General features: G+C 41.4%; 1 long non-coding RNA gene across 1 annotated transcript; it reads right to left on the bottom strand.

Annotated features, from left to right (window-relative positions):
• Nucleotides 1-42,110: 42,110 nt before the first annotated feature.
• LOC142741297 (uncharacterized) lies at nt 42,111-43,159 on the bottom strand. The gene is made up of 3 exons (XR_012881070.1): nt 43,042-43,159; nt 42,645-42,764; nt 42,111-42,200 (listed from the first exon to the last, which is right to left on the bottom strand). It is a non-coding gene; the product is annotated as an uncharacterized LOC142741297 (long non-coding RNA).
• Nucleotides 43,160-72,089: the final 28,930 nt, after the last annotated feature.

Raw genomic sequence — 72,089 nt, 5'->3', positions numbered from 1 at the left:
GCGTATGATTCTTGAGTTATATCGAGCTGCAGTCAGTATGGCGGCTTGCCGCTTTGTTTTGAGCGCCAAAACAAAGCAGCAAGCCGCCATACTGACTGCAGCGCGATATAACTCAAGAATCATACGCCAAGTGGGATCTAGTGCCTGACGAAGGTCGTTGAACCGAAACGTTGCACGCACATTGCCCATGGCATCAACTTTAATAAAATCGGAAAATTGAACCACATTTGTTTGTGTGCCGGATATTTCTACATATACAGTTGGGTTGGGACCCTATCCGTGCACCTCCTTCTATCTTGTGCGCTCTGAACCAATACAGACTAAAAATTCTAGACTGTTCATGTCTTTGACAGTGGGCAAACTTACAAAATCAGCAAGGGATCAAATACTTATTTCCTTCACTGTATATACCTGCAAATATACATACAAACATGCACATATATACATACATGCCAACATACATGCAAACATACATGCACATATATACATACATGCATACAAGCGCCTCATGACTTACACACTATCCCTCCATGTTTCACACACTTGCATCCCATTATTCATTTATTTTTTAGGCACTTTACTCATTACTGCCCCCTATATTTCACTTACATTATTACACTTGCACATACACTATTCATTTATTATTTCTTACTACACATCCCATGCACCACATACCACTCCCCTCAAGACTAGTGGGAGTGGCTATTATTATTTAAAGCACCTGCTCACTCGCCTTCATCAGCGATTCTGACCTGGCTGTGTCCATTTGTAAGTATGGCCTTTTTCTGTGTTTTTGCATAAATGTCCTTGTTTTTATCTGTTTTGTCTGTACATCAGGAGCTTTTCGCTCCAGTTAGGGACTCGCAAGTCTGGGGATCCTTGTCGTGGATTGCGAGCTTGCGTCCTTTTGGCCAAAATGATCACTAATACCCCAGGTATTTTTCATTATTACTTATATTCGCTTCTTTTGGACACAGCCAGGTCTTTGATGCTGGGAGAGCATGGTGTGTTGTTGTTTGGCCTAGCAAGCAGGGTAGCCCGCTCTATGAATTATCAAGGTGTCACAAATAGGCTTCTACCTGGCTAGACACGTTGCGCCTCATGACTTACACACTATCCCTCCATGTTTCACACACTTGCATCCCATTATTCATTTATTTTTTAGGCACTTTACTCATTACTGCCCCCTATATTTCACTTACATTATTACACTTGCACATACACTATTCATTTATTATTTCTTACTACACATCCCATGCACCACATACCACTCCCCTCAAGACTAGTGGGAGTGGCTATTATTATTTAAAGCACCTGCTCACTCGCCTTCATCAGCGTTTCTGACCTGGCTGTGTCCATTTGTAAGTATGGCCTTTTTCGGTGTTTTTGCATAAATGTCCTTGTTTTTATCTGTTTTGTCTGTACATCAGGAGCTTTTCGCTCCAGTTAGGGACTCGCAAGTCTGGGGATCCTTGTCGTGGATTGCGAGCTTGCGTCCTTTTGGCCAAAATGATCACTAATACCCCAGGTATTTTTCATTATTACTTATATTCGCTTCTTTTGGACACAGCCAGGTCTTTGATGCTGGGAGAGCATGGTGTGTTGTTGTTTGGCCTAGCAAGCAGGGTAGCCCGCTCTATGAATTATCAAGGCGTCACAAATAGGCTTCTACCTGGCTAGACACGTTGCGCCTCATGACTTACACACTATCCCTCCATGTTTCACACACTTGCATCCCATTATTCATTTATTTTTTAGGCACTTTACTCATTACTGCCCCCTATATTTCACTTACATTATTACACTTGCACATACACTATTCATTTATTATTTCTTACTACACATCCCATGCACCACATACCACTCCCCTCAAGACTAGTGGGAGTGGCTATTATTATTTAAAGCACCTGCTCACTCGCCTTCATCAGCGTTTCTGACCTGGCTGTGTCCATTTGTAAGTATGGCCTTTTTCGGTGTTTTTGCATAAATGTCCTTGTTTTTATCTGTTTTGTCTGTACATCAGGAGCTTTTCGCTCCAGTTAGGGACTCGCAAGTCTGGGGATCCTTGTCGTGGATTGCGAGCTTGCGTCCTTTTGGCCAAAATGATCACTAATACCCCAGGTATTTTTCATTATTACTTATATTCGCTTCTTTTGGAAACAGCCAGGTCTTTGATGCTGGGAGAGCATGGTGTGTTGTTGTTTGGCCTAGCAAGCAGGGTAGCCCGCTCTATGAATTATCAAGGCGTCACAAATAGGCTTCTACCTGGCTAGACACGTTGCGCCTCATGACTTACACACTATCCCTCCATGTTTCACACACTTGCATCCCATTATTCATTTATTTTTTAGGCACTTTACTCATTACTGCCCCCTATATTTCACTTACATTATTACACTTGCACATACACTATTCATTTATTATTTCTTACTACACATCCCATGCACCACATACCACTCCTCTCAAGACTAGTGGGAGTGGCTATTATTATTTAAAGCACCTGCTCACTCGCCTTCATCAGTGTTTCTGACCTGGCTGTGTCCATTTGTAAGTATGGCCTTTTTCGGTGTTTATACATGCATACATGACAACATACATACATACATACTGCATACATACATACATGACAACATACATACATGCCAACATACATACATACATGCCAAAAAAAAAAAAATACGTTCATACTTACTTTCCTCCTGTCCGGCCTCCAGCGATGATGTTTCATCCATGTCGCCGCTGCAGCCTGTGATTGGCTGCAGAGGCGGTCACGTGGGATGAAGCATCATCCTGACGTGCGTGACCGCCACTACAGCCTGTGCAGCGGCGAAAGGGATAAAACGTCATCGCTGGAGTCCGGACAGGAGGAAAGTAAGTACGAACGTATTATTTTTATTTTTTTATTACATTAAAATTGTATTTTCCGCGCGCCGAGCATGTACTGTCAAGGTTGCTGAAAGAGTTAGTGCAGCCCATTAACTCTATCAGCACCCTGGACAGTAGCATGCTCGGCGCACGGAAGTGACAGGTTTGGTCCGAACTAGTTCGGTCCGAATCGAACTTTTTAGTGAAATTCGGCGAACTAGCCGAACCGAACTTTTGATAAGTTCGCTCATCTCTAATTTTGACCCCACAGATTTTATTAGAATTTGTATGTCAAAATAAAAAATGCATATTATTTTCCAATAAGATGTTATTTAGCTAAAAAGAAAATCAATTTCCACAAGGAATAAAGAAGAAAAAGCCACCAACATTTGTAAAGCAACTTCTCCAGTATGGAAATACCCCATATGTCGTCATAAACTGCAGTTTGGGCACATAGCAGGGCTCAGAAGGGAAGAAGCGCCATTTGGGTTTTGGAGTGCAGATTTTGCTGGATTGGTTTCTTGGTGCCATGTCGCATTTGCAAAGCCCCTTAAGGTAACAGTACAATGGAAACTTCCCAAAAGTGACTTCATTTGGGAAACTACACGCCTTGAGAAATTCATCTAGCATTTTTACCCCAAAGGTGCTTCATAGATTTTGTTAGAATTTGGACGTGAAAATAAAAAACTAATTTTTTTCCAATAAGATGTCATTTTCGCTGAAAAAAAAACGAGGAAGGAATAAAGAAGAAAAAGCCCCCAAGATTTGTAAAACAACTTCTCCAGAGTATGGAAATACCCCATATGTGGTAATAAACTGCTTTTTGGGCAGATAATATGCATTTTTATTTTTCCAAAGCCCCTGTGGGACCAAAACTTTGGAAACTTCCCAAAAGTGACTCCATTTTGGAAGCTATACCCCTTGACGAATTTATCTAGGGGTGTAGTGAGCATTTTGACCCCAGAGGACTTTTATAGATTTTATTAGAATTGGACAGTGAAAATAAAAATTTAATTTTTTTCCAATAAGACTTAGATTTAGCGCAACATTTTTATTTTCTTAACGAAAAATGGAGAAAAAACACCTCAACATTTGTAAAGCAAGTTCTCCCGAATATGGCAATACCTAATATGTGGTAATAAACTACTGTTTGGGTACATGGTAGAGGTCAGAAGTGAAGGAGCACCATTTGGCTTTTGGAGTGCAGATTTTGCTAGATTGGTTTCGGGACGCAATGTCGCATTTGCAAAGCCTCTATGGTACCAAAACAGTGGAAACCCACCAGAAGTGACCTCATTTTGGAAATTACACCCCTCAAGTTATTCACCTAGTGATGTAGTCAGCATGTTAGCCCTGCAGGTGTTTTCCAGAAATTAGTGTACACTCAATGTTGCAGAGTGAAAATGGCAATTTTTCCATAGCTATGCCAATATGTGGTACCCAGCTTGTGCCACCATGAAAAGACAGCTCTCTAACTATTATGCTGTGATTCCCAGATTTAGAAATATCCTACATCTGGCCCTAATCTTTTGCTTGGACATTCGACAGAGCTCAGGACGGAAAATGTACAATGCAAAATTGAGGCCTAATTTGTCGACAAAGTAGTGAGCATTTTTACCCACAGGTCTTTTCTATAAATTAATGCGCTACAAATGGTGCAAAGTAAAATTGCAATTTTTCCCTAGATATGCCATTTCAGTGGCAAATATGTTGTGCCCAGCTTGTGCCACTGGAGACACACAACCCAAAAATTGTTAAAAGGGTTCTCTCGGGTATATTTGTGTAAGTAAACTGCTTTTTGGGCACACTGTAGGGCTCAGAAGGGAGGGAGCGCCCATTTGGAGTTTTCTTGGTAGTAGTTTTGTTTGGAGTATTACTCGTGTTTCAGTTTATAACGTGGGGGTACATGAAAGCTGTGCGGAGTACATCAGGGCATAATAATTGGGTAAAAAAGAAAAAAACAATAATCCATAGATGTGTGTTACGCTGTCAAGTAATCTTTTATGCACAGGCCAGTGTCGCACTGATAAATGGTGTCATTTCTTATCCCCATTTTGGTACACACTCTGCACCTCTGCAGTTTGGGGAATTTTGCTGGGAAGTGTTCTGGTATAATGCAGGTGTCCTCGCTTCCAGAAGATATGTTTGGGCCCTCCCATTCCTGGTTCCCTAATTTTATTTTACTTTTATTAGAGACGTAGTGGATGAGGGCTGTTTTGTTGCGGGACCAGCTGTCATTTTTACTGCTACCATTTTGAGGTACATGAGACTTTTTGATCACTTTTTATCCTATTTTTGGGAGGCAAGGTGACCAAAAAACAGCAATTCTGGCAGAGTTTTCTAATTTTTTTTATGCAGCGTTCGCCATGAATTATAAATTACATGTTACGTTTATTGTGCGGGTCAGTACGATTCCGGCGATACCAAATTTATAGCACTTTTTTTCTGTTTAGTAAAAATATTTTTTCTGTCACCATGTTCTGAGAGCCATAACGTTTTCATTTTTTCGTTGATGGAGCTATATGAGGGCTTGTTTTTTGCAAGCTGAGCTATAGTTTTTATAGTTTTCATATCATTTTTGCATAAATGCGGCTTTTTAAGCACTTTTTATTCCAATTTTTGGTAGGCAAAGTGACCAAAAAAAAGCAATTCTGGCATTGATCTTTATGTTAATTTTTTACGGCATTCACCACATAGAATAGATAGAAACAAATCAGCAGCACAGGACAATAATTTCTCTCTTAGGTCACAGTCCAAGAGTGACCCCTCAGTCAGGATAGGAAGAAATTGAGACAGCACTCCAAAATATTCAAAAAATAAAGATCCTTTTATTCCACGTGTGTGCAACGTTTCAGCTCAGTACGAGCCTTTCTCATGCTTGAGAAAGGCTCGTACTGAGCTGAAATGTTGCACACACGTGGAATAAAAGGATCTTTATTTTTTGAATATTTTGGAGTGCTGTCTCAATTTCTTCCTATCACCACATAGAATAAATAACATAATATTTTTACAGTTCAGGCCGTTACGGACGCGGCGATACAAAATATGTATGGTTTATATATTTTTTCAATAATAAAGGACTTAATAAGGGAAAATAGGCTATTGTGTTTTATTTTATTACTTGAAACTTTTATTTTATTTTTTACAACTTTTTTTTAACTTTTTTTACATTTATTTTTAGACCCACTATGGGACTTGAAGGTCTAATTTCTGATTTATCTTCTAACACATAGCACTACCTATGTAGCGCAATGTATTAAAACAGTCAGTCGTTCATTGACAGCAAGCCGATTAGGCTAACACCCACGACTGATGACGCAGGCTCAGCTTCTGAGCCAGCTCTTTCTTCCCATCAGTACCGGAAGCCATTTAGGACCCGCCTCCAGGTGGGGCCTAGGAGTCTTCCGTACTAGGCAGATCGGGAGGCCAGTGTTAGGCCTCCGGTTGGCATTGCAGCCATCTGCCCCCTGGCAATTTCGCCACCTGGGGAGGCAATTGGCTACAAACACCTTAAATGCAGCGGTCACTTTTGACTGCTGCATTTAAGGGGTTAACGGCGGACATCAGAGCTAATTTTGGTCCCCACCATTATATCAGGGTGTCAGCTGTAACATACAGCTGACGATAGCACTGACTCAGCTTCTAAATCCGTGCCATCCATTTGTCATATGGATATGGCAATTTGCGGGAAGCACTGGCTTTCCATAACGTATCCATACGACAAATGTCGGGAAGGGGTTAAAGCTGTGATGATTTGGCAATATGGTAGGTATGTGAGAGATGTTGGTAGACTCTTGTCTTGATGTGGACACCTGAGATAATGCTGCACAGACTTTGTAAGTAGGCAGAGCTAATTCTATAAAAGGAGGTGATTTAGTGTGTGCCATGCTTCATTGTTGTTGTTGGCTGCAGAGAGCACGTCAGTGGAGAGTGATGGTCCTTGATTGAGAGAGTACAGTGGAGCATTCTGTCAACTGTGAGGATGAAATACTGCATGGGACTGGCGGCGGAACCGAAACAGCAGAAAGGATTTTGGAAGGAGTTAGTTGTGCAAGCTTTTATTGCTGTTAAGATCCTGCTGGGCGGTATGCACCAGTAACCTTGACCAAAACCGGCTGATCCGAGTGACTTTTGATTGGGAGATCTTGTGTCTGCTGCATGTGGTTACGGACCTCCTCCTAAGGGAAAGAGCTCCTGAACTAAGGCAGGTGGAGGCTGTGGATACTTGTCGAATAGAGAGTGGCCAGAAGCTCAGTCAAGGAGAATGTCTCACGTGTCGTGAGTCTGTGTAACGAAAATGAAATGAGTTGCGCCGTGCGCATTTACAGTTCAAAAACCTCCTGTACCACTTTGAAACTGTAACCGCCAAGGTCCGTTCCAGCTAAAAGACTGCAACCGATAAACCTGGTCCCATTTGTGTATTTAACTATAGTAACCCCATTTGGGAAACTACACCCACAAGAAATCTATCCAGGGATATAGTGAGCACCCCACATGTCTTTTGCAGAATTTATTGGAATTAGGTCGTGAAAATGTAACTCTACACTTTTTCCACTAAATTGTAGAATTTCTTCATTTTTACAATCCATAAAGGAGAAAAACCTCCCACACATTTGTAAAGCAATCTCTCCCTAGTACGGAAATACCCCATATGTGGTTTTAAACTGCTGTTTGGACACACGGTAGGGTACAGAAGGGCAGGAGCACTATTTTTCCTGCAGATTTTGCAGGATTGTTTTTTAGGCGACATGTCATATTTGCAGAACCATTGAGGTACAAGTACAGTAGAAAACACCGAGAAGTCACTCAATTTTTGAAACTACACTCCTCAGGGCATTCATCTAGGGGTGTAGTTAGCATTTTGACCCCACAGGTGTTTCCTAGGTTGATTAGAATTAGGCAGTGAAAATTTAAATTTTTATTTTTTCCAAAAATATCTAGATTTAGCTCCTAATTTTTCCTTTTCACAAGGGGTAATAGGAGAAAAACACCCCAAGATATGTTACGCAATATCTCCCGAGTATGGCAGTAGGGCACATGGCAGGGCTCAGAAAGGAAGGAGTGCTATTTGGCATTTGGAGCTCACATTTTACTGGATAGCTTTCGAGCGCCATACAATATTTTCAAAGCCCCTGAGGTACCAGAGTACAGTGATAAAAGCCCCGAGAAGTGAGCCAATTTTGGAAACCACACCGCTGAAGGCCTAGAAGTATGACAGGGCTCAGAATTGAAAGAACACCATGCACATTGGAGTTCTTTATTGGTTATTTTCACAGCAATGTTCCACAATTTCAGGGATCCGAGGTCAAATAGTAAAACAAACCCCCAAGAAGTGACCCAGTTTCGGAAACTACTCCCCTCTTGGCATTTATCAAGTAGGCATTAATGCGTAGCAGATAGTGCAAAGTGAAAATGGCCACTGATTCCATTTAAGTGCACAATATGTTGTGCCCAGTTTGTGCCACTGAAGTCAAATACTTCATAAACTATTAATCGGGTTCTCCCGGGTATGGCGATTTAATATATGTGGACGTAAACTGATGTTTGGGCACACTGTAGGGTTCAGAAGGGAGGGTGCACCATTTGGCATTTGGAGTGCAGATTTTGCTTGGTAGTTGTTCTGTTTGGAGTTTTTCTTTTTTGAAAAATCTCTTTTTATTAAACAGTAAATAATACATAACAAACAGTTATTATTGTGCATGACCAGAAGCAGATAAACAAAGATTGCAAACTTTACATTGTTTAGCATGTGGGTAAAGACAAAAGAATAATAAATCACCAGTCGGTGACGCGAAGGCAATAGAATCCTGACAAACAAGACTACCCTCATGAAATTTACTAAATCTTGCACTTTACGAATATTAATAATCTAATAACTGTGAGTGACAGCACATACAATTCATTAAACAATGAATAACAAATGAATAACAATTAAATAACAATTCCAGTACTACAGCACCTTTAATCAATTCTGTATAAAGGAAAACTCACTTCATGCTTCATGCTACCCCAAGATTCAGCATATCGGCCCGGCAAATGACTTACGGAAGGGATGGACATTAGATGTAAAGAAATGTGGAGAGTTGTCTAAACATTACGTAGAACCCGTCTTGCCTATGCACTGGGACAGCCATGGGCTCCACACTTTTAGAAAACGGTCCCTGGTTTGAGTTACCCAAGCTGCCAACTCCTCCATGCGGCAAATATGTTGCATTTTATCCGACCATAGTTCTTCTGTAGGTGGGTTAGTCTGTCTCCAAAATGTGGGAATGAGCAATTTAGCTGCCGAGATCATCTGTGTCGGCAAGTTGTATATGGAGGGTGTAAAGCCAGGCTGAGGCAGCCATAAGAACACTAACTCTGCCGTTAACTTAATCTGCGTAGAGCAGATAGTGTTGATAGCACTCTCAATCCCCTTCCAGAAACTAATTATTCTAGGACAGCTCCACCATATATGTGGGTAAGAACCTGGCCCCTCATGACATCTCCAACAGGTATTGACATTCACTAGACCTATAGAGGCAAGGGATTCAGGCGTCCGATACCATCTCATGACAAGTTTGTAAGAATTCTCCTGTATACGCACACATCTGGAGAAACCGTGAGCATGTTTCAATACATATTCCAATTCAAGTTTGGAAAAGAATTTCCCCAATTCCCTCTCCCAAGCCCCCAAATAATGGGGTTTCTGTTCAGACTTACCCATTAGAAGACCTCTATATAATTTGGACAGAATCTTTGCAGGGGTAGTTGGTAATAGGATGTAATTTTCTAACCATGTCGGATCAGCCTGAGGCGTCCTGGAGACAGCCTTGAACATATCTGTTGTTGCTACATAATCCGCAACTTGTAATGCATTCGGACGCCTCAACCCCTGTTCCTCAAATAGCTGTGCAAGGCTTGGAGGACCCAATGGGTCCAAGAGAACCGATATCTTGACGTTGTTCAGCCTCCTCCAAAAGTCTGCCGTTCTATCAGACTTTCTACCCAGGAAGGACGGTAGAACACTCAGTGGCGCCAGTGGGGAGAGGAGTTTCCCCGTCATGTTCAGAGCTCCTGCAGTATGACATACACGAACCATCCCCTTAGTGATAGGACTCAAATCCCCCCTTTTAGATAACTGCGTCCATCGTGAGAGATGATTAGCATAGAAATACAGTTCCAAGTCAGGAAGCGAAATACCTCCCTGTTCTCTTTTCTGTGAGAGAAGGCTATAGGCTAGTCTGGGGCGTTTAGGATGCCATAAGAAGGATGTAAACAAGGATTTAAAGTTCCGAAAGTAGCTTCTCGGGACCCCAATGGGCAAGGAAGTCAGCAGGTACATGATCTGTGGAAGTATATACGTAGTCAATAAGTTTTTCCTACCAAACCACGAGAGGAATGGCAACTTAAGGGACCCTATTTGTGAACGAATTTTGATAAAGAGGGGTTTGTAATTAATGGAGAACAATTCCCCAAGGTCAGCTGGGATCATAATCCCCAAAAATTTTATGGCTTTGGGAGGCCACTTGAATGGAGTGCAACTTTGCAGTTGTGAGATAGTCTGCGACGAGACGTTAATGTTAAGTGCTTCTGATTTACTAAGGTTAATTTTAAAATTTGATATAAAACCAAATTTGTCAAATAGAGCAACTATATGGGGTATTGCTGATAGTGGGTTAGAAATTAACAAAAGGAGGTCATCAGCAAAAGCCACAATTTTATGTTCTACATCTCCTACTTTTAATCCTCTGACTTCATCAATTTGTCTCATAGTCAACAATAGAGGTTCCATCGTCAGTATGAAAAGAGCTGGGGAGAGCGGGCAGCCCTGACGAGTGCTGTTTTTTATAGAGAAGGGGTCAGACAACAGTCGAAATCAGTCGAAATCAGAATCTAACACTAAGTTCAGATCCCCTCAAACCACCTTCTCCAAACCTCTTAAATAAACGTAGAACCTTTAGCAGCCAGGCTATTTGTTTGTCGTTAGGAGCATACAAACTGGCAATGGTCATTTTTGTATTGCATAGGGACCCTTTCAGGAAGACATATCTGCCCTGTTGATCAATTTTCGAGGACTCTACCTGAAAAGGTAGGTCTTTTTGAATACCTATGGAGACCCCCCTCGAGGCAGATGTGTGAGTGCTGTGGAACCATTGACTGTATGTGGACCTAGGCAAAGTGGGTACAAGGTTGTGTCTAAAGTGTGTCTCCTGAAGCATTAATACCCCTTGCGTATCCTGTCTCAGCATAGAGAAGACCTGGGACCTTTTTTGGGGTGTGCTAAACCCATTTACATTAAGCGTCAAGTAAGTAAGTGGTGACATATTACCCGTCTGACCTTGTCAGCTACTGATCGTGGTGAAGAGAGTAGTACCGGACACAAATAAAACATACAATCAACTATATACATAGAGAACTTGAGAGAAGAAAGTGAGGCTGCACCATATCCTGTGAAATGTGGTATAAATAATGCGCCTCTTATCCCATAGAGGCCGCTGTTCAAGCCATTACATGACAGCCCACGAGTGACATAGTGGGGGGGGGGGAGTAGGTACCCAGCCTTTTGAGATAGGTATGGAGAACACTGACTTCTATGTATAAGTGAATATAGAAATTAAATGAAAACATAACAATATAGCAATATAGCGGTAAAGCAATATATGGAGGGATGAGAGCAGAGAAAAGTGACCCAGAAGGGACCCACACAATACTAAATTGCAACAGATAACGTCCCCGGTGATGAGCACATAACAACAAACCCGTCCGAGTCTTGAAGCTTCTCCCATTACCATGTGGGAGGAATCCCACCACAGGAATTTAAACTGCATTTTCAGTGCATCAATCGTACATCACCAACGCTGAAAATAATATCAATGAGGTAGTCCCATTTCAAGGAGCTCCGGGTATGCAATTCAATCCCCAGACTGAGGTACCGTTCTCTTCCTGCTGCGCGGGGCTTTGAATTTCTGGGGTTTTTGCCACCCATGTGGGTCGGGTACCTTTAGCGAGAGAGTGTCCCTTTGTATCGGCATCCAATCTGGTACAACAATTTTCTCCATGTCCAATTTGGACCAGGCCTTATCAAGATCCTCCGGAGTGCGGATAGTAATTTGCCTTCCCTCTTTTAAAATTGCCAATCCAAATGGGAACAGCCAACGAATGGGAATCTTCTGCAATCTCAGGGCTTCGGTCAGGGGTTTCAACATTCGTCGCTTGGCCAAGGTACTAGCCGCCAAATCCTGAAAGACCATGATCTTGTGGTCCGGAAATTTCAGGTCCGAAGACCCTCTCGCAGCCGTCAAAATGGCCGCCGTATCCAGAAAATTAAGCAGCCCACATATAACATCTCTAGGCGGTTCTTCCTTTGCCGGTTTAGGTCTCAGTGCTCTGTGAGCACGCTCAATTATAACTTGCGCTGCCTTGTCTTGTCCCAATAACAACGTAAATATGTTTCTCACTGTGGGTAAAATATCCTCTGCAGTGATAGACTCCGGAATGCCGCGCAGCCTGATATTCTTCCGCCTGCTGCGGTTTTCCTGATCCTCTAACTGCAAGTATGCCTGGTTCATGTGGGTGAACTGCGAGGCCACTACGGTCTGTAAGGCATCTGCCTGCTGTATAATGGCCGACTGAGTGTCCTCCAATATCGCTACCCTCTGCCCCACGTGTTGAATGTCCATCTTAATAGAGAATAATTATTTCAGGATCGGAGACATTGCACTGGCCAGGGCTTTTTTGAAAAAGGTTCTAGTGATAGGGAGAGGGTCTACCCTGCCTGTGGCATCAGATTGCGTACCTGAGCTGTCTTCATCAGAGTCCTCTCCCCTGATCTCTTCTGACGGGTTCAGCGGTGCCGGCACCATCTTGCTTTTACCCGCCGGGGAAGCATGTTTCTTTTGGAGAAATCTCTCCATCTCCGCTTGAGATTTTCCGACTTTCGGTATCCCCCGGGGTTCACACGACTTTTCTCTATTCGTACGGACCATTTTGTGCAGTTTAATCGCCCTCCAGCTGTAGAAGTCAGTGTCTCTGTGAGGAGCTCCGGGATCAAGCGACCATCACAAAGCACAGCTAGCTCCGCCCCCCTGTTTGGGGTTTTTCTGACATTTCATTTTATAATGTGGGGGCATATGTGAGCTGTGCGGAGTACATCAGTATATAATAAGAGGGTATAATAATGCAGTAAATAAATAATTCATAGATGTTTGGCCAGTGTCGCACTGATAAATGGTGCCCGATCTTATCCGCTTTTGGAATATACTTTGCACTTTTTGTGTCTTCATATTCTGGGAGCCAGAACTTGTTTATTTTTTCTCCACCGGGCTGTGTGAGGGCTAATTTATTGTGGGTCAATTTGTGGATTTCACTTGTACCATTTTGGGGTACATGCGATTTTTTTGATCAGTTTTTATTTAATTTTTTGCGAGCAAGGTAACCAAAAAATGGCAATTCTGGCAATGTTTTTTATTTGTTTTTATGGCGTTCACCATGCGCTATAAATGACATATTAACTTTATTCTGCGGGTTGATAGGATTACGGCAATACCATGTATATCGGTTTTAATGTTTTACAGCGTTACCACATAAATCGTATCTTTTTTAGGCTGCCATATTCTAAGAGCCATAACTTTTTTATTTTTTCATCGACAAAGCTGTGCAAGGGCTTGTTACTTGCGGGATAATCTGTAGTTTTTATTGGGCTACATGTAACTTTTTGATCACTTTTTATAAAAAAAATTTGGGTTGCGACGTGAGGCTTTAACTGCGTTAGAGAAGAAGCAAAATATAATTTTAAAAGCATCCGATAAGGGTGGGAATATCGTGATTATGATTAGGGAGGATTACAAAAAAGATGTGTGAGGACATACTACTCAACTCAAAAAGTAATGCACTGATAAATCCCAGTGAACTTAGTTTTCTCCTTCCACAATTTCCAACTATGGCATGTTTCTATAGTCTATCAAAAATCCACAAGGGTTATCCCCCGTTACGTGGTAGGCCTATTGTGTTAGGCATTAATAATCTAACCCAGGATGTCAGCACATATATTGATGTAGTCCTGCGTCCTTTTGTTCTTAGTCTGACATCTTATGTACGTGATATGATGGACGTACTTAAACAAATTGATGGTATTACTTTGGAAAGAGGAACTATGCTGGCAAGCTTGGATGTAGAGGCATTATATTCCTCGATACCACATGGGCTGGGCTGCCAAGCAGTGGGCTATTTTCTTATGTAAAGAGGCACTCAATATGTGGCTCAAAATGACTTTGTCCTTCAACTACTGCACTTGGTGTTGGAAAGGAACATGTTTGTCTTCGAAGATCGAATTTTCCATCAGCAGCGGGGTACGGCGATGGGGAGTCCAGCAGCACCTACTTATGCTAATCTGTACCTCGGCTGGTGGGAGGACACTCTGGTCATGGAACATGGTTGGACCGGAAGGTTCTGGGCACATATAGATGTGGGGGTTGCACAGCCTGTAACTTTATTCAGACTTGTAAGAAATTCCAAAGTGTCGCCACCTTAACCGGTTAAGGACTAGGCTGTTTTACAGCTAAATGACCAGAGCAAATTTCACAATTTTGCTATGCGCTTCTTTAGATGACTATAACTCTGCAGGTGAATAAAGTTCATCTTTGAATTTTACACTCTTTTTAAAGGACAGATAGGGCTTTGTTTTAGTGGCATTTGTCAGTATATATCATTTTTATTTTTTTCTCTAAAGTGGGCAAAATTGGAAAAAAATGCAAGAATTTAGCAATTGCGCCAGTTTATGCTTGCATTTTTCACACACGGTATGGACCACGGCCAAAATTCATCTCCTTTCACGTTCTTCCACTTCTCCCGTGCATGGGGATACCAAATATGTGTGCCTTATTCGCTGTGCGGGCATGTACCAGGGCTTGGCATAAAAGGAGGCTTTTTGGCCTTTTCGGTCCAGGAATTTTGCATTTGATTTTATAGCCGTATACTGTTTTCTGGGGGGCGTAATGCTGCTGAAACATTAGAAACACCCCATAAATGACTTCATTCACACAAGTAGACCCCACAAGTTTTCCTTCAAGGGGTTTATCATATTTTTAGCAAGTCCAGTTTTCTTCTGAAAGTTTCTTGAATAAGATGGAACAAAATAAAATCAGGACTTTTTTAGCAAATGCGTCAGTTTAGGCTAGTATTTTTCACACACGGTATAGACCACGGCCAAAATTCATCTCCTTTCACGTTCTTCCACTTCTCCCGTGCATGGGGATACCAAATATGTGTGCCTTATTCACTGTGCGGGCATGTGCCAGGGCTTGGCATAAAAGGAGGCTTTTTGGCCTTTTCGGTCCAGGAATTCTGCATTTGATTTTATAGCCGCATACTGTTTTCTGGGGGGCGTAATGCTGCTGAAACATTAGAAACACCCCATAAATGACTTCATTCACACAAGTAGACCCCACAAGTTTTCCTTCAAGGGGTTTATCATATTTTTAGCAAGTCCAGTTTTCTTCTGAAAGTTTCTTGAATAAGATGGAACAAAATAAAATCAGGACTTTTTTAGCAAATGCGTCAGTTTAGGCTAGTATTTTTCACACACGGTATAGACCACGGCCAAAATTCATCTCCTTTCACGTTCTTTCACTTCTCCCGTGCATGGGGATACCAAATATGTGTGCCTTATTCACTGTGCGGGCATGTGCCAGGGCTTGGCATAAAAGGAGGCTTTTTGGCCTTTTCGGTCCAGGAATTTTGCATTTGATTTTATAGCCGCATACTGTTTTCTGGGGGGCCTAATGCTGCTGAAACATTAGAAACACCCCATAAATGACTTCATTCACACAAGTAGACCCCACAAGGTTTCCTTCAAGGGGTTTATCATATTTTTAGCAAGTCCAGTTTTCTTCTGAAAGTTTCTTGAATAAGATGGAACAAAATAAAATCAGCACTTTTTTAGCAAATGCGTCAGTTTAGGCTAGTATTTTTCACACACGGTATAGACCACGGCCAAAATTCATCTCCTTTCACGTTCTTCCACTTCTCCCGTGCATGGGGATACCAAATATGTGTGCCTTATTCACTGTGCGGGCATGTGCCAGGGCTTGGCATAAAAGGAGGCTTTTTGGTCCAGGAATTCTGCACTTGATTTTATAGCAGCATACTGTTTTCTGGTGGGCGTAATGCTGCTGAAAGATTAGAAACACCCCATAAATGACTTCATTCACACAAGTAGACCCCACAAGGTTTTCTTCAAGGGGTTTATCATATTTTTAGCCAGTCCAGTTTTCTTCTGAAAGTTTCTTGAATAAGATGGATCAAAATAAAATTAGCTTTTTTTTTTAGCAAATGCGTCAGTTTATGCTAGCATTTTTCACACACAGCATAGACCACGGACAAAATTCATCGCATTTCACATTCTTCCTCTTCTCCCGTGCATGGGGATACCAAATATGTGGCCTTATTTATCACATAGAGATGTAGGAGGGCGGAGGATAGAAGAAGATTATTTCACATATCGCTTTTTTTCAAAGCTGGTTTTACAAAACTCAACAGAGTTTCTATAACACTTCCAAAATATCTGCTCTTGAAGCAGAAATCCCAAAATATTCATCTAGGGGTATAATGGGAATTTATTTTTTGGGGTTTTCTAAAATAAGAAATTTCAGGTTAATGCAAATGGAGCTCTCTAGCAGATGAACTTTAGAGAATATGCAAACATGACATCCACCCCCCACCCACCCATTCCCTCCCTCACCCTTGGAGTAAAATCATGGGAAAAATAAAAACGTAATGTAGGGCAAATATATTTTCAACAAATTAACTAAAATCTAATAATTCAGAACAGTGTGGTATTTTTTAAAACATGGCTCAATGCACAGGCCTGGTTGCGAGGGACATGAGGGACAGAAATATCGGGAATCTTTGCGGTGCCCGTCTTTTCTGCAGACGCGGCACTTTTTCTGGGGGTTGCTTCTGGTTGCTGTTGGGGGAATGCGACTGATGAAGTGTCTTTCAGTCAGTCGCGTGACATCCTCAGACTGGGGGCATTCTCGGGTGTCCTGAACATCAAAAATGAGGCCTTCAATAATTTTTTCCTGGAAATCCAGGTATGTGTCTCTGCCTCTGTTTTTTTTATACAGCACAAATGAATTGTGGATGGCCACCTGTAACAAATAAATGGCCACCTTTTTGTACCAGGTTTTAGTTTTGCGTTTTACTAAATAGGGCTGTAAAACCTGGTCGCTTAAATCCACCCCCCCATGTACTTGTTATATTCGGACACGCTCACTGGTTTGTGCTTGTCCGATGTTGCCCCCCTTTCCCTCACTGCCACTGTTCCTGCGGTATGAATCGTGCTTAGCACATACACATCTTTGCGATCCCTGAACTTGACCGCCAGCAATTCTTCAGATGCATAAGCACAGGAGTCCCCCTTTACCATGCGCTTCCCCACTAATTGCTGTGGAAAACCAATTCGGTTTTTGCGCATGGTACCACATGCCCCAGTCCTTGCAGCATGCAAATGCCTAAACAGGGGCACACTAGAATAAAAATTATCACAGTACAGGTGGTACCCCTTGTGAAGCAGAGGCTGCATTATCTCCCACACAATCTTACTGCTGGTGGAAAGATCAGGGGGGCATCCAGGAACATTTATTGTGCGGTCCCGCCCTTCATAAATCCTGAAGGCGGTGGTATATCCTGACCCGCTTTCACACAATTTGTAGAGCTTAACGCCATATCTTGCCCTTTTGGAAGGTAGATATTGGCGAAAGCTAAGTCTGCCATGAAAGTTGAGGAGGGATTCGTCCACACTTACATTCTGCTCAGGGGTGTAGAGTTGCAGAAATAAATTATTCAGGGAATTTATTAGCGGTCTTATTTTGAACAACCGATCCCGGTTTGCATCGGTACTTGGGGGGGCCTGTGCGTTGTCATTGAAGTGGAGGAACCTCATTATTGTCTCATAACGAGACCTGGGCATTACTGCAGAATATACTGGGGTGGCTTGGGCGGGTCTTGTTGACCAGTAAGACCTAATGGAGGGCTTTTTGACAATACCCATATTTAGGGTGAGCCCCAAAATTTTTTTTAATTCCTGCAAATTGGTGGGCGTCCAATCTCTGGCATGGGTGGATGAAGGTTTCTGCCTTATATATTGCGTGGCATATAAATTTGTTTCGTGGACAATCTGATTTAGGATGTCGTCCGTTATAAATAAATGGAAGTAATCCATTTGGACAAAATTTGTATTGTCCACGGTTATGCCAGGAGTGGCCGTAAATCCGTGGATTCTAGGCCCAAAAGATGGGGCAGGTGCCCATACAAGAGCCTGGACTGGAGGGACCAGGCTCTCCTGTGCCACAGCGCTACTTGGCTCTGCGCTTTCATGTTCTGCAGTTTCGACTGCATCAGGGACAACGTCCCCTGAAGATGAACCTGAAGTGACGCTGTCATCGTCACTACCTAAAACAGGTTCCATCTCGGATGCCATCTCTGATGCGGTCTCCGACTCAGACCACAGCATGGCGTATGCCTCCTCGGCGCTAAACAACTTCCTCGCCATAACGTAACTAACACTAACACTAACTAAACAAATTTTTTTTTTTTTTTTTATAAAACACACAAACTAACTGCTATATATATCTACACTACCGCTAACAAAAAAATAAACCGCTATTGCTATATATATTATATATATGTGGATATATATATAATTATATACTCCCTACCTGCCTATTCTAATAGAATAAAAGAAAGAAAGGTAGATAGATAGAAAAAAAGATAGATGGATAGATAGATTGTATAGATAGATAGAAATCTATCTATACAGAGAATGTTTTAGAGTGTAACTGTATTTTTTTGTAACTGTAACTGTATTCTTCTGGCAGCAATTCTCCCGAGTCTCTTCTTCTCCTCAAACTGAAACAATGTTTGAGGAGAAGAAAAGAGGCAGGAGATTTACTGCCAGAAAAGTCAAAATAAAACAAATGTGGTCGCTGTGATAGGTTTTCACAGCGACCACATGTTCAGGGACCATCAGATTGGTCCCTGATACTCTGCCCAGTGCCCAGAGCTGTTGGTAACAGCGAGGGCACAGGGCTGTGTGCACGCGATCGCGTGCACACTGTTTTATAAGCAGGAATGCATGTGATCGCTGTGATTGGTTGTCACAGCGACCACATGTTCAGGGACCATCAGATTGGTCCCTGATACTCTGCCCAGTGCCCAGAGCTGTTGGTAACAGCGAGGGCACAGGGCTGTGTGCACGCGATCGCGTGCACACTGTTTTCTATGCAGAAATGCATGTGATCGCTGTGATTGGTTGTCACAGCGATCACATGTTCAGGGGCCAAAAGATTGACCCCTGACATTCTGCCCAGTGCCCATGGCTGTTAGCAACAGCCAGGGCATAGAGCTGTGTGCACGCGATCGCGCGTGCACAGTCTCTGAAGTGCGGCCGTATATATACTATACGCCGGACTTTAGAGACCCTGACCGCTGGCCGTATATTTACGGCCAGCGGTCGGGAACCTGTTAATTGAATACGACATTCAGGACTTTGTTAATTGTAGAACAGCGGGGGTTGTGTATTTGATCACGTGTCCATGCCCACTGAATTATGTAGGTAAGACCATTCGGCAATTTCATTGGCGTATTAGAGAACATGTAGGGCACGTGAAAAATACAAGTGATACCCCCGTATCCAAACATGTACATGAGAAAAATCAAGGAAACGCTGAATGTCTTCATTTTCAGGCAATAGAATTGGTGTGTCCACCTAAACGAGGTGGGGATTGGGACAACTTGATCCTGCGAAAAGAAGCCCAGTGGATCTATAGGTTAGCATGTATACAACCAGATGGGCTAAACGAGCAGATAAATTATACATGCTTTATCTAAACTCATATCTATATGAGTCCAGTCATTTATATATTTGCCTATCCTTCTGTATTGGTTTTGGGGCTTTATCTATGTCTATCTTCTAGGTTCCCCAATACTAGTGGTTAATCAACTTGTGATTAATCTACTGGTGGTCAATTTAATACCTTTCTTAATTCACTTCCTATAGTGCCGGATTACTTATGCATGGATTATAGTGGTGTGCCAGGACGCTGTCTGGAGCTGGGCAGCGTCCTTTGTTCCCATAGGAATAGGTTACTCCTCCTTCTAGATAGGAAAGGCTTGAGGCTGCAGCCAGATACGCCCCGTTCCCCTACTCTGCGCATGCGTGTATGGTGGATGTGTATGGTGGGCATGTCACATGACGCGCCCGGCATTAAATATCCGCAAGTCACTGCTTGCGCATGTGACGATGATTGGTCGATATGGGGGCTTGGCCTCAGCATAGGGGGCGGAGTATAAGTTATATATACTCCGAGTCCAGAGAGAAGCGTGCCGCTAATATGAATGTGAGTACGCTTTGTGTTTGTGCATATGGAATGAAATGTTTGCACAATTTAATGTTGCTGGCTTAGTAGCTAGCTCTATAATGAATAAGACCCCTGATGAAATGTTGAGATAGAAACATGTAGGTTCAATATGAGAAGGGGAATTTAGCGTAGGTGGCAGTGTTATCGATATCTTTACCCTGACACTCTGGTTCTCAGGAATCCTTTTCCTGGTTACTCCAGTACATGTCTGGGAGTGATTCACTGTTACACCAATGTTTAAACGTTCTAACACCATATATCATACGAAAATATTCATTTTGCAGGGTTTACAATAGAATCAGTGAATAAAATATAAAATCATTTTCAAATAAATTTTTGAGCACATTGGGCTTTTGTCACGGTGGTGATTGTACCCCTGATTTTAGCGAGATATTAATAAAGTATATACATTTTACTCTTTAGTCACAATCAGTGAATTGGGTGGCGAGCTGATCTGTGATTCTGGCATTGTTTTCTATAAAAAAAACTTATGGCGTTCACCATGCAGGAAAATGAATGTTAAAGTTTTATAGTTGGGGACGTTAAGGAAGCGGCGATACCAAATACGTGTACTTTTTTAATGTTTTCAATTTTTTCCTATAATAAAACTTTTATTATGGGAAAAAAGGCGTTTTTTTAGTTTATGCAACTTTAAACTATTTTTTTTCAAATATTTTTTTCTACTAGGGGACTTGAAAGCCTGAAGACCTGATCGCTATTCGAATACACTGCACTACATACATAGTGCAGTGTATTAGACCTGTCAGTCATAAACTGACAGCAAGCTTATTAGGTCCCGCATCTAAGCAGGTCCTAATAGGCTTCTGTACTTGGCAAGCAGTAGGCTATTGTTAGGCCTACAGTTGCCATAGCAAACATCGCCACCCCCGCAATTGCGTCACATGGATCCAGATAGCGTACAAACCAACCAAATGCTGCAGTTGCAATTGACCGCACCATTTAGGGAGTTAATCGGCGGAGATCAGACCTCAGTCTGGTCCCTGCCGCTACAGGAGAGTTTCAGCCCATTGGTTATGGTGCAGGCTCAGCTCCATGTGTGCTCTACGTAGAATATATGGTCCAAATCCTTCATCTGCCACGATGAGAAATGGGGCAGGAGGTCCAGTAGATCCAGGCAGTTGTCTCGGTTCTGGAACGGAGAGCTGTTTGGACTGAAGCCGTTCACCCATTCTGGAAGCCCTGAAGATGCCAGCATCTGAAGAGCTCCCATAGGCCCCTATATCTACAATTACAAACTGGTAGTTGCTGTCAGCCAAGGCGAACAGCATCACCAATAAATACTGCTTGTAATTGAAATCTAGGTACCATGAGTGAGGTGGCTTCTTCACACTAATGTGTTTACCATCCAGTGCGCCAACACAGTTGGCAAACTGTGATTGTTGGTAAAAGCCCTCGGCAATCCGAAACCAGTCTTGTGCCTTGGGCTGTGGCATCATCGTCGCTCTCAGTCGCTGCCAGATGACTTCGCAGGTCAGACAGATGATCTGTGAAATGGTGGAACACCCCAGTAGAAATTCAAAATGCAGTGATGCAAATGAGTTCCCTGTTGCCAGGAATCTGTGAAAAAAATATTTATAATAATTAGTGCTAGCAGTACCAGGGTGACATGGTGGCAATGGGCAAAGGCTACAACCAGGGTTATATAGTACTTGTAGCAGAGTGACATGGCGGCAATGGGCACAGGGGCAACTACGGTTATATACTACTTGTAGCATTATGACATGGCGGCAATGTGCACAGGGGACAACTACAATTATATACTACTTGTAGCAGTGAGACATTGCGGCAATGGGCACAGGGGACAACTACGGTTATACTACCTGTAGCAAGGTGACATGGCAGCAATGGACAAAAGGGACATTTGGTGTTCTTACCTGAGAGAAACGATGAGCCGTTCCTCCGAGATGCACCGTCGGTCAAAGCTGGAAATCGACATGTAGCAGAAGTTGTGAAACTTGTCCGGGTGCTGCCGCAGGTCTGCATACAGGGTATGGAAATGCACCTTTCTGGGCTGTTGGGAGACAATGGGGTGAACCCAGTACCTCCTCCTCCTCTTCGGTTCTTCTTCCAGCATAGCTTACTGTCCGAATCGCCGAGAGACGAGCTAATCCAGAAGAGCATGAGAGCATGAACCACACGTGGGTAGTGCATCCTTGCAACGAAAGAAATGCCAGAAACCAAAGTTATATCAGCCGAGGATTCCAACAGAGCTCTCACAAAGCACAAATTCCAGAGAAAATGGTGCCAGAGCGATCATGTGACCTTTTCAAGGGGTTGCGACATAGTGGTGACATCATTTGTAGACTCCCATTTCTTTTTTTTGCGGATCCGTAAATGCGGATGTACTAAGGATGCATGACGGTACGTATTTGCGGACAGCGTGCCTATATGCGAATGAGTCGCAGATGACTTTGGATGACTAGGGATCCGTATTTGAGTAGAATAAAAGCCATTACAGTCGTGTGCATGAGGCCTTAGAGTCCATGCTGTTTAGTTTACAGATGATTGCTTAGGCTGGATACAATTGTAGCATATTACTATCCATGAGAAGTATTTGGCTTCTTTGGGTTTTCACTCCGTGTTTTCATCCCATTACAGCAAAAGTTAAAACAGAAATTTTAGCACAAAGGATATTATAAAGTTGTATAACATTTTTTATTTTACAGTGATCAAGGTTTATTTGCAGAGAACCCCTTTAATACTTACACCCATATTGTCCAAGATTCCTATCCCTACATCAAGAGAATTAGAAATTCTACAAGTTTCAGTGTACCAACTATTCCTGTCCAATAGTGGAATGAGATGAACTGGACTTTACTAAATATATCACGCCATGAATTATTACTTATGTTACCTATAACCTCATATTTAACCCCTGACTTTTACAGTTATTTTTGGTTTTTCATTTTCGCTCTTTCCTCCCCAACTTCCAGAAGCCATAAGTTTTTATTTTTTGGTCCCAAAAAAACGTATGAGGGATTGTTTTTTGAAGGACAAGTTGTATTTTTTCACGGCACCATTTATTGTACCATATTATATACTGGGAAACGTAAAGAAAATATTTGCTTAATCGTATTGTCGCCGCTTGTAAAGGGAGTCTAATATTACATTTTAGGAAACGGATGCTTAACCCCTTCGCGCTCAGCGACGTACTATTCCTTCGTGCTAAGTGCATCGTTCGCGCTCAGCGCTGGAATAGTATGTCGCGGGAGGAACGGCCATTTCGGCCATCTTCCCGACACATACAGGAGCTGCAACAGCTGCTAACTCGTACAGCAGTCGCCGCAGCTCCTTCTGCAGAGACTGATCGCTGTGTCCCCGCTGATTAACCCCTTGGAAGCCGCTTTCAGTAGCGATAGCGGCTTATAGGGGTTAAGCTGCCATCATCGGCCCGCTACACGATAGCGGCTGGCGATGGTGGCTATAGCAACCGGACGCCTAACAATGGCATCCAGCTATGCCATTTATGGAAGCCTTGCTGTCAGTGAGTAGCTGACAGCTGTAATACACTGAACTCCGCATATAGTGCAGTGTATTAGAATAGGGGTCAGGGCCTCCTGCCCTCAAGTACACTAGTGGGACAAAGTAATAAAGTTAAAAAAAGTTAAAAAAAAGTTGTGTAAAAATAAGAAAATAAAAGTTTTAAAAGTAACAAAAGTAAAAATCCCCCCTTTTCCCTTATCAGTCTTTTATTATTAATAAAAATAAATAAATAAACAAATAAACTATACATAATTGATATCGCCGCATCCGTAACGGCCTGAACTACAAAAGTATTTAGTTATTTATCCCGCGCGGTGAACGCCGTAAAAGAAAATAATAATAAACCATACCAGAATCACAGTTTTTTGGTCACTTCACTTCTCAAAAAATGGAAAAAAAAGAGATCAAAAAGTCGCATGTACCTAAAAATGGTACTGATCGAAACTACCGTTCGTTACGCAAAAACAAGTCCTCACACGGCTTTCCTGATGGAAAAAAAGACAAAAACTGTATGGCTCCTAGAATAAGGCAACACAAAAAGTAAATGATTTTTAATAAAAATTATTTTATTGTGCAAACACCATAAGACATAAAAAAAAACTATAAACATTTGGTATCGCCGTAATCGTATCGCCATGCTGAATAAAGTGAATATGTCGTTTATAGCGCACGGTGAACGCTGTAAAAAAAATAGAATAAAAAACAATAGAAGAATTGCTGCTTTTTAGTCACCACGCCTCTTAAAAATAGAACAAAAACTGTATTCTAGTAGTGCTGTATATCCCTCCGCCTTATTCTAGCACTGTACTGAAACGAGTTACGGAGAAACTCTCCAGGTGGCCTGAGGTACCGCTAATCGTGATGGGGGATTTTAATGCAGTGATGTCTGAAGGGTTGGATAGGTTTCATAGGGGAGGAGGGGGCAAAGAGGAGACCTGACTGCCTTTGGAAGATTAATGGAGGAATTGGGTCTGCGGGATATTCCGAGAGATAAACTTCCAGGGGTGAGGCAGTACTCGTGTGCATCATCCACATTTCAGTCACTTTCGCGAATGGACTTGGTAGCATGCTCAGCTTCAGCAGTGCCGTACATAGCGCAAATTGAATACCTACAGAGGGCGTTGTCAGACCACTCTCCGATGGCGGTGACGATGGAAGTGGGTGTAAGGCATACCAGGAACCCCGGGAATTGGAAGCTGAATGCGTTTTGGCTAAGATTGATGGATGGCGGGGAAATACGGAACCTGGTTAAAGAATATTTAAATTTTAATACTGAGTCAGTGCTGCGAGGGGTGTTATGGGATGCCATGAAAGCATGGTTGAGGGGAGTATTCATTCAACATATTAAACAAATTAAAACTAAATCTAGGCAATTGGGAGAAAGTTTAGAGGTTCGGGTGACAGAAACAGAAGGGAGACATGTAGAAGAGGGGTCCTAGGAGACACTTAGACATTGGGTGGAGGCACAGACGTTGTTAAAAAATCACCAACTAACAATGGTGGATAATAAACGATTATTCCTTAAACAGAAATATTATGAAGAAGGGGAAACGACAGGGGAGAATACTCGCTAGGATGGCAAAGCCGCATGGGAGTAATAATTTCATTCATGGCCTTAGGGGGGAGGGGGGAGGGTGGAGACACACACGGGGCAAATCTTGCAAATATTTCAGCGGTTTTATACTGACCTGTATACATCCAAAGTGCATTACGACACACAGCAATTGGACGAGTACCTGGGAAACATTAATTTGCCTACCTTGGGCCGGGAGGACTGTGAAAGCTTGGAGGCACCTATTTCACTGGAGGAGTTGGAACAGGCGATAAGGGATATGGCAAATGAGAAAGCTCCGGGTCCAGATGGGTTACCGGGGGAAATCTATAAGGAATATGGGACGGAACTAGCGCCAGAATACTTGAGTACTTTGCAGGATAGTTTTGACAGAGGTAAAATACCAGACTCCCTATATGAGGCTACGATAGTGGTTCTCCCAAAAGAGGGGAAAGACAGTCAATTACCGGAGTCCTACAGACCAATATCCTTGTTGACATCGAATGTCAAGATTTTGGCAAAGATATTGGTCCTGCGGCTGAACAGGGTGGTACAGCATGTTGTGCATGAAGACCAATCGGGGTTCATGCCCTCCAAATCGACGGCTGTCAACCTCAGGCGGCTGTTTTTAAAACTTCAGGCGACACTGGATGATCAAGGAGGAAGGGCGGTGCTAACGTTAGACGCCGCAAAAGCGTTTGACTGCGTAGAATGGGGGTACCTATGGCGAGTAATAGAAAAGATGGGATTCGGCCCTAACTTCGTGAAGTGGGTACAGTTGTTGTATGTGGCCCCTAAAGCCCGCATACGGGTAAATGGTGCAATGTCCGAGAAATTTTCACTGGCCCGGGGTACGCGCCAGGGGTGCCCACTGTCACCATTGCTATTCGCCTTGGCGGTAGAGCCACTGGCGTGCCTCATAAGGCAGGAGGAGCATATAAGAGGCTTGCAATATGGAGAAATGGAGGAAAAAATTTCACTATATGCAGACAATATTTTAATATATATGACGGACACTGAGAATACACTGAAGGTAGTAATGGATACGATCACAAGGTTTGGGGAGTTCTCGGGATTAAATATTAACTGGACCAAGTCTGCTCTGATGCCACTTGACACGGTGAATATGGTAGATACTGGAGTGGGACCCCGGATTCCGATAGTCTCTGAATTTACGTACCTAGGGGATAAGGTGACGGCTAGGGTCCAAGACTATATGTCTTTGAATGTTTCACCACTGCTGCTCAAGGTGAAACATAAGGTGGATGCCTGGAACAGGCTCCCGCTCTCTGCTCTGGGGAGGACTAATCTAATCAAGATGATCCTTATGCCTCAAGTTTTATATATTCTTCATAACTCCCCAGTATGGATACCTAAGCACTGGTTCAGACGATTGCACAATCTCTTTCGGGATCTGGTCTGGAAAAAATGGGTTCCAAGGATTAAATTGGAGAAATTGCAATTGCCTAAAGACGAAGGGGGGGTAGCGCTGCCAAATGCCTGGATATATTACCTGGCTGCCCAGAGCCAACAATTTAAGGGGTGGGAGGACACAGAGACCTGGGGCTCCAGTGCACGTTTATTGTCATATTTGGGGGGAGGACTCAACCCACTAGAGGGTCTGGAAGCGCATACCTTTAAGAGATTGGCGAGTGCTAAACCAACGTTACTCCTGATACATAAAATATGGTGGCAGTGCAAACAGATACTGGGAGTGGGAATGTGTACCAAATATACTCCCCTATGGCATAATCCGGTCTTGTGGGAATTATACCAATTAGAGGGCATGCAAAAATGGGAATCGGCAGGGGTTAGGCGATTACAACACCTGTATGATGATAACGGGCTGAGATCATTTCAGCAGTTGAAAGACCTATTTCCACTGGAGCACAATATGTTTTACCAATATTTGCAGATCCATCATGCCCTACAGGCGCAGGCGCATGTGGTGGACCTGACGGTCTGTGCTCTTGGGGTCCTAGAGTATGTGGGACGGGCTGACACGACCAAAGGCCTGATCTCAATGGCGTACAGGAGCTTACTGTCCAAACACTTGGGAAACCCAATGGTGCTGGTAAAAGCGAAATGGGAACAGGATGTCGGTCCATTGACCGAGGAGGAGTGGGAGGAGATATTAGCGTCCACATGTCACTTAACGCTCAGTCTGGCGCAGAGGAGATCACAACTCTTCCTGATACACAGAGTGTATCGAACCCCGTGGGTATTAAAGCAGATGGGTATTAGAGCGGATGCTAAATGTCCTAGGTGCACGGAGGAGAAGGCAGACATATTGCATATGTTTTGGTCATGTGAGGCCCTGAGGACCCTATGGGGGGAAATATTGGACCTGATAAAGCAGGTGTATGGTCGGGAATTGGCGGCAGACCCTAAAGTTATGTTGTTGGGAGCGGTGGGAGAATTGGAGAGTGACAGAATGGCAAGCCTGGCAATTGCCAAGATATTATATCAAACGAGGAAATGCATTGCTAAACACTGGCTGGACGCGGAGCCACCAAGGATGAGGGAAATTGTAGGAATGTTGAACTATAATATCCTGATGGAGCATAAGATATTTTCTAAAAGGGGCACGGAAAAAAAAATTGAGAAACAATGGAGCAGATGGTTGGCCTGTCCTGAGGTGCTGTCACCTGAACTGAGCAGACTAAGTGCGAGAGTCGTCTGAGGAACTGGAGGTGATAGAGTCTGGAGCAAAGAAGGGGTGGTGGGGAAACTTGATAAGAGACATGTGCTCTGACCAGGAATGGTACTAGAAACAAAGGGCGGAGATATAGTGGGGGGCTGTGCAGGGAGGGGGGAAAGGGGGGAAGTTGGGGATTTCCTGATATGCTGTCACTATTGTATACGATGTTGGAAAATTGTAATGTGAATGTTAATGTGTTATTTCATTTCTGTGTTCGTATCAATAAAATTGGATTGTTTTAAAAAAATAAAAAAAATAGAACAAAAACTGATCAAAAAGTCACATGCACCCCATGAAAACTACAACGAATTCCTCAAGGGGTCTAGTTTCCAAAATAGTGTCACTTTTGGGGGGTTTCCACTGTTTTGGCACCACAAGACCTCTTCAAACCGGACATGGTGCCTAATAAAAAGGAGGCCCCATAATCCTCTAGGTGGTTCTTTGCTTCGGAGGCCGGTGCTTCAGTCCATTACCACACTAGGACCACATCTGTGATATTTCTCTAAACTGGAGAATCTGGGCAATAAGTATTGAGTAGTGTTTCTCGGGGTAAAACCTTCTGTTTTACAGAAAAAAAAGGAATAAAGACAATTTTCTTACAAAAAAACAGAAATATGTAAATTTCACCTCTACTTTGCTTTAAATTCTTGTGAAACACCTAAAAGGTTAATAAACTTTCTGAATGCTGTTTTGAATATTTTGAGGGGCCTAGTTTCTAAAATGGGGTGTTTTATAGGGGTTTCTAATATATAGGCCCCCCCAAAGCCACTTCAGAACTAAACTGGTAACTAAAAATAAAAAAAAAGAGGCTTTTTCTTATACCATACCCCAATGTACTGTATGGCCGTGTCCAGGATGCGTTATGAGGCAATACTTCGCTTCTAACATTATACTGATAATGAGCAGCGCCCACCCCGAGATGACCCCAGTCTTGACCGTTTGTATAAACGGAGACCCCTATTAGACCATTTTAGTGCCCGGTTTTCCAAAGCATACACCCCCGAGAATTGTATTTCTATTGATGAGTCCCTGGTCCATTTTAAAGGGAGGCTTCAATTCCACCAGTACCTGCCGTGTAAGAGGGCAAGGTATGGCGTGTAGATGTATAAGTTGTGCGAGAGTGCATCAGGGTATACTTACAAGGACAGCAGTATTCAGCCCTTAGAATGCCTCCCCTTACTGGGAGTTAACGCAAAAATTGGGTGGGATTTGGTGCACCCACTGCTGGACCAGGTTTACCACCTCTAACTGGATAATTTTTATACCAGCGTCCTACTCTTCAAGTGCCTCGCTTCCAGAAGTACTGTGGCATGCGGCACTGCTAGAAGAAATCGGAGAGGCCTCCTGTGAAGGATTTGCCTGACACAGCTTCTGTGTCAACGCCCGTGGTTAATAAGCCTGCATCTGTGTCTAGGTCTGCTAGAGTGACTCGATCTGCTACCACTCAGGCTGGTAGGCTGAGGAGTGGGAGAGCCTATCGCAGCCTGGCCAGACGGTTCTAGCTCCCGCCCTTGGTCTACTTATAACTTAATTTGATGCTTGTCCTTTGCCTGTGATTCTCTTGTTTCCTGGCTCTGCTGTTCCTGCTGTTACCATTGACCTCTGCTTCATATTGACCCTGGCTTGACTGACTATTCTCCTGCTCTGCATTTGTTACCACGTACACTCCTGGTTTGACTCGGCTCATCCACTACTCTGTTGCTCACGGTTTTGCCGTGGGCAACTGCCCCACTTCCCTTTGCTTTTGTGTACCCTTGTCTTGTTTGTCTGTCGTGCACATATTGAGCGTATGGACCGTCGCCCATTTGTACGCCGTCGCCTAGGACGGGCTGTGAAAGTAGGCAGGGTCTGAGTGGCGGATAGATTAGGGCTCACCTGTCTGTCTCCCTATCCTGACATTACACCTCCCTAAGACACTGCTTGGGCAAACAAGAAGGGGTGGAAGCAGGGCACATTCTAGCAGCAACATATTGTGTGTTAAGTACAAGGACAAGAGAGATGTCGTTGTATTGACAACAATACATGGCCATACCAGTGCCCATGTACCTGTACGAGGTACCAGTACAGAGAACCCCAAACCAGACTGCATCCTGGACTACAATAGGTACATGGGAGGGGTGGACTTGTCAGGTCAAGTCCTGAAGCCCTACAGTGCCATGCGGTGTGGTATAAGAAGCTGGCCATGCACATCATTCAGATTGCATTGTACAATGCGTACGTACTACATCGATGTAAAGGCCAGGCGGGAACTTTCCTGGAATTTCAAGAGGTGGTTATCAAGAACCTAATCTTTAGGGACCATGAAGGGGGGCACCAAGTACTTCTGGAAGCAGGGCAACACGCATCGTACCAGGGCAATACTTTCCAGGAGGAGTTCCCCAAACTGGCAAGAAGGGAAAAAGTCAAAAGAAGTGCAAAGTCTGCTATAAGAGGGGGATAAGGTAAGACACAATATATCAATATAACACGTGTCCCGATAAACCAGGGCTCTGTATGAAAGTGTTTTAAAATGTATCATACGTCCGTTGATTTTCAATCTACCCCAGTTTTACTTACCATGATGCACTCCGCACAGCTTATCCCGCTCATCTTTACACTCTGGGCCATGCTGTGTGCCCAGGCAGCTGTTAACATCCACATGTAGGGTATTGCTGTACCCGTGAGAACCCACATTACAGTTTATGGGATGTATGTCTCCGGTGGCGCATGCTGGGCACAATATATCGGACACTGAAATGGCATATATGTATAGAAAATTGCAAATCTCACTCTGCACTATCTGCTGCGCATTATCTTTTAAACAATACCTGTGGGGTCAAAATGCTCACTACACCTCAAGATGAATGCCTTAAGGGGTGTAGTTTTTAAAACGGGGTCACTTCTCGGGGGTTTCAACTGTACTGGTACCTCAGGGGCTTCTGCATACATGACTTAGTACCAGAAAATCCCCAGTAGGCCAAATGGTGGTCCTTTCCTTCTTAGCCCTCCCATGGGCCCAGTTTATCACACATTTTTTTTAATTCACAGCCCATTTCAAATAAATTCTGAGAATAAACTGTGGGGTCCAAATGGTCACAACACCCATAAATGAATTCCTTGAGGGGTTTAGTTTCCAAAATGGGGTCACTTCTGGTGGGTTTCCATTGCTTTGATACCTCTGGGGCTCTGCAAATTCGACATGGCACCCGAAAACCAATCCAGCAAAATCTGGACTCCAAAGAACACATAGCGCTTCTTTCCTTCTGAGACCTCCCATGGGCCCAAACGGCAGTTTATCACCACAAATGGGATATTACTGCACTCAGGACAAATTGGGCAACAAAATGGGGCATTTTGTTCCATGCGAAAATAAGAAATTTTGATCAAAAATGACATCTTATTGGAAAAAATTTCATCTTTTTAATTTCACAGCCAAATTCAAAGACGCTCTGTGAAAAAACTGTGGGGTCAAAATGGTAACAACAACCATAAATGAATTCCTTGAGGGGTGCAGTTTCCAAAATGGGGTCACTTTTGAGGGATTCCTACTTTTTTGGCACCTCAACACCTCTTCAAACCTGGCATGCTGCCTAAAATATATTCTAATAAAAATGAGGCCCCAAAATGCACTAGGTGCTTCTTTGCTTCTGGGGCTTGTGTTTTAGTCCAAGAGCACACTAGAGCCACATGTGGGACATTTCTAAAAACGGCAGAATCTGTAAAATACATATTTAGTAGTGTTTCTCTGGTAAAACCTTCTGTGTTACAGAAAAAAATAGAATAAAATTAAATTCAGCAAGAAAAATGAAATTTGCAAATTTCACCTCCACTTTGCTTTAATTCCTGTGAAATGCCTAAAGGGTTAAAAAAAACTGTCTAAATGCTGTTTTGAATACTTTGAGGGGTCTAGTTTTTAAAACTGGAAGTTTTGTGGGTGTTTCTAATACATAGGTGCCTCAAAGCCACTTCAGAACTGAACAGGTACCTTAAAAAAAAGGCTTTTGAAATTTTCTTAAAAATATGAGAAATTGCTGTTTATGTTCAAAAAATCATGCCAATCTAAAGTAGAATTATGGGAAATGTGAACTAGTAAATATTTTGGTTGGTATAACCATCTGTTTTACAAGCAGATGCATTTTTTACTTTAGAAAAATTCTATTTTTTCTACATTTTCTCTACATTTTGCAATTTTTCACTAATAAACACTGAACATATCAACACAATTTTACAGCTAACATAAAGCCCAATGTCTCACAAGAAAACAATCTCCGAATCGCTTGGATAGGTTTAAGCATTTCGACATTATTACCACATAAAGTTAAATATGTCAGATTTGAAAAATGGGCTCTGAGCCCTAAGTCCCGAACTAGGCTGCGTCCTTAAGTGGTTAAGCAACTATCAAATATATCAATGTTTTACATCTCCTGTCACTCTTTGTCCTACAGTATATAATCCAGTACTTATGGCGGCACGTTCCATACACTCTGTATTGTGTACATATGATACAATGTCCTGTCACCTACCACTGGATTAAACGCGATGTCACACAAATAGCGCTGTGAAGGGTCGGTTAGGTGAAATGTATACACTGTGTTAAGTTGCAGCCGCGCACATAACAATTACCAGTCACACTTATGGATTGATGTTAAAGATTTATTTAAGGTTTTTGTGGATCAAAATATATAATGGTAAAGATGATGGTAATACAAGATCCAGCAAAAACTACGGTATATGTCACAGTATATACTGTAGTATCAGTAAGGGGTGGAAAATCTGGATTCCACAGACACAAGAAGAGATGACATATTGTCCTGTTCTGAACCTGGTCTTCTGGGTGATATTGATGCCCTGGTGACCACATTGATGTCTCTTCTGTGACAGATGTTGTAGAAATGTTAAGTCTCGCCATTGGAATTCTTGTAAGATGGCGGATTCTGCCCTTGGTTGTTATTAGTGTTGATGTTCTGTTGATATCTGCTGACTTGTTCTGGGGGGAGAAGCACACAACCCTATTAAATATTGATCATTCAGGCTGCTTGATAAATATAGAGAGGGGACACATCCAGAGGAACTTACCTTTCTATCAGCATTGATGGTGGCTCCTCCGGTGACAGGGAGCGCTATTCTCGCCAGATGTACTGCGGAATTGATGTTTATGCTGCAAGACAAATATTTGCTATTAATGTTCTATAATGTGTGTTTCTTAGCAGACACAAAATCTAGAAGACTTTTTAAGGTGATTTGAGGTAAATACATTTCTTAATTGATCCTTGGCGTCACACTACAAACCTTGAAGATGGTTGATGCAAGCAGTGGGTCTGACCTAGAGCTGCGCTCTTCAGCATGTTACGGGAACTTTCTAATGTTCCGATGTTTTATGCCCCGGAGATTGTAACTGTTCCTTAGGAGTCCTGCAAGATGCCAAGTAATGTCTTCCATCAATAGCAATGTTCCTTGTATCCATCATTTTTGCTTAGAAGCTAATGCATCATAAAATGCAGTTGTTCCATCCATTCAGATGACAGGTTCCTTTAGGAAACTCATTGTACTATACTACATACATGCTTACAGTTGGGGAAGTTGTTCCCCAAAGCCCACAACCTTCATTCAGAAATGAAAACGTGTCTGAATACAAGGAGTTGGAATTTTAAGATTGAAAATACTTATTTACACTTTAGTTAAATTAGTTGATAAAATAAATTACAGATACAGAGGAAAACCTAAGAGATGGAAGAACATTTTCACCGCAAACATAATAGACAACTACAAAGCTCTTACCTGTAAGGACATGAACAGATGCAGCTACTTTTTTTGTCCTTTCCTCCTAATGCCCGTTACATAGATTTTACGATCAAAGCGTCCACCAGCCAAGGGGATGCTGGAATGAGAAATATATTTATGTAAGACATATAATAATGTTAGCAGGTAACCACACTTTGCTTAGTTTCACATCCTATAATCCTCCAGTACTGTCACCAAGGTGTACAGCCACCTGCCCCAAAGTGCGAGCTCTGGCTATAAGGACCATGTAGTAATGACGGCTACTGAAAGTATCATACCAACAACATGGAGGAAAACATGACTTACTCATCTGAACCGGGCCTGATCTTTACTTCAAAGATGCCAAAAACAGGTCGGTGGTCTGAGGTCTTCAAAACAGGGCAAGAGTCGTATCTCAGGACTCGTACATCTCCCTCACATTGGCTTTTAAACAACACCCTGTCCTGTAGAGGTCATGAAAATAACAAATATCATTAGTGAAATCATATTATAATAGATTATTAAACTGCAAAACAACACAGACCTAAATGTTGGGCCTACTTTATTTATATTGCAGAATATTGAGACTTTATTGCATTTTAGGTTTGACTTGGTCACACAGATTTCATTAAATAAGTATCCTTGACCCATGCTGGGCAACGACATATTACACTGGGAAACTGTGATGACAAACTCACTACATAAAAGTAAAATTAACTGAAAGCTTTGTTCATAAGAAATTACTCTTCCAGCTATAATAATAACAATTCATTACATTGGGGGAGGGGATTCATTATATAATGGGTGCTCTGGCCCATGGATTCTATTGTCTCTCAAGCTCTGTAGACCTGGAAATAAGATATCTTACCGTATATGATGGAATTCTCTGCTTTGCTGATGTATCATAGGTGTCTTTGCCAATGTCAAATTTATATGTAGGAAGGAAATCAATGGTGTGCTCCTTGAACCCTAGAAATATGGACCCTTAAGTTGAAAGAAAAAAAAGTTGTCAGTATTAAAAAAAAAAAAGGAACAATTGATAATTTTAGCACTATATAAGAATTTGGGGAACATATCAACCATCATGTCAGTGATTTGTATTAATCTGTGGAAGTAGTTGTGGTATTAAAGGGGTTTTCCAACTTCTGACAACTGATGACATACTCACCAGATAGGTCATCAGTACATGATCTGTGGTGGACCGACACCCGGACCCTGCACTAATCAGCTGGTCCGGTGCCTTTGAGCACTGGACGTACATGCCGGATGCAGTTGGCGCCGGCCACGGAATTGCAGCCGAGCTGCAGTACTGCAACTCTGCTCCTATTCAAGTGAATAGGAGGCAGACCTGCAGTTATGCATCATGGCAGCTATGCTATGTAAGGAGCCAACTGCTTCCGGCTCCGTAAATAGCATTGTGTGGCATAACATCCGGTGCCCGCAGGCCACTGGAGCAGCTTAACAGTGCAGCGTCCAGGTGTCGGACCCGCACCGATGATATACTGGTCTACTAGTAAATATACCATTGTTCTTGGCTTCATTCAGATGGTCGTGTTTGAGGAGACTGGACATATCTTTTCCTTCGATCTTCTGCAGAAGAGATTCCACATTTTTCTGTCCTCTTTAAGTTGAAAATTGAGGTCTCCAAACCAAAACACCCGATCAAAGCGGCTGGTGACGTCCACTGTAGAATAAAAATAAATAAAAAAATTATAGCACATGACTGCATTAGACTCAACGGAGACAAATAGAGAGATAAAAGGATCCATAGGTTCAACCACATAAGTAATACTCACAGGTAGAGATGAGCGAACTTATCAAAAGTTCGGTTCGGCTAGTTCGCCGAATTTCACAAAAAAGTTCGGTTCGGACCGAACTAGTTCTGACCGAACCTGTCACTTACGTGCGCCGAGCATGCTACTGTCCAGGGTGCTGATAGAGTTAATGGGCTGCACTAACTCTTTCAGCAACCTTCACAGTACATGCTCGGCGCGCGGAAAATACCATTTAAATGTAATAAAAAAATAAAAATTATACGTTCGTACTTACTTTCCTCCTGTCCGGCCTCCAGCGATGACGTTTCATCCCTTTCGCCGCTGCAGCCAATCACAGGCTGTAGTGGCGGTCACGCACGTCAGGATGACGCTTCATCCCACGTGACCGCCTCTGCAGCCAATCACAGGCTGCAGCGGCGACATGAATGAAACGTCATCGCTGGAGGCCGGACAGGAGGAAAGTAAGTATGAACGTATTATTATTATTTTTTGGCATGTATGTATGTATGTATGTATGTATGTATGTATGTATGTTGGCATGTATGTATGTTGGCATGTATGTATGTATGTATGTATGTATGTATGTATGTATGTATGTATGTATGTATGTATGTTGGCATGTATGTATGTTGGCATGTATGTATGTTGGCATGTATGTATTTATGTATGTTGGCATGTATGTATGTTGGCATGTATGTATGTTGGCATGTATGTATGTATGTATGTTGTCATGTATGTATGTTGTCATGTATGTTGGCATGTATGTATGTTGGCATGTATGTATGTATGTATGTTGTCATGTATGTATGTTGTCATGTATGTATGTATGTTGTCATGTATGTATGTTGGCATGTATGTATGTATGTATGTTGGCATGTATGTATGTTGTCATGTATGTATGTATATCTGTGCATGTATGTTGGCATGTATGTATATATGTGCATGTTTGTGTATATATTTGCATGTATGTTTGCATGTATGTATTTTTGCATGTATGTTGTCATGTATGTATGTATGTTGTCATGTATGTATATATGTGCATGTGTGTATGTATATTTGTATGTATGTATGTATGTTTGCATGTATGTGTGTTTGCATGAATGTATGTTTGCATGTATGTATGCATGTTTGTATGTATATTTGCATGTGTGTATATATATATATATATATATATGTATGTATGTTGTCATGTATGTATGTTGTCATGTATGTTGGCATGTATGTATGTTGGCATGTATGTATGTATGTATGTATGTTGTCATGTATGTATGTATGTATGTTGTCATGTATGTATGTTGGCATGTATGTATGTATGTATGTATGTTGGCATGTATGTATGTTGTCATGTATGTATGTATATCTGTGCATGTATGTTGGCATGTATGTATATATGTGCATGTTTGTATGTATATTTGCATGTATATATTTGCATGTATGTTTGCATGTATGTATTTTTGCATGTATGTTGTCATGTATGTATGTATGTTGTCATGTATGTATATATGTGCATGTGTGTATGTATATTTGTATGTATGTATGTATGTTTGCATGTATGTGTGTTTGCATGAATGTATGTTTGCATGTATGTATGCATGTTTGTATGTATATTTGCATGTGTGTGTATATATATATATATATGTATGTATGTTGTCATGTATGTATGTATGTTGTCATGTATGTATATATGTGCATGTATGTTGGCATGTATGTATATATGTGCATGTGTGTATGTATGTATATTTGCATGTATGTATGTTGTCATGTATGTATGTATATATGTGCATGTATGTTTGCATGTATGTTGGCATGTATATATACATGTGCATGTTTGTATGTATATTTGCATGTATATATGTTTGCATGTGTGTATGTATGTTTGCATGTATGTATGTTTGCATGTATGTATGTTGTCATGTATGTTTGTATGTATGTTGTCATGTATGTATATATGTGCATGTATGTATGTTTGCATGTTTTTATTTTTGCATGTATGTTTGCATGTATGTTTATATATATGTGCATGTATGTAATTATGTTTGCATGTATTTATGTTTGCATGTATATTTGTGCATGCTTGTATATATGTATGTATGTATCTTTGCATGTTTGTTTGTATGTATGTATGTTTTCATGTGTGTGTGTATGTATGTATGATAGTTTGCATGTATATGTGTGTATGTTTGCGTGTATGTATATTTGCATGTATATATGTGCATGCTTGTATGTATGTTTGTATATATGTATGTATGGCCATGTATGATACTGTCTGCTGGCGCCCTGTATCTAAGTCAACTTCACGGCAGGCTTCTATACATGGTATAACAGTCAGTATCACACATTAAACTGAATCTAAGCCTACGACATGTTTTATTTCATTATTATTTTTTTTTACAGGTTTGGTGTTTGGACTACGTCGGTTTCGAGGACTACTTAGATGACGCTTTTTTTTTTCTACAATAAAATGGTTAATGAGGGTTGTTTTGGGGGTGCTTTATTTCAATAAAATATTTTATCTATATCTTTGTCTTTTTCTTTTCAAATTTTATTATTACCACTTTAGTAATGGCCGCTGTCTGAGTGACAACATCCATTACTAATGCGAGGCTTAGTGTTAGCCGGTGCAGAGGCTAACACTAACCACCATTATTACCCCGGTACCCAAAACCACCAGGGGTGCCGGGAAGAGCCAGGTACGATCCAGTACCCGACCATCTGTTGTGATGGTCGGGCTCTGGGGCGGCCGCAGGCTGGTATTATGAGGCTGGGAAGGGCCAAAAACAGTGGACCTTCCCACCCTTGTAATGCTAGGCTGCTGCTGCTGTGTTGTGTCTGGCTGGTTATAAAAGTGGGAGGGACCCCACGTCATTTTTTTAAATTATTTATTTATTTACATTTTTTTTTTTAAAAAGACATGGGGTTCCACCCAATTTATCATAACCAGCCACATACAACACAGTGTTATTAGCCTGGGAATGGACAAAACCAGTGGCCCTTCCCACCCATGTAATGCCAGACTGCTGCGGCCTTGTATATGGCTGGTTATTAAAAATGTGGGGGACCCGTCTATTGCTAAATTTGTTAAATTCCCAAAAAAAAACGACGTGGGGGTCCCCCCCATTTTTATAACCAGCCCGATACAACACAGCAGCAGCAGCCTAGCATTACAAGGGTGGGAAGGTCCACTGATTTTGGCCCTTCCCAGCCTCATAATACCAGCCTACGGCCGCCCCAGTACCCGACCATCACAACAGATGGTCGAGTACTGGATCGTACCAAGCTCTTCCCGGCACCCCTGGTGGTGGTGGGTACCGGGGTAATAATGGGTGGTTAGTGCTAGCCTCTGCACCGGCTAACACTAAGCCCCGCCTTAATAATGGACGCTGTCAATCAGCCAACTGCCATTATCTAGGCACTAATAAAGTTTGAAAAAAAAACACAAAGACAATTCTTTTTTATTGAAATAAGAAATCCCCAACAAAACCCTCGTTAACCATTTTATTAAAATTTGAAAAAACGCAGATCTACGCAGTAGTCCAACGAATCGAAGATGTAGTCCAATCGGTACATCAAAATCTGCAACAACATAAAAAAACAGTTATCAATGTGAACAATACCAATACTTCTACTCACCTACACACATATATACACGCACACACAAACAAACAACCATACACAGACACACACATATATACACAAACACAACAAGATATACACACACATAAACAGACAAACACACACATATACACGAACTCACACATATACAAACAAAAACACACATATCCAAACACACACACACACAGTTATACACACATACACGAACACATATACACAAACACATATACACAAACACATATACAAACAAAAACACACATACCCAAACACACATACCCAAACACACATACCCAAACACACATACCCAAACACACATATCCACAAACACATATACACAAACACACCCATATATACACACAAACACACACCCATATACACACATATACACATATACAAAAACACACACAAACATCTACACACAAACATATACACAAATACACCCATATATACACAAACATATACACAAAACACATATACACAAACACACCCATATATACACACACACATATAAAAACAAAAACAGACAAAGTCACATACCCAAACACACATATATACACAAACACGGTTTCTTTTAAATGCTGCTGGGGAACCCGCTCGATCCACTATATAAGGCTGCGCTACAGTGCAGCATTTAAAAGAAACAGGATCCTGACCTGTCCATAGAGTTTAAGGCAGCACAGAGTATTTCAGGAGATGAGCGTGCAGATTCAGTGCTGCTGCGAACTCTGCTCTTACCATTACGTAGCTCTCAGTCTGTTACCTCTCCTCCACTCCTGTCCTCCAGAACACCTTCACATGATTGGCAAGTCACCACGTAATGGTAAGAGCAGAGTTCACAGCAGCACAGAGTATTTCAGGAGATGAGCGTGCGGATCTTGTGCGGGGTGGTGACTTGCCAATCATGTGAAGGTGTTATTGAGGACAGGAGTGGAGGAGAGGTAACAGACTGAGCTACGTAATGGTAAGAGCAGAGTTCACAGCAGCACTGAATCTGCACGCTCCTCTCCTGAAATACTCTGTGCTGCTGAGAACTCTGTTCTTACCATTACGTAGCTCAGTCTGTTACATCTCCTCCACTCCTGTCCTCTATAACACGTTCACATGATTGGCAAGTCACCACCACGCACAAGATCCGCACGCTCATCTCCTGAAATACTCTGTGCTGCTGTGAACTCTGCTCTTACCATTACGTGGTGACTTGCCAATCATGTGAAGGTGTTCTTGAGGACAGGAGTGGAGGAGAGATAACAGACTGAGAGCTACGTAATGGTAAGAGCAGAGTTCACAACAGCACTGAATCTGCACGCTCATCTCCTGAAATACTCTGTGCTGCCTTAAACTCTGTGGACAGGTCAGGATCCTGTTTCTTTTAAATGCTGCACTGTAGCGTAGCCTTATATAGTGGATCGAGCGGGTTCCCTAGCAGCATTTAAAAGAAACCGGATCCTGACCTGTCCACAGAGTTTAAGGCAGCACAGATTATTTCAGGAGATGAGCACGGGCAGCCGTTCGTTTTTCCGAGCCGTGCTCCCATCATGCACACGACCGTAAAAACACCCGTTATTGCGGGTCGTAATTACGACCCGCAATAACGGGCTCATAGACTTCTGTTACCCACGGGTACCTTTCCGTATTCTCACGGGAAGGTGCCCGTGCCGTTAAAAAAATAGAACATGTTCTATTTTTCTATTTTACGGGCCGTGCTGCTATAATTATAATGACAGCACGGTTCGTAAAAGCGGCCGGCTGCCCGTGGCCGGCCGGCCGTGCTCGTAGTTACGAGTCGTAATTACGAGCACGGCCCGTAAAATAAAAAAATAGAACATGTTCTATCTTTTTAACGGCACGGGCACCTTCCCGTGAGAAAACGGGAAGGTACCCGTGGCTAACAGAAGTCTATGGGCCCGCTATTTCGGGTCGTAATTACGACCCGTGATAACGGGTGTTTTTATGGTCGTGTGCATGAGGCCCCGTAATGACGGGTGGCTACATGTGTGCACCCGTCATTACGGCAGCGTTGCTAGGCGACGTCAGTAAGGGTATGTGCACACACACTAATTACGTCCGTAATTGACGGACGTATTTCGGCCGCAAGTACCGGACCGAACACCCTGCAGGGAGCCGGGCTCCTAGTGTCATACTTATGTACGATGCTAGGAGTCCCTGCCTCTCCGTGGAACTACTGTCCCGTACTGAAAACATGATTACAGTACGGGACAGTTGTCCTGCAGAGAGGCAGGGACTCCTAGCATCGTACATAACTATGATGCTAGGAGCCCGGCTCCCTGCACTGTGTTCGGTCCGGTACTTGCGGCCGAAATACGTCCGTCATTTACGGACGTAATTAGTGTGTGTGCACATACCCTAAATAGTCACCGTCCAGGGTGTTGAAAGAGTTAACTGATCGGCAGTAACTGTTTCAGTACCCTGGACAGTGACTACCGATCACAGTACCTGTAAAAAAAAAGACGTTCATACTTACCGAGAACTTTCTGCTTCCTCCAGTCCGGTCTCCTGGCCGTTGCCTTGGTGACGCGTCCCTCTCGACATCCGGCCCGACATTCCTTGATGACGATGCAGCCCATGTGAGCGCTGCAGCCAATCACAGGCTGCCGCGGCCTCTGCAGCCAATCACAGGCTGCAGAGGCCTCTGCAGCCAATCACAGGCTGCCGCGTCAGAAAAGGTCGGACTGGAGGAAGAAGAGGGACTCGTCAACAAGACAACGACCGGGTACGTATGAAATGCTTTTTATTTTATTTTTAATCAGCAGCCTCTTTTCTCTATCAGTGATTGATAGAGATAAGTGGCTGCCGATTTGTATAATGTTTTTGACCGGGTTCGGTCAAAACGGGTTCGGCCGAACCCGGTGAAGTTCGGATTCGCTGCGAACCGAACTTTACCGGAAGTTCGGACCGAAACCGGGTTCGGTTGTCCCGGTTCGCTCATCTCTACTCACAGGCATTGGAGTTGATTCTTTCCGGAATAATTTGAGGCAGACGGAGACCCTCAGTGATGGTTTTATAGTCCTGGATCCTCTTGTTGACTGCCCCAACTGCCAACAAAAAAATACATATTAGCAGTGGCGGATGATCATATGGGCGGCCCGAATCGCATATTATTTTCAAAAAAACACATTGCAGCGCGCCACCGCCGCTAATGGAGAGGAGGGGTGGGTGTGAGGGATTATACGGCCGCACCGTCCGCCCTGCTGCCTCCCTGAGGGGGAGGCGGCGCAACTGAAACCAGCCGCCGCCACCCCCTCCTGCACTAATTGTACCTGCGTGTATCTGTATTACTGGCCACTCACAACATAGAATGAGATTGATAGATTAGAAAAAGTTTGATCAAACTGGAACAAACCTTTTATTTTTACCAAAACATTATTAGTACAGATCTCTTGATATCATCCCATATATTTCAGTTAATTATCAAATAGCAGCAATTTTATACAAAGTAAAACTGTACATGGTCATATATTAATATTGTAAATACTTACATCTCAGATGTGAATTAATAAAAAGGAATGATGTTCCAAAGACGGTGAAGGCAACACCCAAGGCTCCTTTAGTTTTCACATGGTGGAATAGCCTGGTTGTTACATGGGTGTGCTCTACCTCTGTATAAGAAATTAAACACAAAAAGACAGGTCAGTGGTTAAGAGTACTACATGCAACAATGGAATAGAAATTATTTCCAATTAAACTATGGAAATATTACTAGAACATAATTTCATGCTTTGTAACTGTGGTGTGAACTTTTAGATCTCCAATACTCAGAAGTCAAGAATCTGAGAGCCAAGCTCTTAGGCATCTAAGTCTAATAACTAAATAAGATGTTCCAGCTAATGACTACATTCAACACTTCTTATGTAGACGTAGGAATGTGAATCTTACCTGAGCAGAACCAGATTAGTTCCCGTCGAACAAAGATGGTGAGATACAGGACTCCGAGCCCGGAGGAGTGGTATAATACATAGTGTGGTCCAAGGGTCTCCTGTAATTTTATCTCCCATTCCCGTCTACAAGAAGACACAATTTCAGATTTACATATTAATAAATGACACAAGATTAAGATACTCAACTCATCTGTATCAACACTCCATATAATAACCTCTGGTGTTGAATTTTGAAAATTAAGGAGTGATAATACAATAAGTAGAGCATTGAGAGAGAATTTGTATCAGCCGACCTGCTGTCCATCTGCAGTCATAGGCTGGTGTAAGACAACCTGAGAAGACTTACCTGTTTGGACATCCTTCCTGAACGCCAATAACATAAATGTCTTTCGTATCATCTGATGGTAACAGCAGATCCTCCACATTTTGCGGGTAATCCTGTTCAAAATATACAAACATTAATATTGTATACAAAGAGCGCCAACTCAACTGACATAGGGTAGAATATAACCTGTCTATGTGATATTCAACTACAAACTAAAGAGACATGGTTACTGGCCCATTTCATCCAACTTGAGCTCGGGCACACTGATGGGTCACAATAAATATTGTACATTACTTCTCACCTTTCCCTCCATATTCCAGGTGGCAACATATAGTCTCAACCGTCTATCTGGGAAATAGCGATCCAGTTCTCTAGCGCCGATCACAGCGCTGCTGCCAAAGTTTCTGTGAAGATATGGGGAGAATTAAAGATCTAGTGACTGTTATACCACAGCTCTGGATATCTGAGCAATGTATGAGAATTATTAGTTACATACCTTTTACGGATATTTTTGGAGCGCAGGCGGGTCAGCAGGCTGAATGCGCTCTTCTTGGTGTTCTTTGACGTAATGTCACAATATTTGCTGTGACTAAGATCGCTGGATTTTTCATCTGCCATATCTTTGATGACAGAAAACTTCTGGAGCGAGATGTTAGGCTCCTCCATAGTTGGTATGTCTCCCATCAGATTTCCTTTATCAGGAATTTGGGAGACATGATATTTCTTAGATTTTTTCCAAAAGGGCATGGTTGTTTAATGCCCGGGTGCAAAACTGCACCAATGTCCTTGGTAGAAAACCAGGAGACAGTCAAGATAGAATTTGACTAATCGCCTCTAGTTCTCCGAAAATAGGACAAATCGCTAACCGTATAAGCAACACAGTAAGTAACACAGTGTCAATCCAACAGCAAGACCTAGAAAGACCAGAAAACTATAAGGGAGTCGTTACTTGTGATGAAACTAGCTGGAAAAATTAGTTATTAAATAGGGTATTCCTATAACAGAATATTGTCAATCATAAGTGTCAGAGGATCACATGACCTGGGAGCCCCTGTTGATAACATTGTATTAGGTTTGGAAGCTGAAACAATGTATTGGTTGTTAAATTGACCATATGGCATTTTAAAGGGTTGAATTTTTTTTTATATTAATTGATAACCAGAATTTAGAACCTAAGTAATTGGAGTTAGTAATAAATACTTTTTATTGTTAGCTTTTTTATTGTTATTATTATTATTATTATTATTATTATTATTATTATTATGATTATATACATAATTATTCATTTCAATTGTTAATAAGGACACGTTTCCAGGGGATTAGCACTATCCTTCTACAATTTAGTCTGACAAATGCTATTAGACTGTTTATTCCTGGACTTACTAATATTTTATGACTAAAATTTTTTTTTAAAAAAAGCAATACTCCTTATAATCATTTATTTATGTACATGATTCAAACATCAAATAGTTTAAATCTTGTAATAAAACCAATACTACCATAGACGCAGTAAGAAACACGACTATCTAGACTCATCTCAAGACATCACAATAGCAGCACCTGATGTAGGTTGGTTGCATAGCCATACCAGCTAATATTCAGGATTGACCTGATATATAAATAGTATAGTCTACAGACAGAAAACCTAAAATTCATAAATATGAATTCCCTTATAAACATTTATTATGAGAATTACTGGTGTTATAAACTGGAGGGTGTGATAATAAGTTCCCAGAGATTCACATTCTTTGCTTTGTGGTTGCTTTATGAATCTACCAGCAGAATACAGACACCAATTTCTGTCTGCAATCTGCATTCTGTCTATGGAGCAGATGTGACAGGCCACAATATTGCTATTTAAGCAATTTCCTAGTGTATAAGTATGCCAAATAAAAAACACAAATAACACGACAAACACTAGAATTACATGTAAGAATCCAATATTCATAAAGAGACTGATAGATGAGACTGTTCTAGAGACGTAGCAATGATAAAGTACTTACCGTACCGATCACATCCACCTGATAAATGACAGCCCTCTGGCCAGCACTATACTTTATACCTAAGCTCGGTGACATCACAATTGATATACACTCGGTACACTACAGTATATGGCCAAAAGTATGTGGACACCAATGGTTGAGACACTGATGTTGGGCAAAAAGGTCTGGCTCGCAATTGCCTTTCCAATTCACTCCAAAGGTTTTGTTGGGATTGAGGTCCGGGTTCTGTGCAGATACGCAAGTTCCTCCACATCGAACTTGTCAAACCATGTCTTTAGGGACCCTCTTTGTGCACAGGGGCACAGTCATACTAGGACAGGAAAGGGTCTTACCCAAACTATTACCACAAAGTTGGAAGCATACAATTGTTTAAAAGTCTTATTAACCCCTACTGGAAAAATGGGGATTTAATCCAACCCCTTACAAACAATCCAGACCATTATACAAACTTCACTCCATTTTATAATAGGCACTATACAGTCCAGTAGGTAGCATTCTCCGGGCAGGCACAAAACGCAAATTCGTCCATTAGATGGCCAGATAGTGAACCGTGATTTATTACTCAACAGAACATGTTTCCCATGCTCCAAAATTCAACGGCGACGTGTTTTACACCCAACCAGCTGATTCTTGGCTCAATAATTAGGAGAGGTGTCCAAATACTATTGGCCATATAGTGTAGGTGGATTACCTAACTACACTCGTTATAACTTACAGATCTTAATATGGCATTTTCAATGGCTTTTACATGTTTTTTTTATATTACTTGATCAAAATTCTGAATTTTATTACATTGTGTTAATTTATGGAATTCTTTTTAGGGAATTTACACTAATATAAGGACTTACTACATAACAGTCCCCTAAATATGACCATACTGTAATTTCTCCTTTACAATCGAGAGACAAAATAAGTTCTCAGGGCTGCAGGGAACCAAAATTATGTGCTGTTACCCTGCAAATCTATTATCGGCTGAATGTAGGCTGCCATTTCTTACAGCCTGTGTTCTTTCTATGATATTTAAGCAATTCAATTGTATAATGAAACAAAAAAAGATATTACAACCTCTAATAAACCATATCTTGAAAACATGGATTCAATGTTCCTAATATAATGGATCGATCAGAGTCAGGTACAGATAGAGAAATGATAGAGAACTTACCGGTCACATCCAACTGAGTGACAGCTCTGTGACCAGCATCATTGCATATACACAAGCTCTATGACATCACAATAGATGCTTTTATGACCTCACCCATAATTTGCATATTTCAATTATAGATTTACCATCATTAATAGTAGTGACATCACAATAGATATACCCGGCGTGAGCTGCTTTTATGACCACACACATAATTTGCATATTTCAGTATGGCTTTAACAATATTTTTAATGTTTGATTGTTATTTATATTTTGAATGTAGTTTCTATATTCATAATGTTTCCGTGGACAGACTCTTACCCAGTACTGCCAAGAAAGGAGATCAGGGATAGAATTAAAACCCATAATAAATTGTAAAAGTCGGAGATATGGTTCAGTCTTGGTGCATGGAACTTGTAATGTTCATCTCTCACAGTTGGTTTAGTGTGTGTCTAGTTATTACAATCTGGACGGATCTGCAGCTGCTGAACATCTGATAGATAATAATTTCTGTCTGTGTGACATTGAGGAAACAATTAATATTATATTAAAATACATAATCTTTGTAATAAATATGACTAAAAACCTGAAGACCCTCATAAGGTGCTGGGGCTCTGCACCAGTAAGAACATCCTACATGCTGCATCTCCTGTGCTCAGCTCTCGAGGGAATAAAGAGGTGGTAAGTAGAGATGAGCGAACTTTTCAAAAGTTCGGTTCGGCTAGTTCGCCGAATTTCACAAAAAAGTTCGATTCGGACCGAACTAGTTCGGACCGAACCTGTCACTTACGTGCGCCGAGCATGCTACTGTCCGGGGTGCTGATAGAGTTAATGGGCTGCACTAACTCTTTCAGCAACCTTGACAGTACATGCTCGGCGCGCGGAAAATACAATTTAAATGTAATAAAAAAATAAAAATTATACGTTCGTACTTACTTTCCTCCTGTCCGGCCTCCAGCGATGACGTTTCATCCCTTTCGCCGCTGCAGCCAATCACAGGCTGTAGTGGCGGTCACGCACGGCAGAATGACGCTTCATCCCACGTGACCGCCTCTGCAGCCAATCACAGGCTGCAGCGGCGACATGGATGAAACGTCATCGCTGGAGCCCGGACAGGAGGAAAGTAAGTATGAACGTATTATTATTTTTTTTGGCATGTATGTATGTTGGCATGTATGTATGTATGTTGTCATGTATGTATGTATGTTGGCATGTATGTATATATGTGCATGTGTGTATGTATATTTGCATGTATATATTTGCATGTATGTTTGCATGTATGTATGTTTGCATGAATGTATGTTTGCATGTATGTATGTTTGCATGAATGTATGTTTGCATGAATGTATGTTGTCATGTATGTATGTATGCATGTATGTTGTCATGTATGTATGTATATATGTGCATGTATGTTTGTATGTATATTTGCATGTATGTATGTTTGCATGTGTGTATGTTTGCATGTATGTATGTATGTTGGCATGTATGTGTATATTTGCATGTGTATATTTGCATGTGTATATTTGCATGTATATATTTGCATGTATGTTTGCATGAATGTATGTATGTATGTTTGCATTTTATGTATGTATGTATGTATGTATGTCGTCATGTATGTATGTTGTCATGTATGTATATATGTGCATGTTTGTATGTATATTTGCATGTATATATTTGCATGTATGTATGTTTGCATTTATGTATGTTTGCATGAATGTATATTTGCATGTATGTATGTTGTCATGTATGTATGTTGTCATGTATGTATACATGTTTGTATGTATGTATGTATGTATGTATGTATGTATGTATGTATGTTGTCATGTATGTTTGCATGTTTTTATTTTTGCATGTATGTTTATATATATATGTGCATGTATGTAATTATGTTTGCATGTATTTATGTTTGCATGTATATTTGTGCATGCTTGTATATATGTATGTATCTTTGCATGTTTGTATGTATGGTTTCATGTGTGTGTGTATGCATGTATGTATGATAGTTTGCATGTATGTATGTTTGTTTGTATACATGTCTGTATGGCCATGTATGATACTGTCTGCTGGCGCCCTGTATCTAAGTCAACTTCGCGGCAGGCTTCTATACATGGTATAACAGTCAGTATCACACATTAAACTGAATCTAAGCCTACGACATGTTTTATTTAATTTTTTTTTTTTTTACAGGTTTGGTGTTTGGACTACGTCGGTTTCGAGGACTACTTCGATGACGGGTTTTTTTTCTACAATAAAATGGTTAATGAGGGTTGTGTTGGGGGTGCTTTATTTCAATAAAATATTTTATCTATATCTTTGTCTTTTTCTTTTCAAATTTTATTACTACCACTTTAGTAATGGCCGCTGTCTGAGTGACAACATCCATTACTAAGGCGAGGCTTAGTGTTAGCCGGTGCAGAGGCTAACACTAACCACCATTATTACCCCGGTACCCACCACCACCAGGGGTGCCGGGAAGAGCCAGGTACGATCCAGTACCCGACCATCTGTTGTGATGGTCGGGCTCTGGGGCGGCCGCAGGCTGGTATTATGAGGCTGGGAAGGGCCAAAAACAGTGGACCTTCCCACCCTTGTAATGCTAGGCTGCTGCTGCTGTGTTGTATCTGGCTGGTTATAAAAGTGGGGGGGACCCCACGTCATTTTTTTTTTATTATTTATTTATTTTTAATTTTTTTAAAAAAAGACATGGGGTTCCACCCAATTTATCATAACCAGCCACATACAACACAGTGTTATTAGCCTGGGAATGGACAAAACCAGTGGCCCTTCCCACCCATGTAATGCCAGACTGCGGCCTTGTATATGGCTGGTTATTAAAAATGTGGGGGACCCAACGTCTAGTGTTAAATTTGTTAAATTCCAAAAAAAAAACGACGTGGGGTCCCCCCCCATTTTTATAACCAGCCCGATACAACACAGCAGCAGCAGCCTAGCATTACAAGGGTGGGAAGGTCCACTGTTTTTGGCCCTTCCCAGCCTCATAATACCAGCCTACGGCCGCCCCAGTACCCGACCATCACAACAGATGGTCGGGTACTGGATCGTACCAAGCTCTTCCCGGCATCCCTGGTGGTGGTGGGTACCGGGGTAATAATGGGTGGTTAGTGCTAGCCTCTGCACCGGCTAACACTAAGTACCGCCTTAATAATGGACGCTGTCAATCAGCCAACTACCATTATCTAGGCACTAATAAAGTTTAAAAAAAAACACAAAGACAATTCTTTTTTATTGAAATAAGAAATCCCCAACAAAACCCTCGTTAACCATTTTATTAAATTTTAAAAAAACGTAGATCTACGCAGTAGTCCAACGAATCGAAGATGTAGTCCAATCGGTACATCAAAATCTGCAACAACATAAAAAAACAGTTATCAATGTGAACAATAACAATACTTCTACTCACCTACACACATATATACACGCACGCACACACAAACAACCATACACAAACACACATATACACAAACACACACATATACACACACCCATATACACAAACACACACATATATAAACACACACACACAAACATCTACACACAAACATATATACAAATACACCCATATATATACACAAACACACATAAACACACCCATATACACACATATACACAAACACACATATACAAAAACACACACACACAAACATCTACACACAAACATATACACATACACCGATATATATACACAAACACATATACACAAACACACCCATATATACACAAACACACATAAACACAAACACACATATAAAAACAAAAACAGACAAAGACACATACCCAAACACACACACTGTTTCTTTTAAATGCTGCTTGGGAACCCGCTCGATCCACTATATAAGGCTGCGCTATAGTGCAGCATTTAAAAGAAACAGGATCCTGACCTGTCCATAGAGTTTAAGGCAGCACAGAGTATTTCAGGAGATGAGCGTGCAGATTCAGTGCTGCTGTGAACTCTGCTCTTACCATTACGTAGCTCTCAGTCTGTTACCTCTCCTCCACTCCTGTCCTCAAGAACACCTTCACATGATTGGCAAGTCACCACGTAATGGTAAGAGTAGAGTTCACAGCAGCACAGAGTATTTCAGGAGATGAGCGTGCGGATCTTGTGCGGGGTGGTGACTTGCCAATCATGTGAAGGTGTTATTGAGGACAGGAGTGGAGGAGAGGTAACAGACTGAGAGCTACGTAATGGTAAGAGCAGAGTTCACAGCAGCACTGAATCTGCACGCTCATCTCCTGAAATACTCTGTGCTGCCTTAAACTCTGTGGACAGGTCAGGATCCTGTTTCTTTTAAATGCTGCACTGTAGCGCAGCCTTACATAGTGGATCGAGCGGGTTCCCTAGCAGCATTTAAAAGAAACAGGATCCTGACCTGTCCACAGAGTTTAAGGCAGCACAGAGTATTTCAGGAGAGGAGCACGGCCGGCCACAGGCAGCCGGTCGTTTTTCCAAGCCGTGCTCCCATTATGCACACGACCGTAAAAACACCCGTTATTGTGGGTCGTAATTACGACCCGCAATAACGGGCTCATAGACTTCTGTTACCCATGGGTACCTTCCCGTTTTCTCACGGGAAGGTGCCCGTGCCGTTAAAAAAATAGAACATGTTCTATTTTTCTATTTTACGGGCCGTGCTGCTATAAAATTTAGGGTATGTTCACACGACAGCGTCCGTAAGGGCTGAAATTACGGGGATGTTTCCGTCTGAAAACATCCCCGTAATTTCAGCCGTAACGGCATGTGCAGGCGCTTGAACGCGGCGTCCATTACGGACGTAATTGGCGCTGCTATTCATTGGAGTCAATGAATAACGGCTCCAATTACGGCCAAAGAAGTGACAGGTCACTTCTTTGAAGCGGGCGTCTATTTACGCGCCGTCATTTGACAGCGGCGCGTAAATATACGCCTCGTGTGAACAGACAAACGTCTGCCCATTGCTTTCAATGGGCAGATGTTTGTCAGCGCTATCGAGGCGCTATTTTCGGGCGTAATTCGGGGCAAAAAATCCCGAATTACATCCGTAATTAGTGCGTGTGAACACAGGGTATGTTCACACTCACTAATTACGGACGTAATTCGGGCGTTTTTGCCCCGAATTACGTCCAAAAATAGCGCCTCGATAGCGCGGACAAACATCTGCCCATTGAAAGCAATGGGCAGACGTTTGTCTGTTCACACGAGGCGTAATTTACACGCCGCTGTCAAATGACGGCGCGTAAATAGACGCCCGCGTCAAAGAAGTGACCTGTCACTTCTTTGGCCGTAATTGGAGCCGTTATTCATTGACTCCAATGAATAGCAGCGCCAATTACGTCCGTAATGGACGCGGCGTTCATGCGCCTGCATATGCCATAACGGCTGAAATTACGGGGATGTTTTCAGGCGGAAACATCCCCGTAATTTCAGCCGTAACGGACGCTGTCGTGTGAACATACCCTTATAATGACAGCACGGCTCGTAAAAGCGGCCGGCCGTGCTCGTAATTACGAGTCGTAATTACGAGCACGACCCGTAAAATAAAAAAATAGAACATGTTCTATCTTTTTAACGACACGGGCACCTTCCCGTGAGAAAACGGGAAGGTACCCGTGGCTAACAGAAGTCTATGGGCCCGCTATTTCGGGTCGTAATTACGACCCTTAATAACGGGTGTTTTTACAGTCGTGTGCATGAGGCCCCGTAATGACGGGTGGCTACATGTGTGCACCCGTCATTACGGCAGCGTTGCTAGGCGACGTCAGTAAATAGTCACTCTTCAGGGTGCTGAAAGAGTTAACTGATCGGCAGTAACTGTTTCAGCACCCTGGACAGTGACTACCGATCACAATATAGAGTACCTGTAAAAAAAAAAAGACGTTCACACTTACCGGGAACTCCCTGCTTCCTCCAGTCCGGTCTCCTGGCCGTTGCCTTGGTGACGCGTCCCTCGCGACATCCGGCCCGACATTCCTTGATGACGATGCAGCCCATGTGAGCGCTGCAGCCAATCACGGGCTGCAGAGGCCTCTGCAGCCAATCACGGGCTGCAGAGACCTCTGCAGCCAATCACGGGCTGCAGAGACCTCTGCAGCCAATCACGGGCAGCAGAGGCCTCTGCAGCCAATCACAGGCTGCCGCGTCAGAAAAGAAGGTCGGACTGGAGGAAGAACAGAGACTCGTCCGCAAGACAACGACCAGGTACGTATGAAATGCTTTTTATTTTATTTTTAATCAGCAGCCTCTTTTCTCTATCAGTGATTGATAGAGACAAATGGCTGCCGATTTGTATAATATTTTTGACCGGGTTCGGTCAAAACGGGTTCGGCCGAACCCGGTGAAGTTCGGATTCGCTGCGAACCGAACTTTTCCGGAAGTTCGGACCGAAACCGGGTTCGGTTGTCCCGGTTCGCTCATCTCTAGTGGTAAGAATCGATCTATTCATCCTGAGAGGAGACGGTCAGACCTGATGTGAACGTATTCAGCATAAATAGCTCAGAGATAACTGCACATAATCTCTGCCAGTTGCTCTCCTGTTCTAAAAAGTAGATCTGTGGCACCAGAAGGCGGATAACTTCGGGAACCAACTAAGTTGGAATAGTATATAGATCATAGGTAGAAATGAGCGAACCGGGACAACCGAACCCGGTTTCGGTCCGAACTTCCGGAAAAGTTCTGTTTGCAGCGAATCCGAACTTTACCGGGTTTGGCCGAACCCGTTTTGACCGAACCCGGTCAAAAATATTATAAAAATCGGCAGCCACTTGTCTCTATCAATCACTGATAGAGAAAAGAGGCTGCTGATTAAAAATAAAATAAAAAGCATTTCATACGTACCTGGTCGTTGTCTTGGTGACGAGTCCCTCTTCTTCCTCCTGTCCGACCTTCTTTTCTGACGCGGCAGCCTGTGATTGGCTGCAGAGGCCTCTGCAGCCTGTGATTGGCTGCAGAGGCCTCTGCATTCTGTGCTTGGCTGCAGCGCTCACATGGGCTGCATCGTCATCAAGGAATGTCGGGCCGGATGTCGAGAGGGACGCGTCACCAAGGCAACGGCCAGGAGACCGGACTGGAGGAAGCAGAAAGTTCTCGGTAAGTATGAACGTGTTTTTTTTTTTACAGGTTACTCTATATTGTGATCGGTAGTCACTATCCAGGGTGCTGAAGCAGTTACTGCCGATCAGTTAACTCTTTCAGCACCCTGGACAGTGACTATTTACTGACGTCGACTAGCAACGCTGCCGTAATGCGGGTGCAGACATGTAGTCACCCGTCATTACGGGGCCTCATGCACACGACTGTAGAAAAACCTGTTATTATGGGTCGTAATTACGACCCGAAATAGCGGGCCAATAGACTTCTGTTAGCCACGGGTACCTTCCCGTTTTCTCACGGGAAGGTGCCCGTACCGTTAAAAAGATAGAACATGTTGTATTTTTTTATTTTACGGGCCATGCTCGTAATTACGACTCGTAATTACGAGCACGGCCGGGGACGGCCGGCCACGGGCAGCCAGCCGCTTTTGAGAGCCGTGCTTCCATTATAATGTATAGCAGCACGGCACGTAAAATAGAAAAATAGAACATGTTCTATTTTTTTAACGGCACGGGCACCTTCCCGTGAGAAAACGGGAAGGTACCCGTGGGTAACAGAAGTCTATGAGCCCGTTATTGCGGGTCGTAATTACGACCCGCAATAACGGGTGTTTTTACGGTCGCGTGCATAATGGGCGCTACACCGCAGCGGCGGTTAACTGTGCAGGGCGTCTGCCCTGCATTCCCCGTTGCCGATCAGCGGCCTGTCGCAGCTGATTTAGTCAGTTAACCCCTTAATTGCGGCGTTCGATTTGAACGCCACAATTAAGGTGTTTAGCCTCGATCGGCAGCCCCCATGTGAAATCACGGGGGCTGGCGATCGTACCCATGGCAACCGGACGCCAGACAATGGCTTCCGGGTTGCCATGTACAGAAGCCTATGAGGACCACCCCGAGGGTGGTCGTCGTAGGCTTCCTGTCAGTGTGACTGTTACGTCACAATGACAGTTGGAATGCATTACACTACGTGTCTAGTGTAATGTATTCCAGCAGCGATCAGAGCTGCAAGTCTAAGTGTCCCCTAGTGGGACAAGTGAAGAAAGTAAAAAAAAGGATAAAAATGTTTTAAAAAAAGTGTAAAAATAAAAGTTATAAGTGACATAAACATGAACTGCTTTTTTTCCTATAATAAGTCTTTCATTATAGGAAAAAAAATGAACACGTAAAAAAAAAGTAAACATATTTGGTATCACCGCGTTTGTAACGACCCCAACTATAAAACTATAATATTATTTATCCTGCACGGTGAACACCGCAAAAAAAATAAATGGAAAACAATGCGAAAATCACTATTTTTTGGTCACCACCCCTCACAAAATATACAATAAAAAGTGATCAAAAAGTCGCATGTACGGCAAAATTATACCGATACAAACTACAACCCGTCCCGCAAAAAACAAGCCCTTACACAGCTTTTTTGACTGAAAAATAAAAATGTTACGGCTCTCAGAATATGGTGACACAGAAAATAAATAATTTTCTAAATAAGTTATTTTATTGCGCAAACGCTGCAAAACATAAAAAACCCTATATACATATGGTATCGCCGTAATCGAACCGACCCGCAGAATAAAATATAACGGTCATTTATAGCCCAGGGTGAACGCTGTAAAAAATAAATAAAAATCATTGTCAGAATTGATGGTTTTTGGTCACCTTGCTTGTCGAAAAATGGAATAAAAAGTGATCAACAAAATCGCATGTACCCCAAAATGGTACCAATGAAAATTACAGATTGTCCCGCAACAAATAAGCCCTCACACGGCTCCGGTGGTGAAAAAAGAAAAAAAGTTCCAGCTCCCAGAATATGGCGATGCAAAATGTGCAGAGCGTTCCAATAGCGGATAAGATCGGGCGCCATTTATAATATAAGTGCAACACTGGCCACATATCTGCGGATTATTATTTATTTACCCCATTATTATACCCTCTTATTATGCCCATGATGTACTCTGCCCAACCTACATTTGCCCCCACATTATAAACTGAAATACCAGCAAAACGCCAGAGCTTCTACCAAGCAAAATCTGCGCTCCAAAAGCCAAATGGCGTCCCTCCCTTCTGAGCCCTACAGCGTGCCCAAACAGCCGTTTACGTCCACCAATATGGCATCGCCATACCCGGGAGAACCCTGTTAATATTTTATTTGTGGTATTTGTAGCACAAACTGGGCACAACATATAGTGCACTAAAATGGCACATCAGTGGAAAATTGTAATTTTCACTTTCCACCATCGGCTGCGCATTAGACCCTTCGCGCACCATGACTTAATAGCATGTCGTGGTGTGGGGGGTGATATATGGAGCGTCTCACGCGCTGAGCCCGCGCCATACGCTGCGGGTGTCAGCTGTATATTACAGCTGATACCCGGGACTAACGGACAGAAACAGCGATCGCGCTGTTACAGGATCATGTAAAAATCACAATATACTGCAATACATTAGTATTGCAGTGTATTCTCCCAGTGATCTAACGATTGCTGGTTCAAGTCTCCCAGCGGGACTAATAAAATGTGTAAAAACAAAAGTAAATAGTTATTATTAGTGGAAAAAATGAAATAAATATTTAAAGTCCAAAAATAAACCCTTTTCATATTTTTTCTCTAAAGTAATGTAAAAAAATACACAAAATTGGTATCGCTGCATCCGTAAAAGTCCAAGCTATTACAATATACCATTATTTAACTCACACGGTGAACGCCGTGAAAAATAAAGAATTTTAAATGGCAAAATCGCCGTTTTTTGGTCACCTTCGCTCTACCAAAAAATGTAATAAAAAGTGCTTAAAAAGTCTTCTGTACCAAAAAATGGTACCAATAAAAACTACAGCTCGTCCCGCAAAAAATAAGCCCCCACACCGCTCTATTGACGGAAAAATAAAGAGGTTGTGGCTCTCGGAAAGCGGGGAGGAAAATGAAAAAGAAAAAGCAAAACATGGATCAGTCCGGAAAGGGTTAATTTATTTTCTAATGAAAAAACATTTATGACCACATGTGGGGTATTGCCGTACTCGGGAGAAATTGCTTTACAAATGTTGGGGTGCATTTTCTCCTTTATCCTTTCTGAAATTGAAAAAATTAAACATTTTAGTGGAAATAATGTTGATATTAATTTTCACGGCCTAATTCTAATAAATTCTGCAAAAGACGTGTGGGGCCTAAATGCTCACTATACCCCTAGATAGATTCCTTAAGTGGTGTCGTTTCCCAAATGGGGTTACTTTTGGGCGGTTTCCACGGTTTTAGTACCTCAGGGGCTTTGCAAATTCGACATGACACCCAAAAACTATTCCAGCTAAATTTGAGCTCCAAAAGCCCTGGTGTGGGTCCAAACAGCAGTTTATTACCACATATGGGGTATTTACGTAATCAGGAGAAATTGTTTTACAAATGCTGGGGTGATTTTTCTCCTTTATTCCTTTCGATTCCTCCACTACTGTCCTCAAGAACACCTTCATGATTGGCAAGTCACCACGTAACGGTAAGAGCAGAGTTCACAGCAGCACAGGGTATTTCAGGAGATGAGCATGCAGATTCTGTGCTGCTGTGAACTCTGCTCTTACCATTACGTAGCTCAGTCTGTTACCTCTCCTCCACTCCTGTCCTCAATAACACCTTCAGATGATTGGCAAGTCACCACCCCGCACAAGATCCGCATGCTCATCTCCTGAAATACTCTGTGCTGCTGTGAACTCGGCTCTTACCATTACGTGGTGACTTGCCAATCATGTGAAGGTGTTATTGAGGACAGGAGTGGAGGAGAGGTAACAGACTGAGAGCTACGTAATGGTAAGAGCAGAGTTCACAGCAGCACAGAATCTGCACGCTCCTCTGATGAAATACTCTGTGCTGCTGTGAACTCTGCTCTTACCATTACGTAGCTCAGTCTGTTACCTCTCCTCCACTGCTGTCCTCAATAACACCTTCTCATGATTGGCAAGTCACCACCCCGCACAAGATCCGCACGCTCATCTCCTGAAATACTCTGTGCTGCTGTGAACTCTGCTCTTACCATTACGTGGTGACTTGCCAATCATGTGAAGGTGTTCTTGAGGACAGGAGTGGAGGAGAGGTAACAGACTGAGAGCTACGTAATGGTAAGAGCAGAGTTCACAGCAGCACTGAATCTGCACGCTCATCTCCTGAAATACTCTGTGCTGCCTTAAACTCTATGGACAGGTCAGGATCCTGTTTCTTTTAAATGCTGCACTGTAGCGCAGCCTTATATAGTGGATCGAGCGGGTTCCCCAGCAGCATTTAAAAGAAACAGTGTGTGTGTGTGTTTGTGTATGTGTGTGTTTGTGTATATATGTGTGTTTGGGTATGTGTCTTTGTCTGTTTTTGTTTTTATATGTGTGTTTGTGTATATGTGTGTGTGTATATGTTTGTGTATATGTGTGTGTATATATGGGTGTGTTTGTGTATATGTTTGTGTGTGTGTGTTTTTATATGTGTGTGTTTGTGTATATGTGTGTATATGGGTGTGTGTTTATGTGTGTGTGTTTGTGTATATATGGGTGTTTTTGTGTATATGTGTTTGTGTATATGTGTGTGTTTGTGTATATGTGTGTGTTTGGGTATGTGTGTTTTTGTTTGTATATGTGTTTGTGTATATGTGTTAGTTCGTGTATATGTGTGTGTGTTTGTGTATATCTTGTTGTGTTTGTGTATAACTGTGTATATGTGTTTGTGTATGTGTGTGTGTGTGTGTGTGTGTGTTTGTGTATATATGTGTGTGTGTGTTTGTGTATATGTGTGTGTGTGTTTGTGTATATGTGTGTGTTCGTGTATATGTGTGTGTTTGGATATGTGTGTTTTTGTTTGTATATGTGTTAGTTCGTGTATATGTGTGTGTGTTTGTCTGTTTATATGTGTGTGTGTGTGTGTGTGTGTGTGTGTGTATATCTTGTTGTGTTTGTGTATATATGTGTGTGTTTGTGTATGGTTGTTTGTTTGTGTGTGCGTGTATATATATGTGTGTAGGTGAGTAGAAGTATTGGTATTGTTCACATTGATAACTGTTTTTTTATGTTGTTGCAGATTTTGATGTACCGATTGGACTACATCTTCGATACGTTGGACTACTGCGTAGATCTACATTTTTCAAATTTTAATAAAATGGTTAACGAGGGTTTTGTTGGGGATTTCTTATTTCAATAAAAAAGAATTGTCTTTGTGGTTTTTTTAAAACTTTATTAGTGCCTAGATAATGGCAGTTGGCTGATTGACAGCGTCCATTATTAAGGCGGTACTTAGTGTTAGCCGGTGCAGAGGCTAGCACTAACCACCCATTATTACCCCGGTACCCACCACCACCAGGGGTGCCGGGAAGAGCTTGGTACGATCCAGTACCCGACCATCTGTTGTGATGGTCGGGTACTGGGGCGGCCGTAGGCTGGTATTATGAGGCTGGGAAGGGCCAAAAACAGTGGACCTTCCCACCCTTGTAATGCTAGGCTGCTGCTGCTGTGTTGTATCGGGCTGGTTATAAAAATGGGAGGGACCCCCACGTCGTTTTTTTTTTTAAATTTAACAATAGACGTGTCCCCCACATTTTTAATAACCAGCCATATACAAGGCCGCAGCAGTCTGGCATTACATGAGTGGGAAGGGCCACTGGTTTTGTCCATTCCCAGGCTAATAACACTGTGTTGTATGTGGCTGGTTATGATAAATTGGGTGGAACCCCATGTCTTTTTTAAAAAAAAAATAAAAAAAATAAATAAATAATTTTAAAAAATGATGTGGGGTCCCCCCCACTTTTATAACCAGCCAGATACAACACAGCAGCAGCAGCCTAGCATTACAAGGGTGTGAAGATCCACTGTTTTTGGCACTTCCCAGCCTCATAATACCAGCCTGCGGCCGCCCCAGATCCCAGCCATCACAACAGATGGTCGGGTACTGGATCGTACCTGGCTCTTCCCGGCACCCCTGGTGGTGGTGGGTACCGGGGTAATAATGGTGGTTAGTGTTAGCCTCTGCACCGGCTAACACTAAGCCTCGCCTTAGTAATGGATGTTGTCACTCAGACAGCGGCCATTACTAAAGTGGTAGCAATAAAATTTGAAAAGAAAAAGGCAAAGATATAGATAAAATATTTTATTGAAATACAGCACCCCCAACACAACCCTCATTAACCATTTTATTGTAGAAAAAAAACCCATCATCTAAGTAGTCCTCGAAACCGACGTAGTCCAAACACCAAACCTGTAAAAAAAGAAATAAAAAAAAATGAAATAAAACATGTCGTATTCTTAGATTCAGTTTAATGTGTGATACTGACTGTTATACCATGTATAGAAGCCTGCCGCGAAGTTGACTTAGATACAGGGCGCCAGCAGACAGTATCATACATGGCCATACAGACATATATACAAACAAACAAGCATACATGCAAACATACATACATACATATATACAAACATACATATATATATATACAAGCATGCACATATATACATGCAAATACACATACATGCAAACATAAACATATATACATACATACATGCAAACTATCATACATACATACATGCATACACACACACACACACATGAAAACATACATACAAACAAACATGCAAAGATACATACATACATACATACATACATACATACATATATACAAGCATGCACAAATATACATGCAAACGTAAATACATGCAAACATAATTACATACATGCACATATATATAAACATACATGCAAATATACATGCAAAAATAAAAACATGCAAACATACATACATGCACATATATACATACATGCCAACATACATACATGCCAACATACATACATGCAAACATACATACATGCAAACATACATACATACATACATGCAAACATACATACATGCAAACATACATACATGCAAATATATACATGCAAATATATACATGCAAATATATACATGCAAATATACATACAAACATGCACATATATACATACATGCCAACATACATGCAAACATACATACATACATACATACATACATACATGCCAACATACATACATGCCAACATACATACATGCAAACATACTTACATGCAAACATACATACATACATGCAAATGCATACATGCAAATATATACATGCAAATATACATACAAACATGCACATATATACATACATGCCAACATGCATGCAAACATACATGCACATATATACATACATACATACATACATGCCAACGTAAATACATGCAAACATACATACATGTAAACATACATACATGCAAATATATTCGTGCAAATATTTACATGCAAATATACATACATACATACATGCACATATATACATACATGCCAACATACATGCAAACATACATGCACATATATACATACATACATGACAACATACATACATACATGCATGACAACATACATACATGCCAACATACATACATGCCAACATACATACATGCAAACATACTTACATGCAAACATACATACATGCAAATGCATACATGCAAATATATACATGCAAATATACATACAAAGATGCACATATATACATACATGCCAACATGCATGCAAACATACATGCACATATATACATAAATACATACATGACTACGTACGTACGTGCCAACATACATACATACATGCCAACATACATACATGCAAACATACATACATGTAAACATACATACAAACATACATACATGGAAACATACATACATACATACATGCAAATATATTCGTGCAAATATTTACATGCAAATATACATACATACATGCACATATATACATGCATGCCAACATACATGCAAACATACATGCACATATATACATACATACATGACAACATGCATACATACATACATACATACATACATGCCAACATACATACATGCCAACATACATACATGCCAACATACATACATGCAAACATACATGCACCTATACACATACATACATGACAACATACATACATGCAAACATACATGCACATATACTCATACATACATGACAACATACATACATGACAACATACATACATGCAAACATACATGCAAATATATACATGCAAATATACATACAAACATGCACATATATACATACATGCCAACATACATGCAAAAATACATGCACATATATGCATACATACATGACAACATACATACATGCCAACATACATACATGCCAACATACATACATGCCAACATACATACATGCAAACATACATACAAACATACATACATGCAAACATACATACATACATTCAAATATATACATGCAAACATACATACATACATACATGACAACATACATACAAACATACATCACAACATACATACATGCCAACATACATACATACATGCAAACATACATACATGCAAACATACATACATGCAAACATACATGCACATATACACATACATACATGACAACATACATACATGACAACATACATACATGACAACATACATGCACATATACACATACATAAATGACAACATACATACATGACAACATACATACATGCAAACATACATACATGCAAACATAATTACATACATGCACATATATACATACATGCCAACATACATACATGCCAACATACATACATGCAAACATACATACATGCAAACATACATACATACATACATGCAAACATACATACATGCAAACATACATACATGCAAATATATACATGCAAATATATACATGCAAATATATACATGCAAATATACATACAAACATGCACATATATACATACATGCCAACATACATGCAAACATACATACATACATACATGCCAACATACATACATGCCAACATACATACATGCAAACATACTTACATGCAAACATACATACATACATGCAAATGCATACATGCAAATATATACATGCAAATATACATACAAACATGCACATATATACATACATGCCAACATGCATGCAAACATACATGCACATATATACATACATACATACATACATGCCAACGTAAATACATGCAAACATACATACATGTAAACATACATACATGCAAATATATTCGTGCAAATATTTACATGCAAATATACATACATACATGCACATATATACATACATGCCAACATACATGCAAACATACATGCACATATATACATACATACATGACAACATACATACATACATGCATGACAACATACATACATGCCAACATACATACATGCCAACATACATACATGCAAACATACTTACATGCAAACATACATACATACATACATGCAAATGCATACATGCAAATATATACATGCAAATATACATACAAAGATGCACATATATACATACATGCCAACATGCATGCAAACATACATGCACATATATACATAAATACATACATGACAACGTACGTACGTACGTACGTGCCAACATACATACATACATGCCAACATACATACATGCAAACATACATACATGTAAACATACATACAAACATACATACATGCAAACATACATACATACATACATGCAAATATATTCGTGCAAATATTTACATGCAAATATACATACATACATGCACATATATACATACATACATGACAACATGCATACATACATACATACATACATGACAACATACATACATGCCAACATACATACATGCCAACATACATACATGCAAACATACATGCACCTATACACATACATACATGACAACATACATACATGCAAACATACATGCACATATACTCATACATACATGACAACATACATACATGACAACATACATACATGCAAACATACATGCAAATATATACATGCAAATATACATACAAACATGCACATATATACATACATGCCAACATACATGCAAAAATACATGCACATATATACATACATACATGACAACATACATACATGCCAACATACATACATGCCAACATACATACATGCCAACATACATACATGCAAACATACATACAAACATACATACATGCAAACATACATACATACATGCAAATATATACATGCAAACATACATACATACATACATGACAACATACATACAAACATACATCACAACATACATACATGCCAACATACATACATACATGCAAACATACATACATGCAAACATACATACATGCAAACATACATGCACATATACACATACATACATGACAACATACATACATGACAACATACATACATGACAACATACATGCACATATACACATACATAAATGACAACATACATACATGACAACATACATACATGCAAACATACATACATGCAAACATACATACATAAACTCACCTAAGACATTCCCACGAAGATTTGTAATGTAGTGTAGTGTAGTGTAGTGTAGAGTGCGCTGCAGCCTGTGATTGGCTGCAGAGGCGGTCACGTGGGATGAAGCGTCATCCCTGGAGGCCGGCCTTCTGACGTCATCCTGACGTGCGTGACCGCCACTACAGCCGGTGATTGGCTGCAGCGGCGACATGGATGGAACGTCATCGCTGGAGGCCGGACAGGAGGAAAGTAAGTATGAACGTATTATTTTTTTTTTTATTACATTAAAATTTTATTTTCCGCGCGCCGAGCATGTACTGTCAAGGTTGCTGAAAGAGTTAGTGCAGCCCATTAACTCTATCAGCACCCTGGACAGTACTATGCTCGGCGCACGGAAATAACAGGTTCGGTCCGAACTAGTTCGGTCCGAATCGAACTTTTTAGTGAAATTTGGCGAACTAGCCGAACCAAACTTTTGATAAGTTCGCTCATCTCTAATCATAGGCCTCCCAGAGGGGGTAGAAGACCAACACCCAGATGTATTCATGAAAAATGGCTGCATGATAATTTTATGGATACCACATTCTCTGCAGCATTTGAAGTCAAGAGGACCAAAGAATTCCTGCCTGGTTCCTTAATCCGGGTCACTCCTAAAACCATTGCTGGCCCATTAGGTAAACTGTAAAGACAGGGAGCGACATCAAGAAATGCTTAAGTGATTTACAAATGTCTCATGTCCTCATCATCCAATGGTTGCCAGTGAACCTCATATAACTACAGTATGTATGAAACCCATTAATACCTGAGAAATCCACAGCATGTAGAAGGTTCAAGGTGTTTCTTTTATTAGTCATTAATTAAGTGAATAATTTGTCATAATAATGTTTATCGGGCATAAATGTTTCTATATTTCTCAAGTTAGTGGTGTTATATGTGATCCCAGAAATGCACCAATTATCTTTCTAAGCCAAGCTCCGTTTTTCTGATAGAGAGTTTATTCCCTGCTTCCCTTTACACAGCTTTATTGAAATAATAAAATTCTGGGTGCCTGCAGGTACAACTAGGGCAGCTTTCTGTATATGGATTTACTGCATGTTGCATTGCACTAAGTGGAAGTTATATAAATTTATATACAGCAAACAGTACACAGAGACAGCTGCAGAAAGCAGGAATTTTATTATTCAAAGGGGTTATCTGGGTTTTTAAAACTGATGGCCTGTACTTAGGATAGGCTGTCAATATTAGAGCGGGGTGGGTTCGACTCTTGTCACCCTCGCCGATCAGCTATTTGAAGGGTCTGCAACCCTTGTATGAGAGCTGCAGCCTCTTCATTGTTTTCATGGTTTACCTTCTCGTTCGTATTAGCACGTGCTGTTACATTTCTAGTGGCTATGCACGGTATTGCACCCCTGTCCCATTAAAATTAAGGGGTCTTGTTAGGAATTGGATTATAAAAGCGGTAAGGTTTGGAATCTTAATTTATATAGGAGTCCTGTTTAAATTCTGAATTTATATAGGGGTCTGGTCTGGGGTATGAATTAATTTTGGTGTTTGGTCTGGGGTCTGAGTTTATTCTTGTTACTTAAAATGCTGGGAATTGCTGCAGAAGCAATCGGCCAAAATAGTCTGGGCAGCAGACTTTGCATTTATTATGGCAAGTCGTCATAACAATCTTGGCTGGAAAGGGAAGAAACTGAAAGAGAACGTCTACAATCAGCGAAGACGTCACCTGTGAGTCACTGGATTTAATGAGGACATGTCAATCCTCCAAACATGTCAATTTTAGCAAATATTTGTATGCTTTTACCTATCCAAGCGATTGTAAGATTCTTCTCTCGTGACACATTTGACTTTGTTACTGGTAAAACTTGGTAGATACATTCAGTATTTATTTGTGAAAAACACCAAAATTTTGCGAAAAATTAGCATTTTTACAAATTTCTATGTATCTGTTTGTAATACATATGGTTATACCACACAAAATAGTTACTAAGTGCAGATTTTGCTGGATTGTTTTCTTGGTGCCATGTCGCATTTGCAAAGCCCCTTAAGGTTACAGTACAATGGAAACTTCCCAAAAGTGACTTCATTTGGGAAACTACACGCCTTGAGAAATTCATCTAGCATTTTTACCCCAAAGGTGCTTCATAGAATTTGTTAGAATTTGGACGTGAAAATAAAGATGTCATTTTTGCTGAAAAAAAACCAATTTAGACAAGGAATAAAGAAGAAAAAGCCCCCAAGATTTGTAAAACAACTTCTCCAGAGTATGGAAATACCCCATATGTGGTAATAAACTGCTGTTTGGGCAGACAGCAGGGCTCAGAAGGGAAGGTGTGCGATTTGGCTTTTGTAGCGCAGATTTTGCTGGATTGTTTTCTTGGGACCATGTTGCTTTTCCAAAGTCCCTGTGGGACCAAAACTTTGGAAACTTCCCAAAAGTGACTCCATTTTGGAAGCTATACCCCTTTACAAATTTATCTAGGGGTGTAGTGAGCATTTTGACCCCAAAGGACTTTTATAGATTTTATTAGAATTGGGCAGTGAAAATAAAAATGTCATTTTTTTCCAATAAGACTTAGATTTAGCGCAACATTTTTATTTTCTTAACAAAAAATGGAGAAAAAATACCTCAACCTTTGTAAAGCAAGTTCTCCCGAATATGGCAATACCTAATATGTGGTAATAAACTACTGTTTGGGTACATGGTAGGGCTCAGAAGTGAAGGAGCGCCATTTGGCTTTTGGAGTGCAGATTTTGCTGGATTGGTATCGGGGCGCAATGTCGCATTTGCAAAGCCTCTATGGTACCAAAACAGTGGAAACCCACCAGAAGTGACCTCATTTTGGAAATGACACCACTCAAGTTATTCACCTAGTTATGTAGTCAGCATGTTAGCCCTGCAGGTGTTTTCCAGAAATTAGTGTACACTCAATGTTGCAGAGTGAAAATGGCAATTTTTCCATAGCTATGCCAATATGTGGTACCCAGCTTGTGCCACCATGAAAACACAGCTCTCTAACTATTATGCTGTGATTCCCAGATTTAGAAATATCCTACATCTGGCCCTAATCTTTTCCTTGGACATTCGACAGAGCTCAGGACGGAAAGAGTACAATGCAAAATTGAGGCCTAATTTGGCGATTTACAAAGTAGTAAAGTAGTGAGCATTTTTACCCACAGGTCTTTTCTATAAATTAATGCGCTACAAATGGTGCAAAGTAAAATTGCAATTTTTCCCTAGATATGCCATTTCAGTGGCAAATATGTTGTGCCCAGCTTGTGCCACTGGAGACACACAACCCAAAAATTGTTAAATGGGTTCTCCCGGGTATATTTGTGTAAGTAAACTGCTTTTTGGGCACACTGTAGGGCTCAGAAGGGAGGGAGCGCCCATTTGAAGTTTTCTTGGTAGTAGTTTTGTTTGGAGTATTACTGGTGTTTCAGTTTATAACGTGGGGGTACATGAAAGCTGTGCGGAGTACATCAGGGCATAATAATTGGGTAAAAAATAGAAAAACAATAATCCATAGATGTGTGTTACGCTGTCAAGTAATCTTTTATGCACAGGCCAGTGTCGCACTGATAAATGGTGTCATTTCTTATCCCCATTTTGGTACACACTCTGCACCTCTGCAGTTTGGGGAATTTTGCTGGGAAGTGTTCTGGTATAATGCAGGTGTCCTCGCTTCCAGAAGATATGTTTGGGCCCTCCCATTCCTGTTTCCCTAATTTTATTTTATTTTTATTATAGACGTAGTGGATGAGGGCTGTTTTGTTGCGGGACCAGCTGTCATTTTTACTGCTACCATTTTGAGGTACATGAGACTTTTTGATCACTTTTTATCCTATTTTTGGGAGGCAAGGTGACCAAAAAACAGCAATTCTGGCAGAGTTTTCTCCTTTTTTTTATGCAGCGTTCACCATGCATTATAAATTACATGTTACGTTTATTGTGCGGGTCAGTACGATTCCGGCGATACCAAATTTGTAGCACTTTGTTTCTGTTTTACAACTTTTTGCAAAATAAGTTAGTTTAGTAAAAATATTTTTTCTGTCACCATGTTCTGAGAGCCATAACGTTTTAATTTTTCGTTGATGGAGCTATATGAGGGCTTGTTTTTTGCAAGCTGAGCTATAGTTTTTATAGTTTTTATATCATTTTTGCATACATGCGACTTTTTAAGCACTTTTTATTCCAATTTTTGGTAGGCAAAGTGACCAAAAAAAAGCAATTCTGGTATTGTTCTTTATATTAATTTTTTTACGGCATTCACCACATAGAATAAATAACATAATATTTTTACAGTTCAGGCCGTTACGGACGCGGCGATACAAAATATGTATGGTTTATATATTTTTTCAATAATAAAGGACTTAATAAGGGAAAATAGGCTATTGTGTTTTATTTTATGACTTGAAACTTTTATTTTATTTTTTACAACTTTTTTTGTACTTTTTTTACATTTATTTTTAGACCCACTATGGGACTTGAAGGTCTAATTTCTGATTTATCTTCTAACACATAGCACTACCTATGTAGCGCAATGTATTAAAACAGTCAGTCGTTCACTGATAGCAAGCCGATTAGGCTAACACCCACGACTGATGACGCAGGCTCAGCTTCTGAGCCAGCTCTTTCTTCCCATCAGTACCGGAAGCCATTTAGGACCCGCCTCCAGGTGGGGCCTATGAGGCTTCCGTACTAGGCAGATCGGGAGGCCAGTGTTAGGCCTCCGGTTGGCATTGCAGCCATCTGCCCCCTGGCAATTTCGCCACCTGGGGAGGCAATTGGCTACAAACACCTTAAATGCAGCGGTCACTTTTGACTGCTGCATTTAAGGGGTTAACGGCGGACATCAGAGCTCATTTCGGTCCCCGCCATTATATCATGGTGTCAGCTGTAACATACAGCTGACAACCAGGGATGATAGCACTGACTCAACTTCTAAATCCGTGCCATCCATTTGTCATATGGATATGGCAATTTGCGGGAAGCACTGGCTTTCCATAACGTATCCATACGACAAATGTCGGGAAGGGGTTAAAGCTGTGATGATTTGGCAATATGGTAGGCATGTGAGAGATGTTGGTAGACTCTTGTCTTGATGTGGACACCTGAGATAATGCTGCACAGACTTTGTAAGTAGGCAGAGCTAATTCTATAAAAGAAGGTGATTTAGTGTGTGCCATGCTTCATTGTTGTTGTTGGCTGCAGAGAGCACGTCAGTGGAGAGTGATGGTTCTTGATTGAGAGAGTACAGTGGAGCATTCTGTCAACTGTGAGGATGAAATACTGCATGGGACTGGCGGCGGAACCGAAACAGCAGAAAGGATTTTGGAAGGAGTTAGTTGTGCAAGCTTTTATTGCTGATAAAATCCTGCTGGGCGGTATGCACCAGTAACCTTGACCAAAACCGGCTGATCCGAGTGACTTTTGATTGGGAGATCTTGTGTCTGCTGCATGTGGTTACGGACCTCCTCCTAAGGGAAAGAGCTCCTGAACTAAGGCAGGCGGAGGCTGTGGATACTTGTCGAATAGAGAGTGGCCAGAAGCTCAGTCAAGGAGAGTGTCTCACGTGTCGTGAGTCTGTGTAACGAAAATGAAATGAGTTGCGCCATGCGTATTTACAGTTCAAAAACCGCCTGTACCACTTTGAAACTGTAACCGCCAAGGTCTGTTCCAGCTAAAATACTGCAACCGATAAACCTGGTCCCATTTGTGTATTTAACTATAGTAACCCCATTTGGGAAACTACACCCACAAGAAATCTATCCAGGGATATAGTGAGCACCCCACATGTCTTTTGCAGAATTTATTGGAATTAGGTCGTGAAAATGTAACTCTACACTTTTTCCACTAAATTGTAGAATTTCTTCATTTTTACAAGGCATAAAGGAGAAAAACCTCCCACACATTTGTAAATCAATCTCTCCCTAGTACGTTAATACCCCATATGTGGTTTTAAAGTGCTGTTTGGACACACGGTAGAGTTCAGAAGGGCAGGAGCACTATTTTGCCTGCAGATTTTGCAGGATTGTTTTTTAGGCGACATGTCATATTTGCAGAACCATTGAGGTACAAGTACAGTAGAAAACACAGAGAAGTGACTCAATTTTTGAAACTGCACTCCTCAGGGCATTCATCTAGGGGTGTAGTTAGCATTTTGACCCCAGAGGTGTTTCCTAGGTTGATTAGAATTAGGCATTGAAAATTAAAATTTTTATTTTTTCCAAAAATATCTAGATTTAGCTCCTAATTTTTCCTTTTCACAAGGGGTAATAGGAGAAAAACACCCCAAGATATGTTACGCAATATCTCCCGAGTATGGCAGTAGGGCACATGGCAGGGCTCAGAAAGGAAGGAGCGCTATTTGGCATTTGGAGCTCACATTTTACTGGATAGCTTTCGAGCGCCATACAATATTTTCAAAGCCCCTGAGGTACCAGAGTACAGTGATAAAAGCCCCGAGAAGTGAGCCAATTTTGGAAACCACACCGCTGAAGGCATTTAGAATTTGCCTAGAAGTATGACAGGGCTCAGAATTGAAAGAGCACCATGCACATTGGAGTTCTTTATTGGTTATTTTCACAGCAATGTTCCACAATTTCAGGGATCCGAGGTCAAATAGTAAAACAAACCCCCAAGAAGTGACCCAGTTTCGGAAACTACTCCCCTCTTGGCATTTATCAAGTAGGAATTAATGCGTAGCAGATAGTGCAAAGTGAAAATGGCCACTAATTCCATTTAAGTGCACAATATGTTGTGCCCAGTTTGTCCCACTGAAGTCAAATACTTCATAAACTATTAATCGGGTTCTCCCAGGTATGGCGATTTAATATATGTGGACGTAAACTGATGTTTGGGCACACTGTAGGGTTCAGAAGGGAGGGAGCACCATTTGGCATTTAGAGTGCAGATTTTGCTTGGTAGTTGTTCTGTTTGGGGTTTTTCTGACATTTCATTTTATAATGTGGGGGCATATGTGAGCTGTGCGGAGTACATCAGTATATAATAAGAGGGTATAATAATGCGGTAAATAAATAATTCATAGATGTTTGGCCAGTGTCGCACTGATAAATGGTGCACGATCTTATCCGCTTTTAGAATATACTTTGCACTTTTTGTGTCTTCATATTCTGAGAGCCAGAACTTGTTTATTTTTTCTCCACCGGGCTGTGTGAGGGCTAATTTATTGTGGGTCAATTTGTGGATTTCACTTGTACCATTTTGGGGTACATGCGATTTTTTTGATCAGTTTTTATTTAATTTTTTGCGAGCAAGGTAACCAAAAAATAGCAATTCTGGCAATGTTTTTTATTTGTTTTTATGGCGTTCACCATGCGTTATAAATGACATATTAAGTTTATTCTGCGGGTTGATAGGATTACGGCAATACCATGTATATCGGTTTTAATGTTTTACAGCGTTACCACATAAATCGTATCTTTTTTAGGCTGCCATATTCTAAGAGCCATACCTTTTTTATTTTTTCATCGACAAAGCTGTGCAAGGGCTTGTTACTTGCGGGATAATCTGTAGTTTTTATTGGGCTACATGTAACTTTTTGATCACTTTTTATAAAAAAAATTTGGGTTGTGACGTGAGGCTTTAACTGCGTTAGAGAAGAAGCAAAATATAATTTTAAAAGCATCCGATAAGGGTGGGAATATCGTGATTATGATTAGGGAGGATTACAAAAAAGATGTGTGAGGACATACTACTCAACTCAAAAAGTAATGCACTGATAAATCCCAGTGAACTTAGTTTTCTCCTTCCACAATTTCCAACTATGGCATGTTTCTATAGTCTATCAAAAATCCACAAGGGTTATCCCCCGTTACGTGGTAGGCCTATTGTGTTAGGCATTAATAATCTAACCCAGGATGTCAGCACATATATTGATGTAGTCCTGCGTCCTTTTGTTCTTAGTCTGACATCTTATGTACGTGATATGATGGACGTACTTAAACAAATTGATGGTATTACTTTGGAAAGAGGAACTATGCTGGCAAGCTTGGATGTAGAGGCATTATATTCCTCGATACCACATGGGCTGGGCTGCCAAGCAGTGGGCTATTTTCTTATGTAAAGAGGCACTCAATATGTGGCTCAAAATGACTTTGTCCTTCAACTACTGCACTTGGTGTTGGAAAGGAACATGTTTGTCTTCTAAGATCGCATTTTAAATCAGCAGCGGGGTACGGCGATGGGGAGTCCAGCAGCACCTACTTATGCTAATCTGTACCTCGGCTGGTGGG

This window comes from Rhinoderma darwinii, chromosome 2, assembly GCF_050947455.1.
Source record: "Rhinoderma darwinii isolate aRhiDar2 chromosome 2, aRhiDar2.hap1, whole genome shotgun sequence".
NCBI classification, from domain to species: Eukaryota; Metazoa; Chordata; class Amphibia; order Anura; family Rhinodermatidae; genus Rhinoderma; species Rhinoderma darwinii.
The sequence above is the reverse complement of the archived record's forward strand: the minus strand, read 5'-3'. Positions and strand labels throughout refer to the sequence as shown.